At 33.6% G+C, this 60,959-nt stretch overlaps 1 protein-coding gene across 2 annotated transcripts; it reads right to left on the reverse strand.

Moving 5' to 3' along the window:
- Positions 1-11,136: 11,136 nt before the first annotated feature.
- On the reverse strand, positions 11,137-49,599 carry Sp1 (transcription factor Sp8). 2 transcript variants are annotated; one of them, XM_089699096.1, is made up of 2 exons: positions 49,417-49,599; positions 11,137-13,442 (listed from the first exon to the last, which is right to left on the reverse strand). In XM_089699096.1, the coding sequence occupies exons 1-2, from the start codon at positions 49,492-49,494 to the stop codon at positions 12,315-12,317; spliced, it is 1,206 nt and encodes a 401-aa protein (XP_089555222.1). In that variant the 5' UTR covers positions 49,495-49,599; the 3' UTR covers positions 11,137-12,314. The 2 variants fall into 2 exon arrangements, with proteins under 2 accessions (XP_089555222.1, XP_089555223.1); XM_089699097.1 differs by lacking the exon at positions 49,417-49,599 and adding an exon at positions 31,916-32,120.
- Positions 49,600-60,959: the final 11,360 nt, after the last annotated feature.

The following is a 60,959-nucleotide window of genomic DNA, read 5'->3' on the forward strand; positions in this document are numbered from 1 at the left end:
AAGACTTAAGGAAAAAATTAGTATAGGTACCTAGTTTATATTTATATGCTGCCCTTTTGGGTATCTAAGAAATATTTCGGAATTAAGTTTGTTTATGAATTACATGTTAAGTTACAGTGTACTTCTGACATGTCATGACAATAACAAAATATATATAAGTAATAACCAAATAATAACAATATGGTCTTGACAACGCAGCGAGCACGATAGAGAGCCAACAAGCTTTTACACCAACATCAGACTTTGTATCTGCGCTCTGACTTTATTTTTTATTAATAAATGATATACTAAAACCTTCATATTGAACCACTCTATCTATTAAAAAAACTGAATCCGTTTCTTTTTTTAAAGTTTTAGCATACTAGACATAGGGAGAGAGGGACAAAGAAATTTTATATTATGTACCTAGAGATTAAAAAAAGTAGAGTTGTCTGTAGAGAATGATAAAATAATTCAGCTAAGTGAAAACATTTTGCCAAATAGATTTGTCAGCGTACACAAACTTCTATCTGTAACATAGGTATATATATACCAACGAGGAAATATTTTGCACGACTCAGCCGAGCGGTTTGGTAAATAATAGAGCGGCAATAATATTCAGCACATCCGTCAAACGTTACATACGTTTGATTGCTTGCCGACTTGCCGCACCGACAAAGCCACCATTTGCATCCACTTTGTCATTCATGTCGTATTCCCAGCTCATTCCTATTCTGTGCTTATGTCACTGAATGTGGTATGGTAATGAGATTGAACCGTTTCCCAATTTCTTTAGTATGTAATGGTTGGGACTTTCGATTCGTTGTTGTAGGTAAGGACGTGGATTTAAAGGCATATAGCTTCATCTGCTCAACTTATTTAGCACCTAAGCTGAACTTATTTAAAATAAAAATTAGACGATAATTGATCAATATTATGATACCTAATTATCTAAACCCCTTATGAAATAAAAACCAGTGAAGTCGTGTGCTAAATCAACGGTCTGACATGATTTTCCATTTAAACGACGATTAGCACACATTCAGTATATCAATACATAAACATTAGTTTATCAACACATTGATAATGTTTTAATTGCAACATTCTTGGAACTACTTCCATGAGAAATATTTATCAATTTGACGACGAACACATTCATAGCTAATTGTAAATAATATATTTATTTGTCTCATCACAGATCACAGAATAATATTATCTACTGGCTAGGTTTTTAATGGGGTTTTTGACTTTTTGAGTTAATGAAGGAATATTGCACTAATCTATAATTCTACTAGCGGTCCGCCCCGGCTTCGCCCGTGGTACATATGAAAAATAGATGTTGGCCGATTCTCAGACTTACCCGATATGCACAGAAAATTTCATGAGAATCGGTCCACCCGTTTCGGAGGAGTATGCAGACTAACATTGTGACACGAGAATTTTATATATAAGAGATATGCTACAAAAGTACCTATAGTCCCTTACTAATGGCTTCTAACATTTACTAAATGAATCCTAAATTAGTCATTGTCTAGTGCCACTCTTCTTTATATAAGCTGTACATAACAACAAATAATATTTCAATTTGAGGGCCATTTGTGGACTTATTACTACTACTTAACAATAAAAATAGTATCACAAAGCAGTGCGATTGCTTGCGAACATCAAAAAGAGCAAAATGAAGCAGAAACTAATAAAGTGACGCAGTACGCACTGTGAGATTGCTTTAATGTTTAAACCCCAAACGGGGGCTGATTGAAACTCACCCCTCGATGAGTCTTTCCCAGTTTATATTTCGTGAATAGATGCGCTAATTTGCATCATCTTTCAAAAGTTATTTGTGTTGGGATTGCTAATATGTAGTAGATATATGAGCTTTGATTTAAAATTTGTTGCAGGTTTTTTAATAAATGACAAAGTATAGGTAGTAGTATCTACGATGTCTACAAATTTAGTGTTAATTTATACTGCTAACTTTTTTTATTATTTTAAATTAACTTACAATTAATATTATATGGTATTTGGTGTTTTAAAATTTTTATGTGAAGAATATTGCAGCGTGTAAGTTCTATTTTTTTTAATAAGTAGGTACATTGATCTATTAAGAAACGATTAATGATCTATGAGACTTGTGAATATAATTTTCTACATTTATAATTAAACCCAATTTAATTGTATTTAAACTTTATTAATAGATTGCTTTCATTTCGATTTGTATTGTGCCAATAAACTGGCTTAAATATCTAACAATATTGACACAGCCGAGTCAATGTAAAGTTACCCGTCACAAAGGGGTCGCGAAAGAGGAGCCTCGCAATTTGTTGTCATTATTTTATCACGTCACAAAAAGGAGACTCGGATTAGCGTCAGAATATTTACAAATTTAAAATTCGCTTCACAGTGTGTGAAAACACGACGCCCCTCGCTTTTATTGGCTTCCTAATCTTCACATTATTGATTTCTGTTTGCTCCTACATTGCCTACTTTTAGGACGACTTTTTTTCTTTCAGAAACTAGCGTTTTAAAATATGTTGTATTGTTGAAAACATGAATTATTGTGTCTAGTGAAATTATAATTTTTAAAAGGTTTTTTAAACCAATTAATTATTTGGAAAAGATAGTTTTGAGTCAAAACTTATGAGCAATGTAAAGACGGATTGCTATAGGTATGGGATAAAAAATTATTTAAAAACAAATTGACAATTTTAGAGTCTACCTACATTAGTTACATTATAATATTATACTCGTTTTAATGGGAAAAACTCTCTACATTGCTTTAATCCAATTTAGGAACAAGTTTAATAATAAGCATGATGAGAAACTCTCCTTTTAAATTGACAAGTAAAATGAAACGCGCAAAAACATAGTTTCCCCCAATAAAACAATATTTAATTGAGATGTGTGACAAGTATTTCCAATTCTCCCGTAAAAACCACATTTCATTTGACGCTTCACAAGAAGTCTTAAAACAGTGGCGCTCGGGCGAAACATTGCACAAAAACGAAATGAAATGAAGGGTTGTTTTCATTTCCGTGATTAGTGCTCGAGATTTATCACCTCCGAGAACAGGAGTGTCAAATAGCGCGGCGGATATGACGTACTGCGTCACTAAATTATAACATTTTAACTTGACAGTTGGTGTCATGCTTGCGTTCGTACGGTTCGTACAGATTCATCACGAACGGAGTCAACACGTTTATAGATATTTAATTTGATGCTTTATTTGTTAAAGACTGGTGACACGTAAAGTCATTTTATTTAAGCTTACCATATAATATGAGTTCGTTGTTTGTTTATTGCACCTAGCTACTCCTTGTCATTAAATTGAACAAGGCACATGATATTATGAGTTAGGTCGTTTAATAATATGCCTAACTTTTGTTTAAAAATGTTTACCTGTTCTTTTGATTATGATTCATTGATAAAGTCTGTGTTGCAATAACTATTAGATGATAACAAAATATGTATTATCTACCTATGAAAATACAACATAAATAAAGTAGGTAAGTATTCAAATAATGAAAATAAGAATAGATTCGAAAAATGTGCATGCATAAGTTTGGAAAGTTCCTTCCTTTGATATTTCCTTGTTCAGACATAGTTGGCAAGTTCTAATTTTTATACGAACGTTCTTCATACATCGGCATAACAATTTCTTTTGTATGAGAAATGGCAGATTAATGGGAGTTCGGAGAAGTCAATATTACTTCTGAAGGGGGTCTAAAACATGTGATTTACTGCGAGCGGATTGTGCTGTTAAAAAGTTGTAAACGGCCTGTGTTTCCGTTCTTGCTGGCAACATTGTTGCATATTTTATTTTCCTATCGATATAATATCTTGCTCTTCTAAATATTAGCAAATAAGATGCTCTGTTAAAGTACCATAGTGATAATTATTTGGAGGTAATAGTAAAATAAAACTAATCGGGAAATTGCCTTCAACAACAGAACATAATCAGAATGATGATAGAGCTATATTTTAATCTTTCACACACGAGGAACTCTTGAATTTGCTTTTAAAACATAGTTCAGTAAATCTTTTCTTTTTAATAAAAAATTAAACGAAAATTCCTCTATCAAATTGATATTATCGAACATACTCACTTAGATAGGTACTTATATTAGTTAATATTTTGTTTCTTCTTTAATAGATTTAAATAAATAAAAAAATAATGTAATAGTTGTATACGTAGTATATTATTATTAGTCTGTGGTAATAGTAACAATGATCATAGGTCTGAGACTAGATTCATAGAGTATGGTGAATTAAAAATAAATTATCTCTGTGTTAATGAGCTTCAAACTTTTTGCATCTTCTCATTCTAAGAATCGAACCCTGGACACGTGTTGTCGGCGAATCTTTTACTCTTTATGAGGGTCAAAATTTATGACACCTTATTTATCATAACACTTTAATTGGCTACAAGATATCCTATTTGAAATGTATCAACTTTGTTTTTAAAACAAATATTTAAATAAAATACTAGAGGCTGAGCGGTAAAAGCAACCGCAATTTCAATTACAATTCGAAGGTTCTAGACGAGAAAAATATTTAAAGTTAAATTTATATTTTTTATTTATCAGCTTATTAAGTTATTATGCATATCACCCAAAAATCAAAATATAATTTGACATCAGCCTTAGTCAACCCGTACCTACTTGGTCAGCCACAGACATGTATCAAGAAAATGTCTGTGTGGTCAGCGGATGAATAACGAGCTAAACCATCTCTAAGACCTTCGTCTTAGAGATCGAACGATCATTCATCGAGAATATAAGGCTAAAGATTATAATATATCGTTAAACTTAATATTATAAAATACGTAGGCATGTAATTTAACAAATATCAAAAACATACGATATAAATTAGACCGATCATTATAATAGGTCTGAGAAATATTGGCAAAGCTATAGACTAAATTAAATAAATAATGAGAAACTACCAAAAGCATATGCTTTAAAGATATCAAGTTCCCATATAATTATTATATGGACATAGAAGTTTCATTTATGTATCATATTATCAGCTATACATACTATACTATGGTTATAAATCTATACTTTTAATAAAATCGTAAGAAAGTCGAAACAGTAAATTGAATATTTTTTTTAATAATACAATCGTGATCTACAGTCGATATGGAAACCAAAAATGCAACAAATAATATTTTTCTGTATAGGTACGTATGTCCGGGCTAAACTCAAAAAAGTTCTGCATGGATTTGTCATGAATATAGGCTAATGGCTATATTTTAACATCACGCTAAGACCATTAGAAGCGGAGCAATTCAGGTAAAACCACGGGACACAACTATAGTATAAAATAAAGTTAAAAAAGAAAATTATATTTGTCTTTTTAGAACGGAAAAGAAAATCTGGGCAGAAGTTAAATTGTTTTCAGACAACGCCAGCATATAAAACAACAACAACAACAACAACAACAACAACACGCCGGCAACACACCTGCAACCATACAGGTCTTGTGGGTGATTATGGGCGGCGCCAATCATCGCATTAATCCGGTGACGCGCCAGCTCGTTTGCCCGCTAATACATAAAAAAAAAAAAAAAAAAAAAAATATAAATTCTCAGCTTTCGTCTTGCCAAGTGAATGCGTCGAAAATGTGATGCGAATTTTTATTACTAAGAAAGTAATAAAAATTCACATCATATTATTTTTACAGCCGATATTATATAACAATTTTGATCGTGTTTTATTTAAAGTTTTTTTTTTTAAATTTCAACCTCCAATGGAAGATGAACTAGGGTAGGTACATGTTTCATTTTTTATTTCTAGCTATATTACGGTTCGCTCTGGCTTCCAGAACAATCCTTGCACTTCAAGGAATATAATAAAAATAAGAATCAACCAAATCGGTTCAGCCATTCTCGCGTTTTGCGCATACCGACACATTTGGCGATTCATTTTCATTATAATATAGATATTATTATCCATACGTGTATGTTTGTAGTAACTGGCATATTATGTCTCAAATGGATAGACTGATATAGTTCTGATTTTAAATGAATCTGAACCAAACCTGAACCAAAATTTCGAAATTTCTTCATTCCTAAATGCTCCAAAGCTTTCTCCTTCAATACTGAGAAACGACTCCCTCATTTAGTCCAATCAAGTTAGTAACAATTGTATTAGGGGTGATAAATCTGTATTAAGTTGCAGAGCAAGAGTTTATTTCATTACGGGGGCTTTGGTTCGATTACTGTTTATGCAATCAGATTATAAAGGTTAACACCCTCATCATAATATTTTATGTGTAATTAAATTTCTTGTTTAAGTACGTGACACTTCGTGTTTAACGTGTTTAGCAAAATATGCATACGAGAGATTACCTAAATTAATTTTATATATCTACTGTGAGATAAAATATTAATAGGTAGATAGATATATTTTGTAGCGGTTAGTTAAATCATATTTAAAATAGATTATGAATTGATCTATTTGCAGTCATTAAATGGAATTAATCTCTATTTCCATGTAAGAAGTGGATAATGAGTTATTGTTGCTTCAGCAATTATTTTATGGAGAGTCGAATTAATGTTTATTTTACATCATCATCATCAATCATCAATACATATAATAAAATCGTAGAAAAGTGATGTCTGTACAATGAAAATATTAAAAAAAAACTTAGCAGGTGTTATTATTAAATCGATCCTGAACCCAAAACTGTAGTTAAAAAATTTTTTGTCTGTTTGTCTGTTTGTCTGTATGTTCGTGCACGCTAATCTCAGAAACGGCTTATCCGATTTAGATGCGGTTTTCACTAATATATTGTGGTAAGCTTCACTTAACATTTAGTGTTTATTTCATGTCAATCGGTTCATAAATAAAAAAGTTATGACCATTTAAGTAATCACGGCGAACATTTGCTAAGGCATTCTATACATGAATAACTTACATGAATAACTTTATTACGTAAATTATACGCTAAAGTTATTCCTTGACATGTCCAGATGATCATATCGAAAGTACCGTGGGGTGGGGGGGGGGGGTTTAGCTGAGGGGGTAGTAGGGGGATCAAAGGACCTTTATTTCGATTTTTGCTAAATAAGTCTAAAACCTGCACAAATAGCATTATGGTTACTTCTAGGTAAATTTTCTACATAAAATGTCTTTTAAATTATGTCGTAGGTATTATATTTTTAACCCCCAACGCAAAAAGAGGGGTGTTACGTCCGCTATGTGTGTTTGCGTGTCCGTCTGTGCAACCGTAGCTCGCTAACGGGTAAAACGAATTAGATGCGTTTTTTTTTGTTACATTAGTTGTTCTTAGGTATAGTGTATCAAAATCGGTTCATCCATTTATTATATATAGGGGTAAAAGTGGGAATGGAAAAAATAAATGTTGTCAGTTATACCCAAGTGATATAGGTATCAAATGAAAATAGACGACCTGTCAGAAACAATTAGTCAAATTTTATCAAAATCGGTTCATCCATTTATTTTATATAGGGGTAAAAGTAGGAATAAATAAATGAATTTTATCAAATATACTCAAGTGACGTATCTAATGAAAGACATGACGTGTAAAGTACAATAAGACATATTTTATCAAAATTGGTTCATCCATTTATTGGATATCGGTATAAAAGTGGAAATAAAAAAATGAATTTTGTCAAATTGGGAATATTTGACAGTGGCATATCAAATGAAAGGGCATGACATGACGTGAGAAGTATAATGAGACATCTAGGTATTTAATCAAAATCGGTTCATCCATTTATTGGATTATAGCGGTAAAAGTGGGAATGAATAATCGAATGTGGTCAAATAATATACTCAAGCGGCATATCAATTGACGTCTGAATTACAGTCAGTCATGTTTTATCAAAATCGGTTCATCTGTTTATTACATATAGGGCACCTTAGGGGTGATATAGTGGGGATAAATAATCCAAATGGAGCACCAAACGAAAGGATATGACGTGTACATATAGGTACAATTAGACATGGTTTACATCAAAATCGGTTCTGCCATTTACTAGGGGTGAAAGGGAAAAGTTGAAAGTCTGTGAAAGTAGAAGGATATGGGAGCGGGAGGATAGCCATATACCCTGGAAATTTTATCTCTTTTGTACCTAAGTTTTTTTAGCTCAGTTTAGTAATAAATTTTAATAACAGTTATTTTGTGTTATTATTTATTTTATTTCTTAACTGTAAAATAATCTGTAAGTACTTATAATTTAGTTGTTTATGGTAGTACGTGTTTCAAGACGTGTTTACTCAATAATTGTGTGTTAATTAGTAACTACTATGCAGTCACTATTCCACGCGGACGAAGTCGCGGGCACAGCTAGTTATATTATAGGTGCATTATCTACCTACCTATTGAATTATTTAATATGCTTTGATATGAACTAAATAAATTGATATACCTAAATTCTAAGCGTCCGAGTAACTTTATAGTAAAACACAATACATAGTATAACAGCTAAACCTTTCTTACCTTATTTGTCATAATTACTTTTACAGTAAGGTAGGTAAGGTAGTTAGGTAAATCGCCCTTCTATTAAATAAACTCTCACAAACCAATTAGGGGCGATCAAATATCAAATGCAATCTTTACTTTCAAAACTCGTATCGCCTCATACCGATTTTAAATTACGTGTCTCGCGTCTAATAAGACATCAGCATGTAATGAAAATAATAATTTACTTTATAATGAAAGTGACAAAGATGTTGGTTTTAACAAATATAGATGTCAATAGCAGTCGATGAGTTCGCGTGGACCACCGTCGGGCGTCATTAATAAGGAGATTAAGCTAGGCTGTGAGCCCGGCGTCGTGTGCTTTAATGGAGTTGCGGTTGTCGCAGATGAGGTTGGTTTTTACGGCACGAGTTGGTGGCCACCCGCGGCGCCAACCCCTCCCCATCCCCGTCTCATTATTTGCTTCCAATTCACTTTTTACAGACGCTATTGCCGACTTGATAACGAATTGTAATCAACACAAACAAATGTGAGTGTGGGGATTTGGCGGTGCATCTCTTTGAGCGTGTGTATTTATTTTTCTTTTGTTATTGTTTGTTGACTAAGTACTCGATTGTCTATCAAGAATTGCTATTGAAATTATATGAATAACAATATCTATCAATCGTGAGCCTATGACTGATACATATTACAAATTGTGCATAGGTGCGTATGATCATAATATTATGATGATGTGTATAAAATATATAGATTAATATTATATTGTACCTAGTTACTTAGTATTAATTTATATTCAAAGCTACTCAAGTTCAGTAGTTTATTAAGGGAGGTAAAATTTTCTGAGTTATTATGTTTCTATGTTAGAAAAAAATACAATATGGGTGTTAATAGCTTAATAACTAGATACTATGAATTTTCTGATCATCGATTAAAATTTTTTACAGCTATTAAGCAGTGTAAGTTTGTGATCTACATTATAGCAATAATTCTTATTTATATAATCATATTAATAATTTCTGTCAAATATTATGTTAAGCTCCATCTTAGTAAAATATATTATAAATATAAATTGATAAATTTATTTTATTTCTGTGAACGAAATTTAAAAAATTATATTGATCAAAAAAAATATTACAGTAGGTACCCAAGTAATAAATTAATGAGTCCCTATTGTGGGGCATGTTATAGAAAAATAAACCATCTGTTTTAATCATTAATTTCTTTTATGAACAACTGACCACTTTTCAGCGCTCTAGCAAATACACTAACTACACTTATCATCAAAAATGTCTAAAAACTTAGTTTTTATTGTTTTTGTCCTGGTTTTTCACAAAAGAGAATTCATTCCATAAAAAAAATGAGTAGCATTTTGGTCATTACAGTGAGAAGAAAAAATTCCAAATTCGAAATTAGAATTTCATTTGTTTCTCCTATAAATTAAATTCTCGATTAAATTAATCACTGGTGACTGGACGTATTTATGGTTGGAGCTAATTTTTCGTTTCTCTTTTAAAATCTAAAAATTAGCGCTTATCTTTAAACTTTGTGTTTCTTATTTCATTTACCATGACTTTGGGACGTCTGAATAAAGCTTTTTCTAAAACATAATATTATGGATACTTATTGTTTCGCCCGAAGAAGCTGCCCAAGTTAATAGTACCTAGTACCTATTGCTGGATTCTGGACTAGATTCTGAGATTGCACATAAGCCTATCGTATTAGACGGGAATTGAAATCTGTGACCACAACAGTTTTAGAACTGTGTACTTATTTATGAATGTAGAAGATATCTATTAAAAATGAATAATGTAGTACCTAATAGTAGTGTATTTATTAACCACTTCAAAAAAAAGGAGGAGGTTATCAATTCGGCCGGTATGTTTTTTTTTTATTTTTTTTTTATGTATGTACACCGATTACTCCGTGGTTTCTGAACCGATTTACGTGATTCTTTTTTTGTTCGATGCGGGATGGTGTCGAATTGGTCCCATAAAAATTTTATTCGGATAGGCCCAGTAGTTTTTATTTTATGAGCATTTTTGTCTGTATTTGTAAATGTTGCAAGTGCAAGTTTGAAGTCGGTTGTTTTTAACGCAGTTATTGACTTGTATTTGTGTTTTTTAAACATCTACTCTACATAGAGCGACTATATTACCTACATAGGATTTCTTCAATAAAGGTATAGTTGCTATCATATTATTTTATTTATTGTGAGTTAATTTCTAACACATGGAATATGGCATTTAAATTTTATAAAAAGAAAAATGTTACAAGAGTCGCTGACATATCTCTTTAGAATTAATAAAAGTATAAAATATTGAATAAAATTCCATTTTTTTGTAACTACATACGTTATAACTTATAAGGTTTTGTTATTTGTAAAAGTTTACATCACATAATTTTTTTGCTTGCCTATTTAGTGGTAGTCTATACTTATAAACCATTCACCCAAAGAAATTCAATTAGAATGCAAATGAAGTTTCACACAATTTCATTATCGGTATATCAATAGATTTTTGAACGAAATCATACACGAAATATAAATTTATTAATTGTATCTATTTTTTATCGTTTATGTTCTAATTTTTAAAATCTTTGCATATTTCCATTAACCATTTGTCAAAGGTACTTCAAGTAGGGGTAATCAATGAAAATACAAATGTCCACTCGGAAAATATATTTCAATTTTATAAAATCAATTTCAGGCAATTTAACTTGCATCCTTTGTACATACATAACAGCATAATTTATAATTTTTACACATTTATTTCATTCTATTCAAAATATTATTAAATTCTATTTCGTGCATTTATAAAACATAAGTAAGTTCACAAATCTACATATCTGCAGTATTTTCAGAGAAGAAAATATAAGCTCTAAACTTTTGTTATTTTACAAAAAGTGAATTACTATAACTTCTCTATTAACTGACAAGTGATGCTGTTAAATCAACAATTATTCTACTTCAATCTAATAAGACGACGTAACAAACAAAATGCATAAATGGTTATGAACGAACCACGAAGAAAAAGTTTAGGCTTGAAATGAATAGATGGTCCAAATTTTAGAAAGCTCTCACATAATATGATAGATAAACAAAAAAAAATTCTCTAGCAATGGCCTAGTTGTAGGACAATGGTCCATCATCTCTGTACATCCTTTAGAAATAAATAAATAAATAAATATTCCAGGACAATTTTCACACACGGCACGATCTGATCCCATACTAAGCTTTCGCTTGTGTAATGGAAACCAGATGGCTGATAAACATAAATATATATAATTTTAAATAAATACTTATATAGATAATTAACACCCAGACACAGAGCAAACATCTATGTTCATCACACAAATATTTGCCCCGGGTGGGAATCGAACCCACGACCTCTGGCTTGGAAGGCAGGGCCACTACCAACCAAGCCAACCGGCCAGTCAAATATGCCATACTTTTGAATGATTATTGCAAAATTTCAACCATCTATTTATTAGACCTTTTATAATTACATTATTCGTAAGGTACAATAATCTACACTATAAATTTTATAAATAAACTCTGATTTTGTTGGGACCTGCTGAGGTATTTATAATTATTTATTACAATAAGTTACCAACTGCAATTTGGACAAGTGTTTAACTACTTAAACTATTTATGATATTATCTCTATCATAGAAATAAGACATTCCTTATTGATATATATATATACTAAACTGTACACTTTAGTCTCACAGGATACAACTAGGCCTCACGAGACGCACTTTTCAGTCCTTTTTACACTTTGACGTTACTATACATGTTGATATGTGCTATGTACAGATGGCGTGGTCAGCCAGCGGTATCACAGAAGCGACGAGGCATGATGCGGCACGGGCGGCGCCGCGCACCCCCGTCACACTAACGTCCCGGGCTTCACGTCCAAATGATGCTCTGGCGACCTCCCTCCCACCCCACTCTCTCCTTGACTGTTTTCCTCTGAATCTGAACAGGATTCCGAACTTCCCTTTTTGCCTCCGTTATGTGTTTTCACGTGCTTCGCGAGATGATCGGACCTCATAAATCGCTTATTACACACGGGGCACGCGAATCTCTTTTCTCCAGTATGCGTGCGAAGGTGTCGCTGTAATTCATCGGATCGTGTAAATCGTTTGCCACAAAATAGCCAATTACATACGAACGGCCGCTCTCCGGTGTGCCAGCGTAAATGAGCTTTTAAATGAGAAGTCTTTCCGTATACTTTTCCACATCCTGGAATGTGACAACTGTGAATATTTTTTTTACGTAAATGAGCTCCGGCGGGTCCGAGTCGTTCGGCTTCTTGACAGTTAGGACAGTCACATGTGGCTCTACCGGCGTATCTTCGTTGCGACCGTGGTGATGGAGCTTGTGCAGGGGGTGCAGGGGAGCCGGGCGCATGTAGTCCAAAAGATCCTTGGGTGGGTAACACAGATTTGTAAGCGTCTTGCAACAGGTGAGGTGCCGGTGGGAGTAAATGAGCGCCACCCGAAAGAGAATGAGTGAGTTGCGAGTAATCTTGACCTGCATAATTTGCCATTTGACCTCCAACGTCTAGCCAACCACTATGAACATCCCACCAAGTGCTTCCGACTGCCCCAACGCCACCCATTTCTGCCGCTTTGAGTGCTCCACTACCACCTCCACCTCCAACATTAAAAGGCCAGGATTCGTAAGGATGTCTAGAATACATTGATCCAAGACTTGCGCTCGATTCACTTTTTCCAAGAAGTTGGTCTCCTGATGATGGGAAATATAGGTCATTTCCATAGGTGGGTGCTGCTGCGCATGATGTCGGTGCCCGTCCGTACGGCGTGCAAGACGGCGGCTGCGTACGAGGGGCTACGCCAGCACCTGGTGGGGAATGCGTCCCCGGACTTTTCTTCCACGGATGAAATCCCTTGCCCACTGCAGCGTCAGCGAGCGGGGGAGGAGATTTGCTTGACAACTTGTTACACTGGGCTGCTAGCATCGCCAAAGGCGTGCCGCGTAAGCTCGGATGCTCCTGGAAAAACGAGAAGTCAATAATTATTCATCACGACCATAAACGTGATACGATTTTAATTAACTGAGCGAGTTTGAACCGTGAGAATCTGTTTTAGTGTCGAATCTGATTTATAGCCTAATTTATATGGGAATCAATGCTGCGGCGTTAAGCCTGGGGCGTTTAAAACAATATAAATAAATTAAGAAAAGGTTATAGGTGGTGCATTCACAATTAAGCAGATCGGTGACAGCTCCCGACCGCTACTGCTCGACATCGCCGCAGGACGTCGTAATTAATAAATGCCTCCTAACGACGTTGTACAAAATACAAATGCCATTTAAAAATTTAACATCAATCGTGTGCAGATCGCAACTTGAAATTTATAAGACTTATTATTCTTATATTGTATATTGAATTAAATTTATCAACGCATTTATATATAACTGAATAATAATCCTTTCGCCGGTGTTTTTATCCTGTTGTGTAAGGATGAGTGGAAACGGTATATCCGACCGGATATTTCACCCCAATATGAGACAAAGGCTCAATAAAAAAGCTTCATTGAGAACAATAATATAATCCGGGGCTCGGGACACAGGACGGGATGAAGGGTGCGGGGTTCAACCACGCCCATTACATTGTGATTGGTGCAGCTGTCGTTCCAGTGTGCGCGGGGCTTTACATCTAAAATTTTATATGCGCTATTCTATATCTTTGACATTTTTTTCATGAATATAAATGTTCATACCATTAAACTCCTACGTTAGTTACACATACAAATCATCCATCTTTAAAGCAAAGTTCGTTGTCTTTTGTATTGATGTTAAAATAATTGATTCAACGCTTCGCTATCTGAAATGCTATTCAGTTATTTTTTTCATTTCAATATTTTGATAAGAGAATCAAGAAAATGAGAACCTAATAAATATAAATGTACTACAAAAAGAAACCACACCTTATCAGTCTATTTGAAGAAAAGTTATTCCATATTACGTCTGTAATTACCAAGAAACTTAATATTATTATTGGAATTTGCATGTTTTCTCGTATTTAATTTAAGTAACAGTACTACTGGAATCGTCCAATTGTTATCAACTTAATCTATGAGTCGTACTTTATTATGGGTCTCAATCAACTCCATGACAATTACGATTACCATAAAAGAATAATAAAAACCACCAAATTGCGCTATGAAGTCTCCGGTCATTTACATCTGAGTAAATGAAAAAGTGGATACATCTATTCCACTAGACAGTGCCCATTAATTTTTATGAAGTCTATATTAAATTGATGTTTGCTCGATCTCAATAATATTAGTGAATTTGCATGAAAATTAAGTATATTTGGTCAAACCAGTTTATTAACCGACATGTTTATTATCAAGTTCGCAACCACTCGAAATTACGCTACATTTTTCCATTGATTATTTTACAGCAATGGCGGCTGCTGTTGCATTTTTATGTGTTTTTGAAAGAGCCTTTTACAAACCTTAGAGGCTAGGTGCACATTTCACTTATTAAGCATTTCTACATAAATCTATTAGTTAGGTAGGTACCTATGTACTTTTTTAATTTTTCACTAAATTTTAAAGGCCAACCATCTTATTTAATCCGAATTATGAGAGTAGAATTAACGTGAGAAGGCGACGGTCATTCATAATTACGTAGGCATTATGGCTCATTCGGGTCCCGAAACGGAGTGATATAGGTAATTGGTCAGAGTTGGTTCCAAGATTGGATCAAAGCGGAGATGGAGGGCGAGCCGACACCGCGGCGCCGCGCAGCATTACAGTCTTGATAACCTTTCCTTGTCAAAAATGACGATGATCTTTTGTTACAAAAAACGCGGGAAATCAAATCGTCGTTTGTGTGATGTTACGGGTGTGATGTAACTTTCTTCTTAAATTAATTGTGACATTTGCTTTCAGTTCAAAGAGCTAACTATGTGCTTGCGTACCTAACTATGCTTTTAATTAAATTTTCCTTTTCCATCTTATAATAAACGGTAACCGGTAAACATGTAAATGTTCAATGAAATACTTATAAGGGTATTAAATATAACGCGAATATAATAAATAATATCGTTGAATTATACCTAGACCACCTGGAATTACCTAGAATAGCTTAGAATCAGTTGCTCCTATTAAATAAATTATTTAGCATTTATCTAATATGAGTCATAAAATTTAATGGTTTATCACAATTAAATTACTCACATTAATGTGAGAGGCTAATAAATCGTAGAGGACGTGGGCAGCGCAGGCGCAGGCAGCCAGTCAGCACGTCTCACTCTTATTGGATAATTTAAAATTATCTACCAAAATTATGATGAACCCAAATGAATATTCAAGAGAAACGCTTAGCCCTCGCCGTGTTATTATGATGATCGTGAAGTCGTTACTGAGAAAATTGTATTTCATAAAATTCATAACTATACTTATTACCTAATATTTTTCCGAAAACACGTTATTGAAAGTAATGAGGCCAATCATCGATCTCTATGTGCTCAGAGGATTATACGGTAAATTGCTTATTTATTATCTGCCTGTAATTACTTCGCGGTATATTCGTGCTTGTAATTTTCTCATGACGAAAGTGTGAAATTTTGGTGTACAGTGCAGTGTACACATATTTGTGCCGTACGCGATAAATTTGTAGAGATTCTTGTGCGACGTGTTCATTAAAGATACAATTTTTTCTGACGCTAAACGCAAAAGCAATTGGAGCGGCATAATTTATTGACTCGCCGATAGCTCGAAAGTAAATTGTCGTCGGCTAATTGTGCAATTAGAGAATTACCGAGTTAATTCCGGCTGAAACTGTACGCAATGATGTAGCTACCCTCGGGGCTAAATCTCCCCAACACAACATTCTAATGCAAATCAACTCATGTTGCATCTACAATTTATGACATATTGTCTGGTTTTGTCGTTTAAACCAATCTAATGGCGTTTGTGAATTTAGGGGCAGCTTTATAATAATAATTTTGCTAGATAGAGCTTTTTATACGTTTTTTTTTGTTATTAAATTTTAATGAAGCGTTATGATATAAGTAAATAGTGTTATAATATATAACGGAAAAATGAAATAAGGGAATATAAGAATTTAAATTTAAGTGTTGGCAATAATATTTTTAATTTTCATAAAGGAAATTTTATAATGTGAGGGTAATTCCAAAATACTTATACATATGAGTTAAACTTTATTTAAATTTGAATGCATAACACATTATTATACTTGTCGACTATCATATATTATGCTATGAGATATAGGCTATTGATTTATCGCGTCGTTACCGCCCAATTAGTGAATGACGTCATGTTACAAAATGGTTTAATGGTGATTTTCTAGGGAAAGCGTAACTCCATAATTACGGAGGAAATCGTTAACCGAAGGGTTTCATCTTTATCACTCGATATCCGACTCTTATCGATTATACGGGAAATAATTTTCCTGATCATGCAGATAAATATTCAATAATATCTATGATAAAACTTTAAAGCTTATCATCTTGTTTGTTAGTGTAGATTTATCTATTGGATAGTAAACAAACTCAAAACTATAAACATCGTTATGAATGATCTCAATTAATTTAAAATTCCTGTCAAAATACACATAAACGAGTCATGAAAGCACATCGTTTGATATCGTAATACATAGCTAGAAGATAAAAAACTTAAAGGAATGGGAATAGGTATAAATATTGAGCCTTTTAAAACTGTAGTGTTGTTTAATGAAGAAAGGGATTCTCAAAAAAGACAAAACTTGTATAACAATACAAACATTGGACTTTCACAGTTTATTGATTTATCTGCTATAGTTACCTCAAAAAAGTCTGATGACGAAAAATAATAATAGGTTCGAATTAAGTAAAAGATAATGGAACACAGACATTATTTCTACATTAAGAGCCATTCAACACGCGATCCACGGCGGATGACTTTGAAACATTGCAATTTATTTTATCACATTAATGTTACTTTTATGAAAATTTTAATGTTTATTCAGCATTAAATCTTGTAAGAAATGGAAGAACAAATTACGTTGATTTAATGATAATTTCCAGATAATGCTAACGTAATGACTTTAAATGTAAAAAAATCGTTTCTTAACCAGTTCTGTTAGTAAGTATTCTTCGATAAATCTCAAAGTAAAGTATTTCATAGCCCGCGGCACACATTGTACTGACTACAGAATGAGCACGAGCATGTCTCACTCATTACCACACCATTTAAGTGACTTATCCAAAATATACGAACATCATATTTCATCATCTAACATGGTTATTGATCCGTTGTGGATAACGTTGGTATTAGGACAAATAAAAAATATACGAAATTTACCCATTTCATGCAGATTTCTTGGCCATTTGTTATCCATAATAATATCTTCAACAATTTTATTATCGCTTACGAAAACAAAAGAGGTCGGCCACCAATAGACCGTGACAGTTTGAATTTAGTGACAAAAAGCCGCCCTCGCATATGTCGAATCAAACGCACATGCGCATGAAATGAACCGGACTACGTCACAAGCCGATAATTGGCATTTAAATAAATAATTTGGCTCGGAACAATTTGAGGAGCGGTCGCCATGTGGGCGCGTGAAGCGGACTAATGATCGTTGTAACTAGCGCGGTTTCACGCCTTCACTCACCCAAATAAGCCCGTGGCGAACAATATTTGTGATATTATAAACTTTGAACTTTCATCGTGAGCTTTATTCTTTAGGTAAAATAAAGAACAAATGTTGATACGTGATCGTAACGACAAAAGCTCTCTTGGGTTTATTTATTAAAACTTGTAAATAGGCTACTTTTTTCTCATTATATCTCATTATTTTCTAACAGCTCATCAGTCAGTTTATCACAATTTAGTAAACGTTCTGCCAGGTAAACTTAAATAGGTAATAACCATAGTAATATTTTGCGTGACGGAATTTGCTCCAAAATTTCAAAGTGACGCCCGACCTTCATAAGCTGGGTGGAGATAATAAGAGCAGCAATTTGACGAACCTGTTCTGTGTCGACAAAAAAGCGAACTAAATGAAACAGGGATCTCTTGCTTCGGCTTTGTTCTCGCTTGTTACTTGCATACTTTGTATATTATGATTCTAGTGAAAGAACATTTGTAAAATGGTACCTTCTATTGGCATACACATTTCATTATATGATTCTGAATCAACATTACAGGACTAGTTTATTTACGGAAATAATTAAATCTATATTCAAGGGTATAACAACAAAAGACCGCGAAAGAAATAGAATGAAAGTCTTTCAATATAGAGCCACAGTATAAATATTATTTTCATATTTAGTAGACTGTGATAGAGCTGTGGTAGAGCTAAGAGCGACGCGACCCGATTCATGAATTAGCATTACTACGAATATAATTTCGCAAGATAAATCAAACGAATGTCAGTTACAAATCTCAAAAGGAAAAAGTTCAAGGCCGTGTTGCGAATATAGTGGATGTCTTGCACGGTTGCGTGCTCGCCTTGGGCCTCCACTCAGCGTCGACACTTCCGAGAAAACATCGTTAAACTCACGTATTTTTGGTAGCTACATAATTCCAGTAATTTCCACAAAAATTATAATAATTAGCTCCATTTATATGATAGTAACAAACAAATAAAATATTTGGAGCATTGCCCGGGGCGTCCGCGTCGGTGTTTAACTTTGATATGTTTTGTATTTAAGAATATCTATTTCACTTTTATTGATTTTACGAAGCTCTCATATCAATATTCAGTAATTTAGCTTAATATTCGCCACGAAACAGGAGTTGGAATTGATTTTGAAATTCATTGGCCACTGCGTAAAAAAAGACAAAAAATTCGTATAGAATAGTCGGGCTTTCTTTATACATATTATAATGAATCATTTTGGTTTGACCAATTATTTAATTAAAAAATATATCCATCTAGTATAGAACTAAGCAAAAAATTAACATGAAATAATAATTAAAAGACTTATAATTATTAAATACCCCATAACAGGTGTGAATATAAAAGATACAGTGGTCGTAATTACCTACGTACCTAAGTAGTTCTGTAATATCTGGGACATTGACTCTTCCTTAAATACAGAGTACTATTCAATAGATGGGGCTTTATTTTTTCTACTACTTCTGTGTACTTTTTCTTGTTTGTGAGTGTAGTGAACAAGGTATTAATTGCTGAGAAAATTACTCGAGTACATGTCTCGAGGGCATGCAACAAGGAATCATTGTAAGTAGGATGGTCTTAGAGCATAAAATAAATAATCATTATGCACTCCTACTTTTATTTCCCTCCAATTATACTTACACGAGATTATCATTTCTTCAATATTTTTTATTCATATGTTGCATAATTATTCCATCCGTATCTAATTACCCATTTTACTTGTTGATTTAATTTGATAGAAAAACTGATATGTCGAGCAGATACCGCATGCGTACTGACATCGGTATAAATAAGAGTTCCTCGTAACAATAGAGACAATTAGATAAGCAATAAAATAAAACACTATAATTTTCCATCACGAATGGATTGAAGCAGAACAATCGAGCTCGCAGAGTTATGGAAGATAGCGAGCGATTACAAGGCGCCGAGTGTTCAATCGTCACGTACTTATAGCGGCACAAGAACAAAGAGGTATTAAACAATTGGACACACAAAAAGTCCCATAATTCAATTTGCATTCCGCTAGATGGGAATAATGTTCTTCATGAACTGTAGGTATTATGAGCCGCGGGCGACGCGCCATGAGAACTGCTTTCGCCACTTTTCAACACTTCGGCGAATCGATTAGACACGATGCCTTTCGTGACTTAACACGGCCGTTTTCATTTCGAGTACTCGCTGCAATCTGTAGAACATCGCGTATCGATGTTGTTAACGAAGGGGATATGTATCGCTCGTATATAGAACGTGTCGACAGGCGAGTCGCCGTCTCGAGTCTCGAATGAGGTGACTCGCGCATTATTATGATAATTCGGGCGGAGTCGATGGTATCGCTGGCTATCCGCTCTCGTAACACAATTGAATTAGCATAGCGGAGTGTTGGCCGCAGCGGGCGGTCTGAGCCACGCGACCACCAATGTACATGGCTAACATTTCATATCTGTTTCCTTTTTTATACCAACATTGCGAGGATATCAATTTCGGGTAACATTACGAAACCGAATTTTGCGGTCCACCCTCTATTGACTCCATGATGTGTGAAACTAAAATTCACGTAATGTGTCATAATGTGCAGTTAAATAACGTTTATGAATCGTTGTGCACAGCGACTACCATGCGAAACTGATTAGATTTTCCCTATCCGCCACCTGGGGACGCGCCCGATAGGAGACCAGAAACTCCACACGGGACGTTAAATTTGCCTTAAGTCAATAGACCGCAATTAAGTTCCAAACGATATGTAATTGCGTATAAAATGGTCTAATCATATACAAATGTACGTCGCGTCAGTACGCTGGCTGTGGCTAGCGACGTGAATAGGGGACGCGTTCAATGGTTCAATGAAATGACCGCAACGGCCACAATTCCGTTTTTCATTTAATACCATACTTTGAACGACCACTGCTGCTTATAAAGCAAGGCATTTTAATATTAGATATCTATAAGTTACAGGTGGACTACGAATTGGTTATACATATTAAATAACTGTATATAAATTTATATCTCGAGTGACAAGCCAGTTTTATTCCTGTAACCTAATTCCTGTATTCTTGTGACCTAGGTACATATTTACTTAAAGATGACATAATATTTTGTGTAAGTATCCCTACATGAGCATATACTTAGTTAATGTATAAAATTTCCTATACATATAGGTACACGAAAGACGTCCAATATCAAGAGCTGTCAACTACTATATATTTTTGTTTCGTATATAATAAGTTTAAGTACAAAAACAATAGTAACAAAGAAACCCTCAAAAGATCATTGCTGCCATTAGTTGGGCCATCAACGACAGACGCGGTTTAAAACCCTTGACTGAGGAAAGTGAAATTCATTGAGGTCCCGTATCGTGAAATATGGCAGGAGGGTGACGTCAATCGACCCTCTCCTAATGATAAGTGCAGGGATTTAGAGTATCCTAATAGAAAACGTACTGTGTATTTGTTTGTATGTGTTTATTAGAAGACGGTGCTGGTTAGTTTAGCTTCGGGCGGATTGAGTTAAATTATGTTATTGTTTGTCATCGGGAAATGTGTATCTTTAAGAATAATTAAGTTATATTATTCATGCTTGAAAACAATGGTACCTATATTATGTAAATACATTTATACTTTTGTAGACGTAATATGCAATTCTAGAGTAAATTACGTTATTTAAGTTTAACTTTGCATAAGTTCAAGATAAGCTTTTTTATCTTTTAAGTTTTGTCTTACTTTATTAATACTGAACACATTTATAGGAATCATGATGATGTTTCAAAACAAAACAATAACAAAATATTTCAATCTCCTATATATTTGTTTCCTTTCAATAAATCCAGCTGCATTCCTTATTAACAATACAAGAAATGACCATTAATTTAAAGTGTACCTACAACGAGTAACGACAAATTGCAATCGGAAAATTTACAGTTAAAAGCCGGATGCTGTAGTTAATAGTTTGCAATTTCCTATGAGTCTTATTACCGCCATAATGGGACGCATGCGTGGCTTTACTAAGTAGGGGATTTATTTTTATAACGCCGATTTTAAATGCAGCGTGAGACTTGCCATTAAACGCTAAATGTGTTACAAGTTTAGAGTACATTCAAGTTTCGCAATGTGTATCATGATGATTTAAGAACGAAAAATGTAATTAAATCAAGATTTTTTTTTTAATTATTCACATATGAGATTTTTCCTCATGATTGTATTTATAGGTACTAGCTGGCCCAATTGACTTCGTCCTGTCTGCCGTTATGTTTTTGCATTTTATTATATACTGGCGCAAATATGTACTCTTGAGTTTTTCTTTCATGAGATCCCTCTCATCACAATAACGAACATATCAAAATAATAATAATTATCGAAATCGCACTGATTTCGCCGTTCACACGTGACTTGTGACCACTTAGGAAATACAGATTCATTTTTGTACACATGGATAATAGATGTATATGTTGCTATTATGTATTTGTATGTTGTATTTCATCGCTTGTCATTTAAATGTCGCCAGTTAATAGCATTTAACCTTAAGATATTTGCTGAATCACAGTCTCTAACAAAATAGTCCACACGATCATGCCTCGAGATGGATTGTGTATCATTCGCCACGGTGATATGATAAGCCAGTTTGTTGAATGGTCCGGAGAGATCGCCGCGGGTGGCAGGCGACGGGGCGCCCCATTGTGATATAAGTGCTAAACTAATTGTACTTTTCGTGACGGCTTAGCGACACTTGAGGTTCGTGTTTTGGTTTTAGGGTAGCGTATGGTTATAAAATTCAGGGTTTGCGTAGGCAGTTTGTTTTGATCCTGATAGAGCAGTGGAAATGCCTCTTCTATGTCGTCAGACGCTCAGACGGTCACCAAAGTTGAAAATTATGCTCTAACAAGAATATTATTTATTATTTTGCTATTCTTTTTAAAATTCATAAATCGGGTGTTACAATACGAAATATCGATACGATCTCCATCCTTTTCCACTTAAAATAATGGAAAAGAATGGAGATCTCTAAGAACTATGCAAATAGCATTTATTGAGTTTGAACTTACACTAAAAGCAGAATTCTACAGAGACAGGCACAGAGATGAGACATTTATAGATCACAATAGGGGTCATTTTCAAAATATTTGTACATCACGAAATTGTCAGTAAACTGTTTCGTTAGGAAATGTCAGGAAGTTGTAAAAGTAAGGCTGTATTCAGAATAAGGTAATATTATCTACATATAAAAAAGTAAGAAGTCACTAGTTAAAAAAAAATATATTTTTAGTTACAAAATAATCAAGAAACAATCAATTTTTATAATTCTCTGTTTGCTTTTCCTTTTCTTTTCTTCTATCATTAGCTTCTTTCCATTTTTGTCTTCGAGCTTCTTTTTCACTGTCATTAAGATCTCATATTTTTCTTTGTCTTTGTTTCACTTTCTCGAGGTGCTTTTTCCTTTTCTTTTCATATTTTTCAGGGTTTTGCTTTTTTAGTTTTTCAATGTATTTTTTTGCCGTTCGGCACCGGTTAGCGGCATTCTGAAACTAAAAAAAGCTGTTGGATATATGTATTTTGAATAAAAATAAAAACAAAAGTAAGCATCACTCGTGTGGGTGGAAAAACGATCAACACTAAATGCAATAAGGCAAGCGTTATCCCATCAGAAACCACTTGTAAAATTGGAGGCCAAGACTCACTGATCCACTTTCACTATAAAAAAGTTATCAGATCCCAGGAAAAGTCAAGTCCCTAAGCCCGACTTTACTAACCCTACATCATGGTTTAAAAAAGTATGGCCTGTAGTTACAAAAAATTATCTTGAGAGATTTATTGTTTTTCTCCTTTATTTTTATTCGTTACATTAATTTAACACACATTTTAATATCTTATTTTCATACTTTACACATGAGACCACAGCTTTACCGTCTACAATTTACTGACGTCAGTAAATGTCAAGAAATTGTTCGTCAGTAACATGTAAAAAATAACCTAAGAAATACTTTTACACAAAACATAATCACATTTACCATTAGATTGAAAGTGTAATCTATTACTCTAGTCATAATTTAAGTATATTACAATTGCGGTAGGTGAATTCTTCAAAATGTACTTACTTTTGTTGAGAATACGTCGTTAGGAAAATGTAACTAAATTTTTTGCACAGCACACTACAGGACTTCTTCCATGTCTGGACGACGAACAAAATGGCGGCGCGTTAATGTGACCTTACTTTTCGTGACATGACCAGTTTTGCCAATGATTAGAGTTAGATTCCTCTTCTTTGTGATACAAGAAGTTGGTTAATTATGTCAATAAATCAGTGTCACGAAATTGTAACGATTGATAGGGACATTTTATAATATGTCATTCTTCGTTTATTTAAGGTAATTTAAATAGTTTAATCTATCAGATATAACACTTCAAACATTGCTTTTTAATTATGATACAAAAAAATAGGAAGTTTCATACAAAAATTCTGATAAAAATATTGGTTTTCATTGTCGTCCACATAGGGGACAATAAAAAAATGTATGGAGTTTTTTTTGTTACTTTATTTTCACATTAAATTTATGTAAGAATTTGAATCGCAATTCATTGCTTTTTATCAGAAATGATATGCAGTATGCTTAAGTTTAGTCTGTAAAACGTTAACAATGATTTATTTCAGTCGTAACCATATTTTTTTCGAAGATTTTTTAGGGGGACAAACATTTTGTAGTAATGTACAATTATTTTGAAAACGACTCATAGGGCTATAAATTCGTGTGTCTTTCACGTGCGCATACAAAATTGACAGAATCGTGTCATCAGAGCGATAATTTCAACACAAATGAGCATCCGTGTTGGTAGAGTGCGCTGACAGTAGAACAAAGCGGCCGGTGCCGCTCCACTTTTATCGGGTAGTGGGTATTAATTAGTGATGTTGCGTCTTTGAAAATAACCTTCTCCGTTGTCAGGGCATCACGTATTGACAGCGCGATGATGCGATGACGCGCTCCGGCGCCGCGACTGAATGACTTGCATCTAACCTTCATTACCGTCGCCCGCGCCGCTCCACACTAACAAGCCGGGATAATGCAATGAGTTGCAAAAACCCTCGTCTTCGACCGTTCGAACCAACTTCCTCCAAAACATAGCCCTTAAAACGGACACATAAAACTCATTTCCATTTGACACTTATTATATCGAGTTACAGAAGCCGACCACGGTTTCTCCGATGACATTAATGACTTCCAAATCCGACACTTGATTCTCAAGGGCCCCATTGGAGGCTATATTAGTTTCTTTAAATCATTTGTTGATGCGTAATTTCCATCGGAGCGGTGTGTTCAAACAAAAGATTGTATGGACACGAAAAATGATGATGTGCAGCAAAATATGGTATGTTCAAACAAGTTGTAAAATAGTATTTGTTTTAACAATTCATGTAGGTATGTATTTACTTACAGTTAGCACCTTTATAAACATTGCATTTAAGGATTAACTAATACACCGTATAGAACACCTAGAATAATTGAGAGAGTTGCCATAAACATAAAAAATATTTATGCCGGAGATATAATAGAATAGCGTTTTAAATTACTTGTTTCTTCTTCATTAAAACAAAGTGATATTTTCTTTTTACTTTGTATGTTATTGCTTGTTTTCTATACATATTATATTATTATCTCTTACGTTCGCTGAGTTGGTTGAATAATCATCTTTTTGCGAATGCCCTACAATACACAATTTTAACGACTTCTCACATTTAGCTTTCGCGCGAGCGAGTCTAAAGAAAACAAATATGCTGTATACGCAGATAATTTTATTTCCAAGCGTGTGTTAAAGTTGTTTTTCATATAATGTGATTATAACAAGTGTATGAGAACGTTATACCTGGAACAAAGCTGAGCGTAATCAATTATTTCTTAGGATCTCTTCATTCCTATTTATGTAAGTATTCTTAGGAAGATCTTTCATTAAGCAATGGTTTACGGATTAACCCACAAAAGCTTTGATTTGGAATAACCAAGGTTTGAGAAAAATTAAAAAGTTTTTAATTTTATATGCTCTAGATAGTATGGTCTCTATATGTTAAATCATTTTAGTTTTTATTTAAAATATGAATGCTATAGGTACTATGAACTAATAATGCCGGAATCTTTAAATTTATTTTAAAACAGTTTCAGAATTATCTTTCATCCTGTTTGTAAACTTTAAAAAAAAACATCGTAGCGCTCTGTATAACCTTCCATCAGAACCTAGTAATTAATTTATCTGTCTATAATCATATTCAAAGACATAAGACTATAATCCCATAACTAACAGTAACACATTAAATTCTAACGAGATATAAAAAGGTCATTTGTGGTCGCCGCAGGAAGCGACGCAGTTAAGCTGTGGTCAGGCCATTTTAACTGTTTTTCTGCCATACATTTATTTTTCAATAAACCGCAATACGTGCTGAATAAATGTCCTATAAATATGCATATCGATCGACCAATGGAGGTTGAAATTAATACTGGCTTTATTAATTCAGTCAACGACATGTAAAGACGGGATGTAGGTACTTCCTGAGTGGGAATTATAACTGTAGCTAATACACACACAATTATAGCTAATAATAAGTTGATTGGTTTGTGTAGGCGCGTCAGCACTCCGTATATCTTGCGAAAACACATTTATTTACGGTGCCTATATCAATTTAAAATTAATTCCTTGTTTGTATTTAACATAATTGATAAATGTCACAGGCCAAGAATACGATCTGAAGAAAGAGATTAATTTTAAAATATACAAAAAATAGGAAGGCAACTAGTTATATATATAGATTGAAAATGTTGTGTAGGTATTTATGTTTCATAAAAATGTGTATTATTCTTTTGAAAAGCCTACTTGCTACCCATGTAGCATTTTGCAGTGATACAATTTCTTAGGAGAAGCCATTACAATTGTAGGTCCATGATTGTAGAGTTTACCGCAAATGCAAAACAACAATAAATAACATTATTAGCCATTGTAAATTATAATAATTGATTAAAGTTTGATGTGCTAAAGCAACGTCTTGAAGACGGCACGCGTAAGTAGGTATTGTTATTTTGTTAAATTTGTCTCGCGGCCGACGCGCGCTGACGGATGCTCCCATAAATAATCCTGAAGAGATAATGAACACGTTACTTTCAGTACTTGTTGCTCGGTTAATGTACAATCATTTATAATTAGTAGTCTTGTTGGCATCTATTGGTAATATTGTTTATTTGCAGTTGTAACGGCGAGACATAATTTATGGCGATTTCGTCCTATCAACAAGTCTTAGCTTAACCTGTTTTATGTTTCATAAATTTCTTCAGAAAATCTGACATTATCTAGAAGATATGTTTACTTCTAAGTATTTCTTGTTATTTCTGTAAGTTTTTGCTTGCCATTTATATTAGAGCATAGATAACAAATAAAATAGAACAGAAGGTAGATCTCAGCAGTCGCTGCTCAGCAGATACACAAGATGAAGATTAGTACAAAATTTTTAGTGAAAGTATAGCTTTTATTTATTCCATGCTCCTTAGACATTTGATGCGATAATTAGGTCCTAACATATGACGCCTACGGCTTATTGTACTCTTAACTGTCAAAGTGACATTTCACGCGTAAGCGATCGCCATTGCTTAAGTTGTTTTGATGTGACATTTTGAAAATATAAACATATTACATAACATGGAAAAACTGTATTTTTTGTTATTGTTGATTGACATACAGTTATCTACTAGATAGGTACTAAAGTGAGTATTGTCTTTCGGTATAATAAGGTGTAAAACTACAATAAGTACCTATATGTCAGGTAGGTAGGTACACCCTTTACATAATAAGATAAGAAGCCACATTCGTTGATGCAGTGATTGAAACATAGTTCTAAAAATGTAACAGGATTCTGTTGAAGACAATGTTTAACGGTTGGCCGGAATGTCGCTTACGCGCAGTAAATATCATTTCCTTGACAGCTTCATTTAAATACCTTTTGTCAATGAACGGGTTAAACACGACGCAATGCGGTGATAAAAAAGATATATGGCAGGGCTTGTCGCTACCGCTCACACCAGATTTATTTTTTTGATAATTGCCTCGTGTATCATGTGACAAATATTTTAATTAGTTGTTAATTTTAACGCTGCGTTAAATTGAATTAAAAGAATTTTTAATAGACAGATCTATTGAAGTTCAGAATTTACAAAGCCGTGTCCTTCTAATAATATCTTGCAATATCTAAAGCAAACACTTGAACCCTAAGTGGCTAATCTCCCTAAATGTCCAAATCCAACTTTTGAAAGAAGCAGCAAAAAAATGGCTTTGCTATCAAAAGTGACAGATCTCGAGGAAGCATTGTTCGCACCGTCATGTCGGACGAATGTAGCATGTTATCCCTGTTATACGGACTCGGATTTGGCGAATTATATGGCACTCGGAGCGACGACAATGCGTCGAGCACCTTAATCCCCACAACAGCCATTTAGTGCCATTACAAATAAAAGTTTGTCGGTTCGGTTCAATGCCACAATGCCATTCAGACTTCATGCTGCGCCCGCTGTGAATGGGCTAACGCCAAAAAAATCTATTAGACACGCATAATAGATTCGATGTGATAGTAATGTTCCTGATTGATGCTCCGATGTGGACTACGAGCTACAATTTACTGCTATGACTTGCTTACGCGTAGTGGAAAATTTATCAACTGCCTATAAGATGTGGTTTAGATAAGCATCTACATTACCATACTTTCAACACTTATCGTCATTAGACAAAGTACCGTTGCTTTATTGTAATTTTCATACATAAAGTAATGAATTAAGGCATTTAATTACATTACTATCTTGCTTTTATTGAAATCACTTTTTGTTAGTTCCCACACTGTATATTTTGCAGTAAATAAATCGCTAACTTTTTCTTGTTTTTGTCTAATTCTAATTAGGTATAAACACCTATATCTATAATATATCTATTATAATATTCATTGTTTAAAAAATAATTATAACATAGGTAGGTAATTCTTTTACCTATTGGAATAACTTTTTTGTATGTTCCCACAATGTAGGTTGTGTGTGTGTGTGTGTACACTGTACCTACAGTAGGTATATTTGCTTTTATAACAATTAAAACGCTAACTTTTTCTTGTTTAGGTCTAACCTTTTTGTTTAAAAAATAATTATAACTTAGTTAGGTAGGATAGTTACCTAGAAGGTAGCTATTCTAAATAGGCATAAGGAACATAAAATTATGTACCTAAGCTTGCACAAAAGCTTCACTCTCATAAATGCTGAATTGATAGCATCATTCTAAAATTAATTCATTGTTCAATGAGAGAATTAGATAATATTGTGTCGATATATAATAGAATTATTTCAATCGATACGATACGAACAATGCTGTATTGTTCTCACCGCTTTGATGTGATTGAGAGGCGATATATCAAAATCAATTTTACAATTTGTTTGCGATGACAAATATTTTGGAGTTGTGCTAAGCAATTGTTTATTCAAGCCGAATGGGGTCCTATATACAATGGGTCTTTGTCACATCTACGATGTCAATAACGTTAAAGGACATAACCTAGCAAAATGTTTAAGGTCAGGTGGGGTAAGAGGAACATATTTCATTTTCAGTAAAATATTTTGACTGCTAGGAACAACATTTATAGCTTTTTAAGATGTTTGAAACACACAGAACTTACCTTTATGTATTAGCTTCCCGTAGGCTAAATGTCATTACTCTAATAACAGTTCTTACGAAGATATTGACATTAATGTCAAGATTGAGTAATCGTTCCTCTTCCCCCTTACAAGGGGTAAGAGGGACAGTCATTGTATTTCCTAAGATTGGAGTTTGAATTAAAATATTCGTTGCTAAATGTTCGTTAATTTGTAGATAGAATGTCTTTGGTCAATATTAGATCTTAATGTCGATGAAATAAGGTATAATTTGGAATAAAAAACAAGAATACATCAATTCGGGGTAAGAGGGACATACAGGTTCGATCAGGGGTGGCAAACTAAAAAGAAGTCGACTAGTTATAATTCTATTTTTATTTAATCATACATAGTAATGGTAAACAGTCTGTCCCTAACTAGTTTTCCTAGTTAGTTACTCTTTAAAAATAACAATGGTACTATGTGATGAGATCAATATTGCGAATCAGTATTTTAATTCATCTATTAAGAACCTTCTCCTTTTTAAGAAGTCAGTTAAAAATATAAATGATCTTCTTGATCCAAAAGAAATTCTTTGGAATTTCTGGAATTTTGAGACAGGCGAACTTAGCGAAACTTGGCGAATAGTGGTGCTTGCATCACTGTGTTCCGGTTTGGTGGTGAGATGAGGCCCTGAAGTAATTACTGGCACAGGACTCAGGAGGCATAATCCTTTAGGCCGGCAACGCACTTGTGACTCCTCTGGAGTTGCGAATGTCCATGGGCGGCGGAAATCGCTTAACATCAGGTGATCCGTATGCTCGTTTGCCCGCCTATTAAATAAAAAAAAATATAAAAAAAATGTTGTGTGGTTTTATGAAACCACGGTAAAAGTGAAACTGTTCGAACGGTTCCGAACACTGCTTTGTGTAGCGCATGTCGCGTGTCGGTCGGCTGCCGAGTAGGTATACCTACTCGGCAGCCGCGATACACGCGACATGCGCTACACAGACCAAAAAGTTTGAGACGATGTAATAAAAGTTTCACTTTAAAAAACACTTGAGCGAGAAATTTTTAGTTATACATAATTTAAAATTGTAATAGGTACAGAACAGTCAGTCACTTCTTTTCATTTTATCCACATATAATTATAAATTAATCAAAATGTTGGTCACCCCTCACACGGGGGAAGAGAAACATATGTTCCTCTTTCACCGTCAATAGTGAGCCTCTTACCCCAGCTATTGTTTTTGAAGTCTAGGATTTTCAAGCGAAAGAAACTCACAATATTTAGTTGTTTCTTAACTAAAATGATTAATAAAAGAAATACTTACAGTTTTCTCCGTGTATCAGTATATTTAAAATATTTCTAGCACACTTTTATCACTAAAATATGGGTTCGCAAAAAAACGAGCCGACTTGGTGTTAGCCCAATTCGCAACTGTCAAATTTGTTTACATTTTTTGTGATGTCTTTGCTACGTAGCGACATCTACTCAAAACCGCTCAAACTAATTCGCCTTCACTTTTTTATCGACGGAAAGTACATAGTCATAAACGCTTCGGTTTACTAGTTATGGTCTCTAGGCCCTCTTCCCCCAGTGACCCTCTTACCCCACCTGACCTTATTTCTATTTCACAAAATTATTTTGAAACTAATGAACGAGGACTAATAAATTAGATTTTTTGTAGATTTTGAATGACTCTACATTTTTTGCTTTCGGTCGGTACCTACCTAGAAAGAAGAAAATGATAACAATTTTTACATTAGAATGTTGAAAATACTCTATTGATATTAAATAACTAAGTTATTGATACATAACTACAGCTTTTATAATATAATTAGATATTTTTCTGCTTCACTATGTCATCGGAATTGTGAACTCTATCATTCATAGCATGGGACTGTTTTTATTCAATATTGTCCAATTTTGAATTAACCCTCATGGAAAAAGTAAAATACATATTGCATATTATGTAATATCAAAATAAAAAAGTGGGTGGGTAGGTAAATAAACTTTTGAGATACCTAGTCTAAGTTTTTTTAAAGTGTAATAATCTGTAAACAGGGTTAAAATATGATTTAATAATTATCTACTCCTACACGTTTATTTTAGAATTTATACAAACAAAAATATTCAGTTTAAAAATCCCATATGTGACTCTAATCTGATAAGACAATAAAAATAAAAACAAACTTACAATAGTCTTATTCGGCGGCGCCGGCAGCGGCGCGTACATGTCAGTAATCATCGTATTGTCCACAGATAAGCACTAACACATCGCAATTTGTAACTGGCAATAAAGGCGCGAAGTTATAAAATAAATTCAAATTTGGAACGACAGCTTGACAGCTGATGGTTGCACGGTTTGAGGGACGCGGAGCGCTCGACGCGACGTTCGCATGACGTCGGTGTAGGCGCGCATTGGCCCGCATGCGGGTGCGCTTGCAAGTAGTGGGCGGGTCAGCCGGCCGGCCTCTCGCTGGCCCCGCCCACGCGAAGCCCCGCCCCCAAGGTCGTATATCGATCGCGCTCGCTAGACTCCATTTTATTTCGACTTTTGATTTGCATAAACTTTTCTTTGGCTTTGTTTCTAAGTATTTGGTGTGGATTTTTTTTTCGTTTGTTTTAATTAAATATGGTATTATTTTAAGTAATTATGGAAGTTAGTAATTGTTCCTCACTATTTAAAGTTTAAACGCTCGATATAGGTACCTAGGTATATTAGACGATATGATATGACTGAGTAGCTACATACTTAAGTAGGTGCCTACTATTACCTACTGCTTAGATGGATATCTATAACAATGATTATAATTTCCACTATCGTCAATTAAATGATAATAAATTATTATGTACAAAAAAAATAAACAATAGGTAGAGTTTCATTGACTAGGGAAGATACCTATAGTGTTATCTAAAGAGTAGATAGGTAGGTACCAATTCAATTTGCTACATGGTGTGATTTATAATTTTAGTTTTAAAAATTCTCTAGGTCACTGCATCGGTGGTTCATGATTTTGGAATAAAACGAACCTATTTTGGACTTTGTTGTCTACCTAATTTCGGAGTAATTTCATAAAACATCTGTTGTCAGTCGCTAATCTATATCCAACGTACCAACAAGGTGTTAAAGATAATGAAATATAATGCTCACCACACGGACCCTTATAAACACGGCCAAATAATTCTTAATGGCACATAAAAACACCGGGGAAGTAAAAAAATAATGGCGCCTTGCCCCATGCGTACGACCGCTAAATTCTTAGACATCGCTTTAAGAACAGCTTAAGCGTCTAATAGTTTTATGACACGCATAATACGAAAATATCATCACTTAGTTGTTACATTTGAATGTCTACTCTACATCTATGAGGGTAAAGGTTAAATTTGCTAAAAAGTGAATCGGAAATGACAATCGCTGAGCATTAGGGGTGCAATCATATTCGGTCGCTCGCTAGGCACAAGGAGGGAGATATAGGCGTGTTCGGGATAACGAAATAAAACGCTCAGAGCCCATCGACCGTGCGAAAATGTAATAAACATTTTAATTTGAACGCGAAACTCACGCTGAGATGCAAAATTACGGTGGGTGTGAGGATGGAATCAAATTATAGACGTATATCATAAGAGGCGGAATCGGAGGAAATTTGGCTACAGATGGTTCATGCTTCATAGTTACATTGTAACGTTTAAATTGTAGAAATTGCGTAGTGAAGTTTGTTTCAGCGTAGGTAGAGCCATAAACGGTGGGTAGGTATGTAAATAATTTCAAAACTCATTTTCTCTCAGTCGATTATTTTATAAGTTGGATAACACAGTAAACAGTTAAAAAGACATACTTACCTCATTATATATTAAATAATATAATTATATATTAGATGTAGAGCTCTATCAAAACACTAAAAAATACTTTAGGTACAGCTATACCTAAGTAAATTGAATATTACCTATGTTTTGAGGACAATGATTTAAATTATTTTACATTCGTTATCAGAATCTTAATTTTTTTTACCTGTGTGTAAAAAAAGCATTTTTCTAAGATATAAAATAGATAATAAATATGTTCGTTGTTTGGCTCTTTTTATATAACAGTATTTTTTTAGAAACATTTTAACAGTTGTTTAGCTACCATAGGTAAGGTATAATCAAACAAGGAAATCTTCAAAGTAAACACATAAACACATCTTTTTCATACATCTAACAACCCGCAAAAACTTACAAAGCTTGCAAAGCTTCAATCAATGTAGTTGGCAAGTTGGCTTGAAGTTTATTGACACCATATTCGGCATTTATTTTCACTTATTTCATCTGATAAATATTTTTAACAGTTGTTTAGTTGCCATAGGTAAGGTATAATCAAACTATAAAATTTTCAAACTACTTATTACACACATAAACACATCTTTATCATACATCTAACAGAAAGCATAAACTTACACACGTTTTGCAAAGCTTCAATCAACGTAGTCGGCACATTGACAAGTTGGCAAGAGTATTGACAGTGTCGAATGACCGGCGGATATTAACCTAACTGGCGGAAACTGCTGACGCCGGTAAAACCGGGAATCTGCTTACACGACTTATAGAGAAACATAGATATTATATATTAGTGAGATAGGAGAAGATTGCAAAAGTAACAGACGTAGTTTTAATTGCTTTAAGATTATTTACATAAAACAACTTCCAGTCGGATCACTTACGAAAAGTTACAGTCATAAATTATGTGCTTGCATGTTCAACTGAACTTTTTTGTATAAACATATTACTTAATTATAAACTCAATGCCATTAATAGATATAATTAAAATCACTTAGGTAACTCTAGGAACTCTAAGAACAATTTCAAACCAAAAACTTCTGACAAAGTTGTATAAAAATTAGTAACTACACTATAGACACTTTTTTAAAAGCCTTTGTTTAATAAATAGAGTTTATGAAATATAGAGTCAAAGTAGAGATCTAAAAGCCACTATATTTATTCAATGAAAACAAAGTTCTCAACAAAACTTTGTGTTCCAACAGTAAAATAAAATCAGCTAGAGAAAGTTATTAAATAAATAATTAAGAAAATAATAGGCTTCCGTCGCCCGCAAATTGTAAACAAAGTTTTTGATTGGCACCAACAATACAAGAACACTATCATTTATAATTTCAACACTTATCTTCACACGTGTTGAACGACAAATTCATGTAAAATAATTAATGAACTTTTAAATTTCCATACGTAGCCCATTAATAATTATATATAAACAGCTTTACATTTAAACATTATAATAAAATAATACCGTCGATATAGTAATTTTATTGTCATACCTGTAAAAGGTATATAGACAATAGACAATAGACAAACATTTATTCACAAAAATAACACATTATGTATGTATATGACAAAACAATTTAATCCTTCTTTATAGAGATATCGTACGAAAATATAATACAATGATTTGATTTTATTTAAATTGTCACTGATATTTTCGTGTCCGTCTTTAATAATATGGTGTAATTGTAAAAGGAAGACACAGGCTCCTGAAAAATAGACAGCCTGGGGTCACTTTAATTTGTTACGTGATTTTGTGCAAATACATGATTTATTTATTTATATATAATGATTAATTTTGGTACAAATTCAACCAAAACAAAACTATCAAGAGACAATCTCTAATTGCTCTTAATCCAGCGACACTTTCTCATACTTAAAACCATAATACCAACATGCAAGTAATCACAGTTATCCCCTCTTCAGGAGGTCGCCCCTCAATAGTTATTCGTATACATATAAGGGAGCTGGAGAGGTTTTAACGGCCACTCCACGTATTCGCAATGAATTCCAGCCAAACTCACCTATCCTGAACATTTATCACTGTACAATAGGGAACTGAAACGCTTATTCATTATGTTTTTGGAAGTATACCTTAGTTACGTATTAAATAGTTTATGTTATCATCAAGGTTTACTTATTAGTTGCCAGATATTTAGTAAAGTCAAAGACTAAACCTACGCGAAAAAAAAATGTATCTATTTGAGAAGGCATTTAATGCCTTCTCAAATAAGAATTAATGCCTATATGGCATTACCTAGATTAGTACAATCAATTAATATTTTTAATGAACCTATATGTATCTAAGTTATGCCTAATACATAATTAAGCATAGGTACTACATACTAGTTATAAATACGTGAGAAAGAATATTCTAATTGCGAACTCTATTTTTCTCATAATTACTAATATATAAAAATGAATCGCAAAATGTGTTGGTAAGCGCATAACTCGAGAACGGCTGAACCGATTTCGATAATTCTTTTTTTAATGTATTCCTTGAAGTACGAGGATGGTTTTTATGTAGAGCAAGCGTAATCTTATATATAAAAATGAATCGCAAAATGTGTTGGTAAGCGCATAACTCGAGAACGGCTGAACCGATTTCGATAATTCTTTTTTTAATGTATTCCTTGAAGTACGAGGATGGTTTTTATGTAGAGCAAACGTAAATATGTACCACGGGCGAAGCCGGGGCGGACCGCTAGTTACTAATAATAAAAAACTTATTCCTACCTTAACAAACAACTTAGAAATATAATATCGATTATCGACTTTAATTTGTGTTCATGATTATATTTTTACTTTACGTATTTTAAAAAGAGCATGCCATCTTTTATCTCTATCAATTTAGTCTCAAAACCTCGTCCTACAATTACCTACTCATGATTAATATTGAGAAACAGTTAAAAATCTAAACTTGCGATTCATGTTGAGCAAGTTTGTATAAGTATGTATTTGTATATTAATAGAGCACGATTAGGCCACACAGCTTTGCCGCTAGAAAACGCCCGCGGGGCCAAAGCATTCTACCTCAATGAGCATTGTATGTAAAACCTTTATTTGATAGCCTTTTCAATTGCGCATTATTGTTTTGTAAAGTCAATAACGCTGTATAGTTGGAACTTTTATTCACTATATAATAATATTAATATTGTAATACTGGCTTTATGAAACCTAGTATAGGTACTAAGAATTCGGCCTGATCAACATGAATTGAATAGAATGGTTATTTTTTTCAGTTTAGTTATGAATGAATTGTGAAATAAGAATACCTAATTTGTTCTACGTTGTATATCTGTAACATAGAAAATAAAACTTCATGTTATAGGTACCGTAAAATGGTAAACGGCCTTCAATTCGGTTAATAAGGTTTTTGAACCGTAATATTCTGCGTATTTCACCTGAGGCAAATCCCATTTTGCATGGTAATGATTCTGACGTATTGCCACAAATATGTGAGACGAATTAACTTGGTGTTTGTATAATAAACTAGCGGTCCGCCCCGGCTTCGCCCGTGGTACATATTTACGTTTTCTCTACATAAAAACCATCCTCGTACTTCAAAGAATATAATAAAAAAAGAATTATTGAAATCGGTTCAGCCGTTCTCGAGTTATGCGCTTACCAACACATTTTGCGATTCATTTTTATATATAAGACTAGCGGTCCGCCCCGGCTTCGCCCGTGGTACATATTTACGTTTTCTCTACATAAAAACCATCCTCGTACTTCAAGGAATATAATAAAAAAAGAATTATCGAAATCGGTTCAGCCGTTCTCGAGTTATGCGCTTACCAACACATTTTGCGATTCATTTTTATATATAAGATTATAACATCACATTTAGAACGTCAACAAGCATTTAAACGAAGGTTGTTTATGTGTTGAAATTTTTTGATCATAGATGACTGCACAGACATGGTATAAATCAAGTACCTATAAATACAAATTTAATAATATCACACAAAAATAGGCCATATTTTAGGTATATAAATAGGTAATTATACTCGACAGCAAATTTATATACTCAACAATATATTTAAATCCGAGATTAATTTTGTGCTTGTATCTTTAGTTATTGAGGATGATTCTAAATTAGCTTAACCATCTTGTGTAAGTTTCTAACTTAGATCAAGACAGTTTACATTTGCGTAGTCTTCCTACGCATTTGTTGCATTGAACGCAATGAATAACACCTATTCCTTATGAAGTTACAACTTATTAGGTAATCACTGTTATACTCACCAATAATATCAACGAAGCAAGATAGTTGCGTAATAATATGATTTACAATAGGTAAGTCTAGGTGGTTTAGGACAACTTTAAATATAGGCTGTCAGATAATGTCTACTTCGGATTACTACTCTCTACTCTACATTATCTTTACAATAAGCAAAATCATTACTATGTAGCAAATTACAATCTAGGAATTAATATATATACCAAGTTTAATAGTTGCATGTAATATGGTTTATAGCATTGACTCTACCATAGACTCATGTGGGTACTGTAAGTGTTCTCAAATTACCAGCAATACCGCATTCAATAGCATACATATTGGTATGAGATGCACAACTTCATTCTAGCTATAAAAACCGCTATACATTTAATACCGCGAAGTTAGAAGAGCAGTTACGAAAGACACCCAAAGCGCCAACTCACGTGGCGTCGCGCACGCTCGCCCGTGACGAATCAATCGCCGCGCCTCTCATCACTCACAATGCCCATTTCACAGCATCAATATCAAACGACAAATCATAATAAATTATTGATTTCGCCATTTATTATTCGTTCCGACATAATTTCCTGCGTTCGTGTCGGAATATCGCGACATTGTTGGCTGGTGCCTGTATCTTTGTCAATTACGTTGATGTTATGAAATTGTTATGATTAGAGGATGTAACGATTACTTTGGTTAAATTTTAACTTATAAATTGAGTTATCCAATAAAATCAATCAATGAAAAACAGCATTGCTTGATGCGTTTACTATTTTCTTTTCTTTGAGTAGTTTTAAAACAACTTTTAAAAGATAAATCATTATAGCCTGCAGCATTGATTCCGTAAGGATCAGGGATGTTAGCGAGTACTAAAGTTGAAATGAATAAATTTAGTACTTACTAAGATCTTCATATCCTTGTGTTCCGCGGATACAGGGTCGATACTAACCTGCAGGAAACAAAAAAACAATCATTAAAACACAAATAAGACTTCTATTGACCATATACAAAGTACCTACAAACACGAATCTAGAAATTGAAAAACCTTTACGGAGTATTTTTTACACCCACACTAAAAATAATGATCTATACGCGAGTTTCCTATTATCCGTGTAATGGACAAAAACGAAAACTAATTAGAAAGTCCCTAAAAAGTTATATCATAAGTCGGTGCGTATACAAGCGAATTTAATTCGGAGCGTTTTTAATTATGGCAGGAGATTCGGAGTCGGCCGGTTTGGGCGCCGAGCGGCCGCCAGCCCTGTAATTATGGGCCCCGTAATTGCAAGACCTCTGCCCCCCCGTCCCCGCACCCCGCACCCCGCAACCCGCCGCTCTAGTCCCTACTCCGATGCCACTGAAATTAGGATGAGCTTAAGTACTGCGACATGGCTTATTAAAACAAGACGCGTTTGTCGCTTTTGTTGGAGCTGAGATAAGCGGTTTTGACTGGACGTTGGACCATATACGAATAAAGTTCTGTTGAGACTACAGATAACAATTGAAGATATCTTTAATTATAAACAAATATAAACAATTCATATAAAATAGGGGAAGATAGTTACGCATCCACCCCAACCCTCGGTATTAGGTTGAGCAATAGCCTTCCGCTGGCCTCAGCAAGACCACCGGAGAGTTCTTGCAATTTAGCATAAGCATAGCAGTTATTGAAAAACATTTGTTTCGTAATAAGGTATCGATTGTATCATTGCATGTAATTCTGGCATTAACATTTGTGACTCCAAATCGTCCACTTGTTATAGTTAATAATTAAATAAGTTTAATTTTAATTTTATTTTATTTTTTTAAAAAAGTCAAATCGCTCCCGCAAAGTTTAACTGGCGCAGCCGGTAGGATAGCCATATAAGGTCTGCATGTCTAGAGGTCTTCAAAATTAGCCCTAGAACATTGCTATAAAGGCCGTGCTATCCTAAAAGAACCGAATAATAAATTTGTTAAACGACCACGACGAGGAATAATGGGATCGACGATCGGTTGGTGAGTAAAACTTTTTGCCATCCTTTCTGATATATTCCCATATCCTTTTCACGAGAGTGTAATTTTGACTTTTAACTATTTTTAACTGTTATTTTGGGATTGAACGTCTCGCATTATAACGGATCTGGTTTTAATATGAAATTCTATTAAATCAGTAATTAGTTATAACTTATACATAAGAAATATCGTATTAAATTCTAAGAATTGTCTTGCATAAAACTCTGCACAGACTAATTAACTATAGAGTGTAACTTAATTCAAAGTTTTAAATTAGAAAATTAAATGATTTTTGCATAAAGAAATATTAATATTAATTGATTTAATTGATCTCAAAATCGATCGTAATTCAATTAATAATTTTTATATTTTATATGTGATTTTATACCTTATTTCAAGTTTTAATTTTTATAGTAATTGATAAAATATTATTTTTTTATTGTGCTATATTTTAAGAATTTTTATTATATCGTGTTTTTAATTGATTTCTGTGTGTGTGATTTTATAATTCGAAATTATTGTAATTGGTTGAAGACTTCAGAACTTTAATTACTCTGTACTTATTTAACATGGAAAGCGTAAACGTAATAACAATTCCGAGTGATATGTTAAAGCTTATTCCTCTTTTTGGTGGAGACAAAAGAATTTTGAATCTATTCTTTCGAAAATGTGAATATATAATTAATAAATTTAGAGGGCATGAAGAGCAGAATATTTACGTTTTACATGCTATAACTAGTAGATTAATAGGCGATGCCGCCGCGTTATTATCCGAGCGCGAAGATATTAATACTTGGCCCGCGCTAAAAGAATTGCTGGAACAACATTTTGGTGATCCTCGTAGTGAGGATTGCATAAAAATCTCTCTCGAGTCCTGTAAAATAAAATCCGGGGAAAGTTATCTTGAATTTTGTAATAGGATACAGAATATTAGATCGTTACTAATATCGAAGGTTAATTTATCGGTAGATACGGAAATTAAACGCGCGAAAATTGCGATTTATAATCATACAGCCCTGAACGTTTTCTTGTATAATTTGCCCGAAAATATGGTGCGAATTGTTAGACTAAAATCGCCTAATACATTAGAACAGGCTCTAGAAATTGTGTTAGAAGAAGTTAATTTTCACGAACAATATCAGTCGCGCAATCGTACCCATAATAATACAACGGTGCCCCAATTTTTACAAAATCCTCAACAAAGATTTAATTTTGGGACACCAAATGTACCTCAAAAATTTGGTTTTAAATTCACACCCCAACAACCGTTTAATAAAAATCAACAATTTGGTTATAAGCCACCGTTTAATAAAAACCCACAGTTCGGGTATAGGCCTTCATTCAATCAAAATCCACAATTTGGTTATAGACCAACATTAAATCAAAATCCACAATTTGGTTATAGGCCAACATTTAATCAAAACCCACAATTTGGTTATAGGCCTCCTGAAACTTTTGATATGACGCCACAGAATTTCGGTCAAAGACCTCCTCAAAATAACCGCTTTGAGTCTACTGACGTTTCCATGAGGACGGCACCCCCTCGACCACAAAATATAACTCAGCCAGGTTTTAGAGTGAATGAAACCGACTTACATAACGACAATTCACTATATGACAATTATTACTATGACTATAATCCTTACGACTATACGAATTACTATGGCTGTAATCCTTACGACTATACGAATTACGAATACGATGAGAATAAGATTTATACACCCACTGACGATACTCAGGACATTAATGTGCTTCCGTCTGATGAAGAAAATTTTCAAACGAAAGCCTCTATAAAGAAAAAATCATAGAATTAAATTGCGATCCAAATCTGAAATTACCACACATTTATATTCCTGAAACTAATTCCAAATTTATTGAAACTGGGAAGCAAAATTTTAACACGGACGCTTCATCTAGAATTAGAGTTAACGCTACGCATTCCGATAATGAAAACGAATCTATGGTTGTTAATATAGGCGATAAAGACAATAGGCCAAGAGCGCGTAACGACTCTAGTACAATTACTATATCAGAACGCGATTCTAGTGAAACGATATCTATTCCCGACTCTGAAACTTTATCGGCGCTAAGTTCTCCTAGAACATGTGACTACCCAGTCAGGTCACCATCTGTAACGTCAAAATCGGATACAGTTCATTCAGCTAATATAGTAGAATCGTCCGGTATACCTATATTACATGAAGCAATAGATACGAAACCAAATCAAATTTTAGTATATACGTGGTTTAAGAACGAAATGCAAGTTCACGACCTTTCACGTGAAAAGCAAAAGGTTTTAGAAGTATTCTTGCCTACTAATAACCCAGATCTAGTAAAACAATTTTTAAAAGAGTATATTAAACCGAAAGTTAAGTATTTCATTTATTTCGAAGATGATGAACATCGCAAACAGTTCACTAGCATTGTCATAGAATTATTTAGAAAGGATATAGTATTGTTATTTGAATGTACGGAGCGTGTAGTTTTTATAGAAGATGAGAAGGAACAAAAGGCCATTATAATAAAACACCATCAAGGCAAAACGTGTCACCGCGGTATTAAAGAGACTCTAGCAAGTATACGTAGAAATTATTTTTGGCACAATATGCAGGAAACTATTTCAGCCCTTATTAATGCTTGTGAAACGTGTTCTAAAATGAAGTATGATCGTAATCCCTTTAAACCCATTTTACAGTTAACTCAAACACAAGACGCGCCTTTCCAAGAAATATTTATTGATATTTTTCAGATAGAAGGAAATTATTACTTAACAATTATCGACGCATTTAGTAAGTTAGGTCAAGCCATTCCAATAGATAACAGATCAACGGCAGAGGTAGTGCGTGCACTCATGAAGTATTTTTCGTTTTACGGCACTCCTAGAAAGATTAGTTCAGATCCCGGTAGTGAATTTAACAACGAGCTAATGAAAGAATTTTTGAATTTACATAAAATTGAGCTTCATATCGGTTCACCTAATAATCCAAATTCAATGGGATTAATTGAGCGTTTACATTCGACCATTAGCGAAATTTATAGATGTGCGAAATATGAAGAGAAATGTACGGATGCAGCATCAGTAATGATGTATTCAATTATTGCCTATAATAGTTCAATTCATTCAGTTACGGGCTTAACCCCTTTTGAAGTAGTATTTGGTCACACGGATTCAGGTAGCTTATTTAACACAGATTTCGAGAAGCATTATGTACAGCAATTGGTTAAGGACCATGCAAAACGTTTAAAGGTTCTATATAAACATTTAGCAGAGAAAATGATCGAAACTAAGCAAAAGGTAAAGGATAGGAGAGGTGGTGAAGATCAAATCAGTCTCCCTTCAGGAAAAATTATATTTGCGAAAGACGTTAATAAGCGAAAAAGCAAGGATAAGCCGCGATTCCATAAAGCTAAGGTTATAGGACAAGGTTCAAGGAACGTTATACCGATAGAGATTGGTAAAAGGAAGACTAAGGTCCCTATTATAAATGTAAAACGCCCTCCGCAGGTGGTGTTGGCTGATAGTGATGAGGTCCGCGCTGGCCCTTCAACTACAACCTCTTCAACATAACCCGGGAATTTATCCTGTGAAAGAAGGGCAAGCATATCTCCAAACAGACTATTGGACTATAATTAAGGTTTTAAATTTAGATAAGATAAATGATGACTTAAATTTTATTATAAGCAAATACAGTGAATTCGATAGTTTAATTAATAAGAATATTTCATACTTACACGATTTTCAAGTGGCAAAATATCACGCTGAATATATTCGTGACATAACGGTTCAGAAATACGAACAGTTAGTTCCACACAAACGCGTCAAGAGAGGTATCCTCAACCCTCTGGGTTCCTTAATTAAAATTATAACGGGGAATTTAGACTATAGTGACGCAATTAGATACGATAAACTTACAGCTAAACTTGAAAACGATCAGACTATCATTAGAAATAAAATTACCTTAATATCTAAAATGCTCGATAGTTTTATCAATTCTACTGAAGTCTTAAATCAAAATTCTAATATATTAGATAAGCGTTTAAAAATTGTAGAATCTATGATTAAGGAATTAGCATCTAAGGATAATCATTGGGTTTATACTACTTATGTTGTAAGCCTTTTAAATTTATTTGTTAGTAATTTTCGTTCTATTTTTATAAAATTAGGAGAAATAGAGACTGCTCTAGCATTTAGTAAAGTATCCATATTACATCAAAGTATTATTAATTCTACTGAGCTGTTGCAACATTTAATTCTTATATCTCAAACTGAAAATTTAGTGTTTAAAGCGAGTGAGGCAAATTTAGTAAAACTAGAAGAAACTATTAATGTTAAATCGTATATTAAACAAAACCAGATTACGTTCATAATGGAGGTTCCAATTACAGATAATTATACTTATAACTATTACAAATTATACTCTATACCTATGTACCGTGAATCCGATAGTAATACCGTTTCCATTTTTCCTAAATATCCTTACCTGTTGGCAAAGGGGATGAAATACTTACCGGTCGTAAAACCGTGCCGATCGCTCGCTGCTGGAGAACAATTTCTATGCGATGAACAAAATCAAACGCCATATCCTGAAACTACTTGCATAGAACAACTGCTTAAATTTGAAGGAAACCCAATGCACTGCGAACAACAGCTAATCAATATAGAGAATGTGAGAATTCAAAGAATCACACCTATAAGTTGGATACTTTTCTCAAAATACAGAAATACTCTGACTCAAATTTGCAATGGTGATGTCAGCAAATATCCTGTCGTGGGCACATACATAATGACCATCGACGAACCATGTAGCATCGAGATCCAGAATATAACGATTCGCCCTCACCAAGTAATCACTGAGAATGATCCTGTAGAACCAACAAAAATTATAGTTTTGCCGCAATTACCTGTGAATAGAACTCCAATATTATCCAGTACACGTGTACTCAATATGCGAGGCATCAACTTGGACGAAGTTAAATATATGTCAACGATATTAAAGCAATCAGTGTTCAGTGATAGTGAAATGGTTAACAGTGAAAGAAATTTTAGATTCAGTGCTACTTTAGGCTATACGTCTCTATTTTTAATCTTTGTACTTGTAATTCTATTTTTACTTTACTTACTTCGTTATAAGATATTAAATGTAACATGTCTGCGAAATCATCGGATAGTTATTAAAAATGAACAAACCGATAATTTCGCACTTAAGGAGGGAGGAGTTACGCATCCACCCCAACCCTCGGTATTAGGTTGAGCAATAGCCTTCCGCTGGCCTCAGCAAGACCACCGGAGAGTTCTTGCAATTTAGCATAAGCATAGCAGTTATTGAAAAACATTTGTTTCGTAATAAGGTATCGATTGTATCATTGCATGTAATTCTGGCATTAACATTTGTGACTCCAAATCGTCCACTTGTTATAGTTAATAATTAAATAAGTTTAATTTTAATTTTATTTTATTTTTTTAAAAAAGTCAAATCGCTCCCGCAAAGTTTAACTAGATTGTTATAGCATTGAACCAAACCAAAACTAAATAACGATTTCAAACAAACAAGTATTTAAGTACCTATAACGCATTTACCAATGAAAACTTTTCATTGTGCTTAAACTTATAAATATTATTATCAATAAATTTTAAAGCAATTGAAGGCATAGAGTTAGAGCCAAACAAAAACTAAACTAAACATAAAATGTAATTTCAAAACAATAATAAGAGAAAGTCAAATATTAAATACACAATATTTTTATAAATATAACATGGATAGCTTCATAATAATTATCACATACAAGATATCCGAACACATTGTTACATAACGGGCTTAAAAGGATTGTATTTAATTGTGCTGACTCGACATTTATACACCGAAAAAACATGCATTATGATAATTACGCTTTTAGATTCACTTCATCCAAAATGCCCTACTGTTTATCTTGCCGATGTTTTTTGTGAAAGTTTTTTAGAAAAAAAATGTTTTTTGTGAAAGTTTTTTAGAAAAAAATGAAATGCTAGTCTTGGAAGAAATTTTCTTTAGAATTATAATTGTTACAATCTTTTCAATCTAACTCTATCCAGTAGTGTTCAGAGATATTGTTGTAAATTTTCAGATGTATGAACTAAAAAGAGTAAGAGTATTCAGTATGAGTTAAATACTTGAGTTAAATTTACCAAAAACCTATTGCCGGTTATAAAGTTTCATACCAAATAATATATCTGGAGTCTATAATATAAAATTCGTCTAGGCCATAATCTCAATGATGTGTACCTTAGTGCATCTTAGTGCCTAAACCTTGGAATATATAATTCAAATTATGTTTATTTTCATTATAAACATTATCAAGAATCTTAATCAAATTTATGAGCAGATGTTAGAACACGATCCCACCTGACAGTGCCTTGCGATGCAATCTAGTTGTACCTACCTCCCTTTCAAGAAGTTATGGCAACGAAAAATAAATATTAAGTAAATATACATATTATAAAACATTTTTATTTCTAATATAAATTTCTAAATTTTCATGATACCTATGTTACATTCAATATGTAGATAACATTAAAATTATAAAGCGATTGCCGCCTCTACAATTTATTTTTCATTATTCTTTGACATTTTTTAAATAGGTAAAAATCATAGATTACAAAATAAAATGTAGATGGAGCATGTCAATCGTCCGTCGCCCTTGTCAAAGAAAATACGAAATCAAAAACGAATACGAACCTCCGCCAGTGCTATAGCGATTCTAGTGGCATGCAATACGTCAAAATGGGTTTGATATTTGAGTAAAAAAATGCTGTCTTGTGATATTAAAACGCTGTAAAAATTGTTCCCGAAAACAAACAAAAAGATAAAACATCGTTTTACAGGTTTTCTGTAGATTATTTGGCTTATTTTATTTTATATACAAATAATAATTTTACATATACGAAGGAATTCAAAACTTCAACGTATGCTGCCAGTATTTTGAAAATGAATTTGCCAATTTTAGGGGTAAAACGGTAAAATGGTTAAAAGATCTTCGGGGTAGTGCTGTTGGATTTTTCGATCGTGAATATGATTATTTCTATAGTGCAATAAAGGTTCAATAATAAAATAATCTAATAATGATCATTCATTATTAGATTATTTTAATAAGCATTATACATTTTTTGTTACTTTTATAAAAGCGTCATAGTCGTTTTCACTCGCGATTTAAATTCATGTGAACTCCATGATGGATATGATGAAAATAAAATGTCCCGCATTCTCGAGTAAAAACTACCGCTATTCGCATTCATGTTTTGAAAAATAAAAACCTTTTAAAGTAATTTATTTAATAAAAAAATGAATAAAATTATTCTGTCCATATATAACTTTAGTAGATAGGTGCTTTATGTAACAAAATAATTTTATAATAATAAAAAAAATGTTGTGTGGTTTTATGAAACCACGGTAAAAGTGAAACTTAGGCACAAAATTATCGTATTTGTACGATAATTATCGTACGGTTCCGAACACTGCTTTATATCTACTCGGCAGCGGACCGTCACGCGACATGCGCTACACAGACCAAAAAGTTTGAGACGATGTAATAAAAGTTTCACTTTAAAATGTCATAAACCCGAATTTATATTAAAATAAAAATTAAAACTTGACTGCTAATTTATGTAGCCTACGTCACTACCACCACTACCTTCATAATAAAAGATGATTGCAATGACACCTCACAACTCAAAATCGATCCAACAGTTTATACTGCAGGGATTGTCAAAAAAATATTATACATACATACACTCGAAAAACATAACCCTCCTTCTTCCGTAGTCGGGTAAAAATTTGGGAAATTTTTCAATATCTGGTAACATTACACGCACACAGAAGCACCGTGTTCGTACAGTGCAACGGCGAAATGACAGCACACATAGCTTTATGGAAATGACGATAAATAATTCGGTTTAGTTCGGCAACGCTCCATCTGTCTTTTATTTTGTAATCTAAGGTAAAAATCTACTTATTTTACATTATCATTATTATTATATCATTACATAAGTTTTGCTGTGCTCAAATATTTACAGATGATAAAAAGATATGTTTTATTATTTAATCCGGAATAGATAAATATTAGACTGCTTTATATTTTACCCTACCTATCTGCGATAATGCGATTAACCAAATAATATTTTTTTTTATAAATTATATTGTCTCTTTATAACTTTAGTATACCTAGACTAATTTTTAATACATTTTCAAAATGCTTAAAATCTAGACAAAAATATAATATTAGATATTATTTACAATAATGTTGTTTTTAAAAGAAAAACAAGCAGACCTATAAGTTTGTGTTATGTTTTATTAAACGTTATGTCAATTTTAATTATACTTATAGTGCAAGGATGTTAACGGTAAATATTATTTTTTTCTTAAAGTCAACATTGTTTTTGTGTTCAGAATATCTACCCCTTACAATAAAGCATTATTGTACGGGTTATTTATCTAGCAATATAAATAATATTTATAGCATGTTTTTTGTGTCCCTATACATAATATCAATTAATTATTGATTTTGCAACTTTTTTCTAATATCATAGACACTATCAATAAACCTTCTTTTCAGTAAGTAGTCACTGAAAAAAACACTGTTTAAAAATTGCTCAAACATACTTCATAACAGGATAAAGGTTCTTGTAGAACAAACAAATTGTTCACGGCTTATAAACCGGTCCCCGCTTTTATTTAATGACTGTAATATACGGGTAATTTATATAAGAAATCAATAAGATCAAATATCAAATTGAACAAGAAAACAGTCGTATCTGGGGCTGGTGCGAGTCGACGGGAGGTTTTTATACGTAATCACATTCGTAATAATGCCAATTAAATGTTTTTATTCCCATTCTTTCTTTGTCAGCGACCGAGGTGTGCTTTTGTTGGCTTATTTTTATAATTGCTATTGTATACTTAACGTGTTTTCTTTGTGAGCAAGCTAATTACTTTATTTAATTTGTGATTTGTGTTGTTCAATTTTTGATACGACCCAATGTACCTACCCAATGTACGACATTTATATGTTTGTTATTTTGTTAACTTTTCTGTCGATTCGATTGTTCGTAAAGTATCATTCTTACAAAATTAGATTTTTACCAGAGTGACTACGTCTTTATCCGAAACTTAATAAGACTTTTAAAGATAAAACAATAAAAATTTAAGATTGATTTTCGAAAATTTCTCAAACATTTATCAATAATGATGCAATTTTCTCCCGAATTGCAATATTCATTAATTCGATTTTTTCTTAAATATCTCATTATTCAACGTCGATTGCCAATTTTCGATAAGCCTCTGTCGATATTTCATCGGTGACAAGAACTGGTACAATTATGTAGAGATTATTTTCTTTACTTTTTTACACCTTAATGCCTAAGCACTCTGCTAACAGAGTACATTAATTTTAAAATATTTATTTTATTCATGAGATGGATCATGAGACAGCATTATAATATCTTCGTTAAAAATTACCCTTTATAATTTTTAACATTTTCCAATAAGAATTATTTAAAAATTATCATATAACCGAGAGCACGTAACCGAACGTACACCGCACTGAACAATTATGTAAAATCACGTCACACCTGTTCCTTAATTTATTTGCACAATTTTAATGTCGTTTATTTAAAATCAAATTGAATGAATTACCTCGTTGAAGTAATTGTTGTTGACGTTATGAGGCACGGGGTGCGGGCACCCGTGCTGCTGGTAGTACGCACAATTCATCGCAGTCACAGGTCACAGCACACGCGGGAAATTTTCATGTCAAGAAAATCCTTCAGAGAAATTATCGTAACGAATCGATGCCGCGGACGAATCTCGCCTACTAATTGTAGGGTTCGGTGGTCGAGTGAGCGCAGCGCGGGCCGCTCGAACGGATCTTGCGTCTCGCTCGCGGCGTGCGCTGTCTGCTTGTTTGTTTACTCTTTGGGCGGGTCGCGCAGGCCAACCGGCGAGGGCGGGAACGTCTATCACACGCAAAACTAATATAAACCGATAACGCACTCGTTCCTGTAATCAAAGCTCTTTGAACTAAACTAATCAATACGTTTGTCAATCATACTTAGCTTTTCAGCTTTGTACAAGCTTGATTCTGAGAATGATTGGAAGGCAAACGCAGCAGCGATTCGTTACATCGATCGCTTATAGTACTTATATTTAATTGATGATAAGGACTCTTTAATCAACCTGAGAATGGATTTCATTTACTATCGTTTTTCTATTATATATACCTATTGACATTATTTACTTACTGTTTCCTTTCCTTTTTGTAAAATATATCCTCAGAATGATAGTCTCTGTCATCAATCTCGACGTACTCATCTCTGATTAAACTATTCTTAATGATACCAGCTGCGATATAGAGTTTCACAAAAATTGCTAAGTATTTTTTCCCGCACAAAGGTAATAAATGTTTCCGGTTTGTAATAAAGTACCTACATTGGAGTTACCCTAGGTCTATTATAAAAATTGATCCATTTTTTACGTCCCCAATCTGTGCGTGGGCGGATACGTTTCATATGACAGGATGCATTTTTATTTCACTCCAGATCACGCAAAATGTTTGATACAACAGATGTTACTTTGATTTCTTTCTTGGATATGATTTAAGATAACTATCAGGTTAGGGAAAAAATGTGATGTTCTGTTTAGTGATACCTACTGAATAATTTTGGTAGTCATATACATTATAGGTATATATATGTATTTGGTAATATCTACCTACATGCCGATGGTCTTTAGTACCTTTTGTCAGAATAGGATATAGGAATAAATTATATGTTAAGAGAAAAATAATATAACAGTAACCAAAAAATGAATTCTCAGTTAAAATTCTTATAGTAGGTATATGTACATAGTTTGCACCATTTTTCTGCAAATCTATTTCAAAAAAGCGATTAATCAACATTAAACTTAGATTATAGCTGAGACGAATGTGTATATTAGGTAACATGCATTAAAAAGCACTGTTACTATAACAATAGATGTTGACGATAGGTTTGTGAGTGCAGAATATGGAATAACGTAGCAAATGATAGTTATTAGAGCTACGGGGCGACGCGTGCTTTCATAATTATTGTAATCTGCGCAGGCGCCGCTCCCGCTGGGTACGCCTTTTCTATTATTGTTCCCGATCTAGGATTTCATCTAGAGTTCATTATTAATGTGCAAGCTTTATTCCCGAGAGAATGAGAAGTGTTTATATTTTGTTGAGGAATAATGTAAAGTTTATATTTAAAATAGCTGTAGTTACGTCTGTTTACGCCCTAGGTACCGTTTCGTTTAGAAAAGTCAACGTAACTAAGTACATTGAAAAGTTTTTGTTACTTCATATATTTAAGCATGTATTAAATGCATGAGAACAGTAGATAAACATTTTTTGTCATAAGTGTGCCTTATGACGACAGTACGACAGTACGATATATGAACATTTGTTAATTACGAATACTGGAGACATTTTTCTGAAATTAAGTTATAGTTATGATTATTATAACTTCCATTTATTATGATTTACTATATACATAACAAACAATTTCCCTTTATTCACTAAACACTAAATAGTTACAATATTACAGGCGCGTGCGCATCTGGCGTCGCCGCCCTCGTCCCGCCCAGCGCTGGACTAAGGTCTTGGAATATCAAATAACGACCCCATAACAAACAGTAGCATTATTCCTTTTGTCATTATTGTGAACGTTACAAAAAGTAATTGCTAGTTACGATACAATCACCCGTTTTGCAATTTTCCATTCACAAAGGAAGGAGTTTTTGGCTGTGTTTTGTTAAAATTGAGTTAAGGTCCTGGGATTCATAGAATTAAAGAAAAAAGATGTATTGTCTATTAGTCGTAAAAGTAATTATCTTTATTGAGCTTCGTTTCGAAATTGAACTTTCAATTAGGATTATATTTAAACTACATATTATGGAAAGAGAGTAGGTATCTATTATACATTTTCACATCTATACTAAAATTATAAAGCTGAAAAGTTTGTTTGTTTGTTTGTTTAAACGCGCTAATATCAGGAACTAGACGAAGACCAACAGGAGCGCAGCAATGCGGGTGAAATCGCGCGGCACAGCTAGTAGGTATTATATATAAACGCAATTGAAAGAGCTTTCGATTGTTTCGTCAAATACAGGTTAGCTTTAATATTCCTATAGGTACCGATAAAAAGCATTATCAACATCAATGTAAGACTCAGTACCAGTTTCACTAACTAAATGTTAGCCATAACTAGAAATTTAACAATAAGCACATGTCTTTTATAGCTCGCTATTAAACATTTAGTTTAACACCAAGTAATGGTAAAAATAACTCCTTTACAATCCCCCAGAACTTACAAAGAGAACGTTCAGTAATAGAAGGGTATACGCTTGCAATCTTACACCGACTTCCGTCGCTTTCAACTGCGATGTAAGTTGCAACTTGCAACGAACATTGTTGCATCATTGCAAGTACAGCTTTATGTCTCCACGTGAATTTGGCCAAGGTATAATAAAAATAATAGCGTGTTATTTTGTATACCAATAATATAAATTGACGAATTGATTTAAATTTATAACATAGATTAGTAACACGTCACGAATCATCATCGTAAATGCTTTCAAAAATGTTAACTGCCGTTTATTAAGCTATTGCATAGCTTTTATCTCAGACTTTGAGCGCGGCGACCGAATGTAAAAATTCCGTAACGAAAAAACCTAACTCCAACCGGCACAGCGATACGATGCTATGCCGCGGCAGTCCTCGAGTGCCACACGTATTTTTTTTCATGTTAATCATAAAGAGAATATAATGTTATTGTTGGTTACTTCATGTTTTATAGTAGTAGTGATATATATCATTATGTAATTATACGTTTCTAATTAATCAAATCAACACTGCGCATACCTTATAATTATAACATATGCAATTAATAATGAACAAATAGACACGAACATCTCACGAACATGTTATGAATGATACATATCCTGTTAAGAATTTACCATAGATAATCTCATGCGAATGCGATTTACCCAAAACATTGTCCAAATTTTATTCAAAACACGTGTGATTTCGATCTTTTTATACAAAGGTATTGTAAACGAGGGCCGCTTAGCTCCATTCATGGCATTTTCAATGCATTGAGGATATTTGACGACCGTTTCCTATGCAAAATTCGCTTTAATCCCGGAACAAAGGTGAGGATTTGAGTGTTTCCGATGTTCATATTCGCGTACAAGTGTCGATACAATATGCTCAAAGATGTGCACTTCAATATTGAGATGTCAAATATTTACGTACATAATAGGATTAGTAGTGACACTTGAATGGTAACACGAATTGTTTTGTTAACATTTGAAGTGTCAATTATATTAATAATTTATCTATTTAATTTCTTGGAAAAGGTACTATGTTTTTGTAGAACAATTATTTTCCAGGCCACCGCTCAAATGCAATCATCAGCATAGTTAAGTATTATGACCTATATAATTAATAACTACAGAATTGATTAACCTTTGAATTTATAAGCATATAAAATAGAGGTATGGTTCATGTTTATGTAAATATGCGTAACAAATTATATGCCTTGCTATGAACGTTGGCAATAATTGGAAAGTATGAATTGAAAAGGTATCTAAGGGTTCCTAAAAGGCGTTTTGTACATGAACTAGCTGGTCTTCTCGGGTAATTGAGAATGACGGTAATTGCAGTTTATAAATAGAAATAGGTGCAGATTATTTCAAACTAAAACTGTTTATATAGTAATTATACCATACTAATCAATGATAATTAGATTGTTTGCGTTAAATTTACGACAATAAATGAAAAAGCTCCGAAAAACTTTATTTTTAAAATTTTCGAATAAAATGGCTCTACATTACAAATCGTAAGGAAACTAAATCCAAATCTTATATATCTTCAATACTTTTTATTATTTGACTATTATGGATGTAATGTGAACGAAAATTGTTCGGCAGTGCATATTGATAGTGCACGCCGCATGCAGTCTGCGAAGCCCGATGACAGACGCTGCGTCGACGCGATACGCCAAACAACAAAATAAAGCAGCGAACCCGTGTAATAATGGTGTTTCCACCCTGTAACAATAACTACATAATAGTCGAGAGCTTTTACGAGCTTTTGTGAGCTTGTCGAAGCTTCTACTTTGCGTTTTTTTGATGAACACCGCTGCTCTCGCTCGTACCATTTTACGGCTGGGTATATTTTATTGAATACTTACGCTCCAAGATTGAACATTGGCTCGAGGAGATCTTAAAACTGTTTACTGTTTGTGCCTTCATCATATTGTTGCTGAAACACTTTCTTCGAATGCCACGAATTGAATATTGAAGAGGCGCAAATGCCTTTTACATTGTATGTTCCGATTGAAAATTTGCACGGGGACATTGAAAAATTATTGACTGCCATATAAGTGAATGTGGGCGCAAAGATGGCGGCCTGATACTTAAGATTAATAACCTCGATACGAACATAAAACGATTCGGTTATTTTAGAGTCAAAATAAAGTAAGAGTTACGTTGAAATTAATTCCTTTATATCCCTATAAGATGTGTTCTCAAATGTAATGGCAAGATAACATTAATATAGCATTTATTTCAACTAGAGATGGTGACGCGATACGGACAGACGCGTCGCCGCGTATAGATGCCCGTTGTTGAGATAAAATTAATGACCGCTATTAAACCGCGAAACACTCTGCGGAAGACTTCATTAATTTTCCGCAACGGACAACGCCTCTAAATGCCTGAGATTGCATAGCGATGGATTTATTATTAATTCATCTTTTTTATTTTTATAGTTTAATAGCAGAAATACGGTGCTATATGTTTTTGCGTGTACGTTCCCGTGTGGGGAAAGGAGTAATGTGGATAGACGCTATTAATCAAGATATTATCGGCTTGCAAGCATTAGGCTAGACCTAGTATCTGATTAAGGGGTAATTTTATCTATCCACTTCAAACCCGTTCTATTCATAATAAAGTCGAAGTTAATTGTTGCGAAAATTACCTTTGTTTTAATAATGAAGATTACCGTTATTCTCTTATACAGTTAAGGTCATAATCTTTGAGATTATTATTAATAATTTACGAATAAATTAATAACCACACGGTATAGCTTCTAGAAAATTATAGATATTGTTATTGATACCTAATAATAAAAAATCGTATCAATTATAGTTATTCCATTCAAAGATGGAATTAGACAAAAAAAAAATGAAAAAGAGCTTTCAATTAATATCTTACATTTGTACACAAAAATCTACTTATCTACATGCGAAAATTGCGAAACAAATAACTAAGTTTCAACCGAAAGAAATATATTGATGAGCTTAAACCAAAAGTTACAAAATATAATCCAATCTTTTTTCATAGTTTAGAGCTATAAATTAAAAAGGATTTAATTGATAGCTCGTAATTACTGTGCTGTGATACATTTTAACGTGATTCATTAGTTATCCTCGAATAACTCTCACGGGTTACATTTATACAGAAATAAATAAAGAAGGTGCCATTGTAAAAGTAATAATCAAGGATTGTATACACTATAATTATTAAAAGAGATGTATAATTTTAAAGCTATTTATTAAAAATCAACTAAGGACGAAAACAACGCGTTTGCGGGTATAACAAATCAAAGGAAGCTGGTATCGCCGTAGGCTTCATAAATCAGATACGCTTAGGCCTTCTTAGCTTTTCTAGATAGAGATTTATCCCGTAATAACATGTTGCTTTTCACTAAATCAACTGCCGAATTATCCAGTAGAGAAACAATGATTAATCGCTTTTGCTGCTGGTGTAATGGCGAGGAAAAGCATTCAACTGTTATTTCTATTTATAAAACAGAAAAGCGTTACTGTTTAAAATTCTTGACTGGGTATTTTATATGTCGGCGCAACGACGATAAACGACTACCCTCAAACTACTAAATAATTATAACTAGCTAAAGTTTACTGTGATCTTTTTAAATAAGTGGTTGATTCATTAATCAACCACTAATGAAATAATTAAATTAACGAAATAATTAATCTTTGTTAAAAATGATAAAAATTCACTGTAAAAATTCGAGTGGCAACACTCAAACTAATTCATGTGAGTCATGGTTTGCTTTAAATGCGATCGCCCGACGGCACAGAGCACATTCACTCGCCGGCCGTTGGAGCGTTCGGAGCTCTCTCTATAATTTCGACGTAGATAAAAAGGGCAGTAAAATACCCACGGGCGTTCTACTTCGAGTATGAGCGTCTGCTCTGATGATGGTGACGTCAGATTTGCTGACGTCACTCTTTTTAAAAATAGCCTTTGGGCCTTTCTTCCGTCATATATTTATTGATAAAACTGTAATATTAGATATGGAACTTAAAAAATAATACTATGTAGTTCCCTTATGTGATAAAAAGTTATTTTGGGGAAATAATTATTTTAATGAAGGTATTACCTACGTGTGTTAAAATATTAAATAAATAATCTTATCAAGAATTTAAGAATAATGCATCGGCGTAAATGTAATTCGCTATAAACTATAAGCACTTTCCTATACAGATTCTAGATCGTTATTTCTCAACATTCCTGTAACGAGATATTAACTCTGCTACAAAACTTTCAACAGCAATATCGAAACGCTATTATAATAAAACGAAACCGACCGACGTTCAGATTGCCCACTATCTCGAATCGCTATTTAGCGATTAACTTTAATTAAACACTATCTTTAATTAAAATTACATACAGTGTTCTATAATTCATAAAAATATATATCTGCAGTGCATCTAGGAAGTCTTTATTAAGATTGCGACTGCAAAGAGGCGGACCCATTCACTTGTTTGAGAATTTGAATAATCGATGCATTACAAGATTTCTCTATGTATCCGTTACAATATAGACGAGAGATATCGAGGTAGATAATGGTCGCTGTCACGCAATTTCATCTGAACAAAATGTTATGTTAATTAAATCTAGCGAACTACAACGCATGAGCTTATATCTGCATACGTTAACTGTTAATAAACATTCAATTAGTATTTAAATTAAGAGTAGATATTCAATAGTTACGAAAGTGTAACCTCAATAATTTACGAGGGAATCAACTCAATGTAATTTTCATAAACTTTTAATTGAAATAAATTTTGAAAGATTCTGCGATAATCAAGTGCTGGGATTTATTGGTATTAACGTGTTCCACGCCGTCTAGCGATTGATTGCACAAATTCCGAAGAATCCCCCATTTTGCATACATCACACACATCATCGTCCATATTTCAACGGTAATGATAGCAGTGAGCGTGATAATAATTGTTATTACTATGATCCGCATCTGCTATTATTTTATAATTGAGGGCTTTTGGGCGAAACCCTACAATTATAAGAGGAGCCTCAAGCTGAAACAGGCTGCATGCAACGAGATGTGCGTTTTTGTATCGGGCCCAGTTTAAAATACGATCTCCATTTGTGGCAATTGACAAGTTGAATTTTATATCATTCAGATATAAATCAAATCATGTTCTGATTTTGTGTTTGGGAGGACCTATAATTAGCCCCCCAAATTCGAGTAATATATTATTTGGATAAATTTAATTTACATTAAAGCTATAAATGTAAAAAAATATATTCAAAGAGTGACATAAATACCTACTTTTAAGCAATTTTTACCTGTATTATCTATATCTCATCATGATGTACCTACTATTGAATTATGAATCCATATTTAAAGATTGACTGTGGCCTATTAGAGAAGGAGACTTAAGTGTACGAAAAATAAAGATAACAAAAACAAGTCTATCCGAAAAAAAACAATATTAATAATCTAAACCATGTGAATATTTTCAGTATATTTGGTGTACTTCTTGGTCATATTAAGCAAAGATCAGTTGCATGCATAATTCTGATTAGCAACAATCTTAATCGGTTGAATCCAGCTATCCCAAACTCTGAGAATGGAGAGTTCATTATTTATTATGAATATTAGTCAATTTTTATTTAGTCAAAAAAAGCAGGCTGAGATGACGGCGGGCGAACGTCTGCAATTAACTGAGCCAACCCTGTAATTATGGACAGTAAATTTCTGGACTCGTCTTGACCGCGGTCCTTATATTGTTCTATCTGCAAGCTTATAGGATTAGTTCGAGATCTCGATGCGTTAAATTATTGCCGAGCATTATTGCTAAATTGAATATAATAACTTGATAAATGATATGTGATGGTGAGGTATTTTAATTCATAAAGTTATTATATAATGCGTATTCCGTTATCTCTTAATAAAAGAAAAGTACTTTGTCTTGCTCCACTTTATTAAGTTGTTTTTTATTCTACAAAAAATAGACCTTGATAAACATCCATCCATTTCATATAATTGCGTTATCTATTTACATATTATCATCCCTTACAAGTATAGATAATTGTATGGCATTATTTATTTGACGTCCACAATTGGTTTAATTATGCAGGTGTAAGTTGTCATATGGGATAGCATAACGAGGTGTGCTCATAACAAGATTTAGGTATTCGTCGTGTCGATCTCTGACCCCCATTCATTCACAATCAGAATGATGCCGTGACACGTTGTTATTCAGTCGTGATTTCTGGCCACAATAGAATTTCCGCCGTGACTCAGCGAAATGTACGTCATTCATAGTGTTCAATGTTCATACTCCGCATACACATGTTGCGTTTGAACTAATAGATGAGATTGGTGATGCTTACATGTTTTTTGTTGAAATTTTAATACTGGTAGAGTGAGTGAATAAGTATGGGATTGAGGAATAAATGGATTCAAAATTTTCCGAGTCAATGAGGCTTTTATGCCAGTACCTAAGCAATTTTCAAGTAATTTTGAACTTATTTTACGACAACGTAATTAATTAAAATAGTAGACTTATCATAGATTAGAGATAAGAATATATCAGCTGATCTTCGTATTTCTTAAAATAACCGTCAATACTCTGTATGCATAGATAATTTAACACCATAAAACAAAATTATCTTTTATCCTCAAAGTCAACTCCATTACGGCTCATTGCACCAATCATAAAGGTACACGTTCATGATAATCGGCCGAAATGTTCCAAAAAGACGAGCAACATGGCCGTCGGACGCGAAAGGCGACCTGCGACCCGCAATTTGCATACAATAGTGCGTGGGCCTCCGCTGCATTCCCCGCGCGTGCCTACATCCCCGCTTGTACTTGTTTTTATGTTTCTAAATATTCTGATGTCAAGTTATGTGGTTTTCCCATTGAACTATGATAATTGATATGGCAAGGCCACCCTGCTGAGACTGTAGATGAGCTATTGATGTCATTTCATTGAGAGAAACGCTTAAAATTATAGGTAGGTACTTACATTTATTATCAATCAATATTTATCATCATATGGTCCCCCAACAAATATTTATATTATACTTAGGTATGTGGTCATTTTTACGCGTCATTCAATTTCTTGATAATACTAAAACACAGTTCAATAAACATAACCGTTTGTCCTCTATGGACAAGACCGTCCAAAACACAAATAAAATTCTCAGTACACGTTTGTGGGCGTGATCCGTGTGGCATGTTTATTTCAATCGGCAATTTTTCAGCGCGTATGTACCGCAATGCAGTTGCCAGAAAGATTTATTACACCGGAGAGTTCACCCTCGTAGTCGCGTCGAATCAGGCGCACTTGATTAATGGTCGATCTATTTACCGCTCCATCTAAATGTTGGTGAATTTTACTTGGAACTTTTTCCTGTATGTCCGAAGTAGGTACGACGTTTTGCATAGCAGTTGGTTGTTGATAAGAAATACTGAAAGATATAGAGTAACGTATTTTAGTATAGCCGCCCGCCCTAGCTTTGTCTTGATTGTAGTGTTCTAAGATTTGGTAAGGTAGGTGTGGTTATCAAGGAAATAAATAATGTGTATGATCGAGATGTAATCCAATAATAAAGTATTAAAAATAATAGCAAATTACCTATAAGTATAGGGACAAAGAGATTTTTTATGAATTTAACACAAATATGAAACTCTTAAACATGTAAACATATTAAACTGTTAAAGAAAACGTAAAAAGAACTGCAAAGTCGACCTTTAAACTAACTATACGTAATTATTGATTGCCTTTCTTCTGATGTTGTGCTTTCAATCAACAAACATCACAATATTTCTTTGTATATTTACATCACAATAGAACAGGCCAACGGCTCTGAAGTGTTCCAACTATCTACTTAGTATTACGTAGGCGAGATTTAAACGGAGCGTAACAAAATAGGGAAGACATAATTTCCCAGGGCCTCTCGGTTCTCATGAGGGGAGACGGGAGCATTTGACCACATTACGAGCGCGACAAAGCGCATTCTCCCCTAGGACTATTTATCAAATGATCATTTGATTTTCTTGTGTTTGATCACTGAACACATTAGGATTTGCAACAGCGAATGCAAATTTTGTAGCTTCACTCTTCTTTATTTTTTAAAAAAAGTTTGTGAGCTTTAAGTTAAAGGTAAATAACCTTTATCTAACTTATCTTCATAGAATTGAATCAAAATTTCAGACTATCGATGGAAAGCTTATTTTCCTTTGAAAAAAGATTACCTACGCTTGGTTACTTCTATACATTATAGCATTTATAATATGTAGGTAAACCAAAAATTGCTAAAACAAAATCATATAGGTACGGCAACTATTTTTGCATCACGTAATCAAGGAAGCACTTCAGTACCTCAACATACGAATCCCAACCATACCCAAAGCTCTACCAAAACAGAATCGAATCACGACCAACCCCGCGTTACGATCACTGCGCCAGCCTTGCACTATCCACCCTCTCCCCAGTTAAGATACGTCTTATAAAATACGATCTGTTTTGATTGTGGCCTCGGGCACAAATCAATTAGGACCCTATGGCCCCCCGTGGCGCTTCGCCCGCGACACCCGAACCAGTGGCTCGTTTTATGACACATATCACAACGAATCGATTCATTAACATTCACAGACTTTATTACGGCCAATTGACGCTCATATATTTATGGCTCGAACGCCTGGCTGGTTGGCTTATTGGAATAATTAATTGTATAAGCGTTTAATGATGTAACTAGATGAGGCACGCGCTTAATAGAAGAGCAATCCAATCGGATGTAATAATTTTAATCTTAAAAAAGCCTTAAATTAAAAAGATAATATCAATAATTATATTAGATATTGTCTTGAGTCT

Source organism: Colias philodice, chromosome 9, assembly GCF_061535455.1.
Source record: "Colias philodice isolate Cphi_HAF_F1 chromosome 9, ilColPhil1 Martin Lab GWU primary, whole genome shotgun sequence".
Classification (NCBI taxonomy): Eukaryota; Metazoa; Arthropoda; class Insecta; order Lepidoptera; family Pieridae; genus Colias; species Colias philodice.

Coding starts and splice junctions, on each gene's coding strand:
- Sp1 (XM_089699096.1), bottom strand. CDS start 49,494: ATGAATTGTGCGTACTACCAGCAGCACGGGTGCCCGCACCCCGTGCCT. Junction 13,443..49,416: donor ACAACAATTACTTCAACGAG/GTAATTCATTCA, acceptor TCGTTTTTCCAG/GAGCATCCGAGCTTACGCGG.